General features: G+C 43.1%; 4 protein-coding genes across 4 annotated transcripts; 3 read left to right on the top strand and 1 right to left on the bottom strand.

Annotated features, from left to right (window-relative positions):
- Positions 1 to 36,470: 36,470 nt before the first annotated feature.
- LOC138358214 (seminal vesicle major clotting proteins-like) lies at positions 36,471 to 37,028 on the bottom strand. The gene has a single exon (XM_069315731.1). The coding sequence runs from the start codon at positions 37,026 to 37,028 to the stop codon at positions 36,471 to 36,473; it is 558 nt and encodes a 185-aa protein (XP_069171832.1).
- A 1,723-nt stretch (positions 37,029 to 38,751) lies between these two features.
- On the top strand, positions 38,752 to 39,162 carry LOC138358210 (golgin subfamily A member 6-like protein 2). Its single transcript, XM_069315725.1, has one exon. It carries the CDS (start codon positions 38,752 to 38,754, stop codon positions 39,160 to 39,162), a length of 411 nt encoding a protein of 136 aa, XP_069171826.1.
- A 227-nt stretch (positions 39,163 to 39,389) lies between these two features.
- LOC138358207 (uncharacterized) lies at positions 39,390 to 44,302 on the top strand. The gene is made up of 4 exons (XM_069315718.1): positions 39,390 to 39,603; positions 40,177 to 40,256; positions 41,466 to 41,619; positions 43,290 to 44,302. The coding sequence occupies exons 1-4, from the start codon at positions 39,390 to 39,392 to the stop codon at positions 44,300 to 44,302; spliced, it is 1,461 nt and encodes a 486-aa protein (XP_069171819.1).
- Positions 44,303 to 52,928: 8,626 nt separating this feature from the next.
- Positions 52,929 to 56,576, top strand: LOC138358200 (golgin subfamily A member 6-like protein 2). Its single transcript, XM_069315713.1, has 3 exons — positions 52,929 to 53,576; positions 53,685 to 54,174; positions 56,476 to 56,576. Exons 1-3 carry the CDS (start codon positions 52,929 to 52,931, stop codon positions 56,574 to 56,576), a joined length of 1,239 nt encoding a protein of 412 aa, XP_069171814.1.
- The last annotated feature ends 15,513 nt before the right edge of the window (positions 56,577 to 72,089 follow it).

Here is a 72,089-nt window from a genome sequence, read left to right as displayed (position 1 = left end):
CCCTTCCATCTGTAACCCTTTCAGTAGCCCATGTACTGTCTCTCTATCCTTGCTATTCCATTCCTGCCTGTTGGATCCTTCCTGTTCTTTGATGCCTACAACTACCACTGATCCTTTTTTCTCCAGCAGCTGACTGGTGTACCTTGCTGCTTCCTGTGAGGTAGCTGCTTGCATGGCTACCTCCCTCACTGTGTCCATTGCTTCTGAGCTCTTTCTTAGTCTTTCCAGAAATGTTTTAGGTACAGAGGCATTTCCTTCCAAAGTAACATTCCCACCTTCCCTTTTGATAATAATCTGATGCTCTGTCTCTTTATTTTTATCTGTGAGGGATTTGATCTCCCTTGCTGATATCAGCTCACTTTGCAGGTTGTTAATTGTAATCCTCACTTCATGTATCTCCCTCCTGAATTCCTCCAGAACTTGGGTTAACATTTCCTTCGTTTGGTCACTTCGACTATTCCCTGTGTCCCTGTTGCGTCCTCCTGCCATTTTGTCCTTTGTCAAGAGAAAGAGTAAGATAGAGAGAGAGTAAGATAGAGAGAGAGCAAGAGAGAGAGAGAGAGAGAGAGAGAGAGAGAGAGAGAGAGAGAGAGAGAGAGAGAGAGAGAGAGAGAGAGAGAGAGAGAGAGAGAGAGAGAGAGAGAGAGAGAGAGAGAGAGAGAGAGGGGGAGGGTGGGGTGTGTGTGTGCGTGTGATGGGGGTTAAGTGGAGGTGGGTGAGGTGCTGTGTTCAGATTATGACAGGGGGATTAGCGGTTTACCTTGGTTCCCAGTGAGCTCCAGTTGCTGTCCCTGTTACCTGTGTGTGTGTGTTTGTGTGTGTGTGTGTGTGTGTGTGTGTGTGTGTGTGTGTGTGTGTGTGTATGTGCTTGTGTGTGTGTGTGTGTTTGTGTGTGTGTGTGTGTGTGTATGTGTGTGTGTGTGTGTTTGTGTGTGTGTGGGAGAGGGAGAGAGGGAGATCAGGAAAGAAGGAGAGAGAGATAGAGAGTGTGTGGGGAGCGGGAGTGGGGGGAGGAGTGTATTGGGTTAGCCTGATAGAGGGGTGGGTAAGAGAGGGGGGTGGAATATGAGTGAGGTTTTATCCCCTTTCCACGAAAGGTGTTAATCCTTTCTAGCTTGACTGGACGTATGTGTGTGTGCGTGTTTGTTTTTGCATGTGCATGCGTGTATGTTTGCAAACGTACGTGTGTGTGCGTGCGTGTGTGCGTGCATGCGTGTGTTACGGGGGTCCAGTAAAATGTCAACCTCTACCCAAAATGTGTCACTTTGATATTTTAAATGTATATGATATACTGAACAAGAATTTGATAATATTTTACCTCACTCTGTACACATGAAGAATTGACCAGAGAGGGTACCTACCTGTCAGCCTCCCGCTCACACAACCAGGTGAATAATTACGATGCTGGATAACGAAGTGATCCGTCGTCGCCTCCAACGTGGTGATTCACTAATCCAGTAGATTGATGATGGCGGTTCTTCTCTATCTAACACAAATATCTGGAGTCAGTCACTGTATCGGTGTGTCTGTTGTGTTACAGTTCATCATTTCACTGTACCACTGATCATTTGACCCAATATGTAAACAAAGCCTCGTGGGCCCTCCCACGTGGCCTGTCTGGTGAATTCACTGTTTAACACAAAGCTCTAGTGATAGCACTGTATTTTTTCTTTCCTATTCCGGCAGTTATACACTTTGTGATACCCCTAGATCTGTGATCTGTCACTGTAGCCTTAATTAACCCAAAAATTATGGCGTTTATTGTAGTGCGTGACCCCAGCGACCCTCCCTTCGCGGCTGGCTGACACACTGTGTGTGTCTGTGTGTACTCACCTAATTGTGCATGTGGGGGTTGAGCTCTGGCTCTTTGGTCCCGCCTCTCAACTGTCAATCAACTGATGTACAGATTCCAGAGCCTACTGGGCTCTCTCATATCTACATTTGAAACTGTGTATGGAGTCAGCCTCCACCACATCACTACCTAATGCATTCCACCTGTTAACTACTCTGACACTGAAAAAGTTCTTTCTAACGTCCCTGTGGCTCATTTGGGTACTCAGTTTCCACCTGTGTCCCCTTGTTTGCGTACCACCGGTGTTAAACAGTTTATCTATATCTACCCTGTCAATTGGTCTGAGAATTTTTTTGGTAGTGATCATGTCTCCCCTTACTCTTCTGTCTTTTAGTGTCGTGAGGTACATTTCTCACAGCCTTTCTTCGTAACTCATACCTCTTAGTTCTGGGATATGTCAGAATATGCCAGAACAATCTCCTAGTTCAGAGATATGCCTAGTGGCATATCTCTGAACTTTTTTAAGCTTCGCCTTGTGTTTGACAAGGTACGGGCTCCATGTTGGGGCCGCATACTCCAGGATTGGTCTTACATACGTGGCATACAAGGTTCTGAATGATTCCTTACACAGGTTCCTGAAGGCAGTTCTGATGTTAGCCAGCCTCGCATACGCCACAGATGCTATTCTTTTGATGTGGGCTTCAGGAGAAAGGGTTGGTGTGATATCAACTCCTAGATCATTCTCTCTGTCCGTTTCATGAAGGACTTCATCTCCCATTCTGTATTCTGTGTCTGGCCTCCTGTTTCCACTGCCTAGTTTTATTACCTTACATTTACTCGGGTTGAACTTTAGTAGACATTTGTTGGACCATACATGCTGTCTGTTTAGGCCATCTAGTAGTCTCATACTGTCTTCCTCCATGTTAATCCTCCTCATAATTTTTGCATCATCAGCAAACAATGAGAGGAATAATTCTATACCTTCTGGAAGATCATTTACATATATAAGAAACAGTATGGGTCCAAAGACTGAACCCTGCGGTACCCCACTGGTGACGTCTCGCCAATCTGATACCTCACCCAGCACAGTAACTCGCTGCCTTCTCTTACTTAGGTACTCCCTTATCCAATGGAGTACCTTCCCTTCCACTCCTGCATGTTCCTCCAGCTTTCACACTAGTCTCTGGTGTGGCATTGTGTCAAAGGTTTTCTGGCAATCCAAAAATATAAAGTCTGTCCACCCCTCTCTTCCTGCCTTTTTCTTGTTGCCTGATCGTAGAATTCATATAATCCTGTGTGGCATGACTTGCCATCTCTGAAACCATGTTGGTGTTGTCACACAAAGTTCCTTCGCTCCAGGTGTTCGACTAGCACTTTTCGCACAATTTTCTCCATTAGTTTGCATGGTATGCAAGTTTGGGACACTGGCCTGTAGTTCAGTGCCTCCTGTCTATCCCCCTTTTTGAATATCAGGACAACGTTTGCCGCTTTCCAGATTTTTGGCAGTTCACCTGTTACCAGTGATATGTTATACACCATGGAGAGTGGCAGGCACAGTGCTTCTGCTCCTTCCTTTAGTATCCATGGTGATATTCCATCTGGGCCTATAGCCTTTGTCACATCCAACTCTAGCAAAAGCTTCCATACATCTCCACTGGTAATCTCAAATTCCTCTAGTGGTGCCTGGTTAATTAATCCTTTTCTTATCTGTGGAACATCTCCTTGGTCTAACGTGAAGACTTCCTGGAATTTCATATTGAGTTCCTTGCACACTTCTTTGTCGTTTATAGTGAATCTGTCTGCCCCTATCCTCAGTTTCATTACCTGTTCCTTCAGTGTTGTCTTTCTCCTGATGTGGCTGTGCAGCAATTTGGGTTGGGTCTTTGCTATGTCGCTTGCTTGCTTGCTTTCTCAGTTGTTTTCATATTTTCATATTGTTTTTCATATATCTGCTTCTCTTCTGTGTGTGTGTGTGTGTGTGTGTATGTGTGTGTGTGTGTGTGTGTGTGTGTGTGTGTGTGTGTGTGTGTGTGTGTGTGTGTGTGTGTGTGTGTGTGTGTGTGTGTGTGTGTGTGTGTGTATGTGTGTGTGTGTGTGTGTGTGTGTGTGTGTGTGTGTGTGTGTGTGTGTGTGTGTGTGTGTGTGTGTGTGTGTGTGTGTGTGTGTGTGTGTGTGTGTGTGTGTGTGTGTGTGTGTGTGTGTGTGTGTGTGTGTGTGTGTGTGTGTGTGTGTGTGTGTGTGTACTCACCTAGTTGTGCTTGCGGGGGTTGAGCACTGGCTCTTTGGTCCCGCCTCTCAACCGTCAATCAACAGGTGTACAGGTTCATGAGCCTATTGATCCTTTCTAATATCTCAGTGGCTCATTTGGGAGCTCAGTTTCCACCTGTGTCCCCTAGTGCGTGTGCCCCCTTGTGTTAAACAGCCTGTCTTTATCAACCCTGTCGATTCCCATGAGAATCTTGAATGTAGTGATCATGTCCCCCCTAACTCTTCTGTCTTCCAACGAAGGGAGGTTTAATTCCCGTAGTCTCTCCTCGTAGCTCATACCTCTCAGCTCGGGTACTAGTCTGGTGGCAAACCTTAGAACCTTTTCTAGTTTAGTCTTATGCTTGACTAGATATGGACTCCATGCTGGAGCCGCATACTCCAGGATTGGTCTGACATATATGGTATATAATGTTCTGAAAGATTCCTTACACAAGTTTCTAAAGGCCGTTCTTATGTTAGCCAACCTGGCATATGCTGCTGATGTTATCCTCTTGATATGAGCTTCAGGGGACAGGTCTGCCGTGATATCAACCCCCAAGTCTTTCTCTCTCTCTGACTCTTGAAGTATTTCATCTCCCAAATGGTACCTTGTATCTGGGCTCCTGCTTCCTACCCCTATCTTCATTACATTACATTTGTTTGGGTTAAACTCTAACAGCCATTTGTTCGACCATTCCTGCAGCTTGTCCAGGTTTTCTTGAAGCCTCAAGCTGTCCTCCTCTGTCTTAATCCTTCTCATAATTTTGGCGTCGTCAGCAAACATTGAGAGGAATGAGTCTATACCCTCTGGGAGATCATTTACGTATATCAGAAACAGGATAGGTCAGAGTACAGAGCCCTGTGGGACTCTACTGGTGACTTCACGCCAGTCTGAGGTCTCACCCCTGACTATAACTCTCTGCTTCCTATTGCTTAGGTACTCCCTTATCCACTGGAGCGCCCTACCAATTACTCCTGCTTGCTTCTCCAGCTTATGCATCAACCTTTTATGGGGTACAGTGTCAAAGGCTTTCCGACAGTCCAAAAAAATGCAGTCCGCCCACCCTTCTCTTTCTTGCTTAATCTTTGTCACCTGATCGTAGAATTCTATCAAGCCTGTAAGGCAAGATTTACCCTCCCTGAACCCATGTTGATGGGTTGTCACGAAGTCTCTTCTCTCCAGATGTGTTACTAGGTTTTCTCTCACAATCTTCTCCATCACCTTGCATGGTATACACGTTAAGGACACTGGCCTGTAGTTCAGTGCCTCTTGTCTGTCACCCTTTTTGTATTGGTACTACATTAGCAGTCTTCCCTATTTCTGGGAGGTCCCCCGTTTCCAGTGACCTACTATACACTATGGAGAGTGGTAAGCAAAGTGCTCCTGCACACTCTTTCAATACCCATGGCGAGATTCCATCCAGCCCAACAGCTTTTCTCACATCCAGCTCCAATAGGTGCTTCTTGACCTCATCTCTTGTAATTTCGAACCTATCCAAGGTCACCTGGTTTGCTGCCACCTCTTCTAGCGCCGTGACATCTCCCTGTTCTAGTGTAAAGACATCCTGGAACCTTTTGTTGAGTTCTTCACACTCCTCTTTGTCATTCTCTGTGTACCTGTCCTCGTCCACCCTAAGTTTCATCACCTGCTCCTTCACTGTTGTCTTCCTCCTGATGTGACTGTGTAGTAGCTTTGGTTTGGTCTTGACTTTATTAGCTATATCATTTTCATACCTTTTCTCAGCTGCTCTTCTCACACTGACATACTCGTTCCTGGTTCTCTGGTATCTCTCTCTCTACTTTCTGGTGTTCTGTTATTACGAAAGTTCCTCCATGCCCTTTTGTTCAGCTCCTTTGCTTTCATACATTCCCTATTAAACCACGGATTCTTCGTTTGCTTCTCTGTTTTTTCCTGTCGGGCTGGGACAAACCTGCTTACAGCCTCCTGACATTTTTGGGTGACATAGTCCATCATGTCTTGTACGGACTTGGTTCTGAGTTCTGTGTCCCAATGTATATCCCATAGGAATTTATTCATTTGCTCATAGTTTCCCTTTCGGTACGCCAGCCCTTTGGTTCCCAGTTCTTTTTTGGGGGTGATAATTCCTAGCTCAACCAGGTACTCAAAGCTCAATACACTATGATCACTCATTCCCAATGGGGCTTCCAACTTAACTTCCCTTATATCCGACTCATTTAGGGTAAATATCAGATCAAGCAAGGCTGGTTCATCCCCTCCTCTCATTCTTGTCGGTCCCTTGACGTGTTGACTTAGAACGTTTCTTGTTGCCACATCCAGCAGCTTTGCTCTCCATGTCTCTGGGCCTCCAAGTGGGTCTCTGTTCCCCCAATCTATCTCCCCATGGTTGAAGTCTTCCATGATTAGAAGTCTGGATCCGTTCCTGCTAGCTACAGAAGCTGCTCTCTCTATTATATTGATGGTGGCCAAGTTGTTTCTATCATATTCCTGTCTGGGTCTTCTATCATTCAGTGGGGGGTTATATATGACTACTATTATAATTTTCTGTCCTCCAGTTGCTATGGTGCCTGATATGTAGTCACTGAAACCTTCACAGTTCTGAATTACCAACTCTTCGAAACTCCAACCTTCTCTTAGTAGCAAAGCTACACCACCTCCTCCTCTCCCTTCTCTCTCTTTCCTCACTACATAGTAGCCCTGTGGAAACACTGCCTTTGTTATGATTTTCGTTAGCTTTGTTTCTGTGAGTGCTATTATGTCTGGGTTTTCTTCTAGTGCCCATTCTCCAAGTTCACTTGTTTTATTTATAATCCCATCTATGTTAGTGTACATCGCCTTGAAGCTCACTTTCTTTGGTTCATGTTCACGTCCCTTTCTTGGCGAGCATTCTACTGGTGTGGGAAGCTGTTCCGTGGGTGAGAGGATCTGTGAGGTGGTTTGCAGGGTCTCAGAGGATATTGGGGTGGGGGGGGGGGGGATTTAAGGGAAGGGGGGACATGTAGGGTGTGGGTTAAGGAGATAGGTGGGACATGGAGGATACGGGGTGAGGGGGGAGGATGGATAGGGAGGGTATGGGATGAAAGGGAATGGGTGACAGGGGGGGAAAGGTGGGAGGGGGGACATGATGGGAATGGGGATGGGGTGTCAGGGGCAGAATAGGGTGGGGGGGAGGGAGGGTTGGGTGGGGGTAGGTAGGGTGAGGGGAAGGGAGGGTTTCTATGCAGAGGGGCGGTGGTGGTGTTGCCCTCCCCTCTGGTGTTGCTTGAATGCTGGTTTTGGGTTCCCCTCTTGTCTCTGGGACTGTTGTGTTAGGGACTGTGATTTCCTGGTTTGCTCCTCTCTCACTGCGCTTCCGCCTTGCCTCTGCCTCCCTGGCCATCTCCTCCTTCGTCCTGTCCCTCTGCAGTAAAACTTTTTTGTATCCCTTCACATGTTGCAGACGACTCTTCCTTTCGAGAATATCCTCCTTCGTGGTTTCGTTTGTAAACACCACCTTTACAAGTCGGTTCCTGTCCTTGTTGTACCAGCCCAACCTGAAAACCTTCTCAATGTTATGTACAGCCCCTTCCTTCTTTAACCCCTTCAGTAGCCCATGTACTGCCTCTCTATCCTTGCCATTCCATTATTGCCTGTTGGATCCTTCCTGTTCTTTGATGCCTACAACTACCACTGATCTTTTTCTTTCCAGCAGTTGAGTGGTGCACCTTGCTGCTTTCTGTGATGTAGCTGCCTGCATCGCTACCTCCCTCACTGTGTCCATTGCTTCTGAGCTCTTTTTCAGTCGTTCCGCAACAACTATGTGTGTGTACTCACCTATTTGAACTCACCTATTTGTGCTTGCGGGGGTTGAGCTTTGGCTCTTTGGTCCCGCCTCTCAACTGTCAATCAACTGGTGTACAGATTCCTGAGCCTACTGGGCTCTATCATATCTACATTTAAAACTGTGTATGGAGTCAGCCTCCACCACATCACTGCCTAATGCATTCCATCCGTTAACTACTCTGACACTGAAAAAGTTCCTTCTAACGTCTCTGTGGCTCATGTGGGTACTCAGTTTCCACCTGTGTCCCCTTGTTCGCGTCCCACCAGTGTTGAATAGCTCATCCTTGTTTACCCGGTCGATTCCTCTGAGGATTTTGTAGGTTGTGATCATGTCTCCCCTTACTCTTCTGTCTTTCAGTGTCGTAAGGTGCATTTCCCGCAGCCTTTCCTCGTAACTCATGCCTCTTAGTTCTGGGACTAGTCTAGTGGCATACCTTTGGACTTTTTCCAGCTTCGTCTTGTGCATGACAAGGTACGGGCTCCATGCTGGGGCCGCATACTCCAGGATTGGTCTTACATATGTGGTGTACAAGATTCTGAATGATTCCTTACACAGGTTCCTGAACGCTGTTCTGATGTTAGCCAGCCTCGCATATGCCGCAGACGTTATTCTTTTTATGTGGGCTTCAGGAGACAGGTTTGGTGTGATATCAACTCCTAGATCTTTCTCTCTGTTCGTTTCATTAAGTACTTCATCTCCTATTCTGTATCCTGTGTTTGGCCTCCTATTTCCACTGCCTAGTTTCATTACTTTGCATTTACTCGGGTTGAACTTCAACAGCCATTTGTTGGACCATTCACTCAGTCTGTCTAGGTCATCTTGTAGCCTCCTACTATCGTCCTCAGTTTCAATCCTCCTCATAATTTTTGCATCATCGGCAAACATTGAGAGAAACGATTCTATACCCTCTGGAAGATCATTTACATATATCAGAAACAGTATAGGTCCAAGGACTGACCCCTGCGGTACTCCACTCATAACGTCTCGCCAATCAGAGACCTCACCCCTCACACTGACTCGTTGTCTCCTGTTACTTAGGTACTCCTGTATCCAACGGAGTACCTTCCCTTTCACTCCAGCCTGCATCTCCAGTTTTTTCACTAGCCTCTTGTGTGGCACTGTATCAAAGGCTTTTTGACAATCCAAAAATATGCAGTCTGCCCACCCTTCTCTTTCTTGCCTTATTTTTGTTGCCTGGTCGTAGAATTCAAGTATCCCTGTGAGGCAGGACCTGCCATCCCTGAATCCATGTTGATGCTGTGTTACAAAGTTCTTTCACTCCAGGTGCTCCACTAGCTTTCTTCGCACAATCTTCTCCATCATCTTGCATTGTATGCAGGTTAGGGACACTGGCCTGTAATTCAGTGCCTCCTGTCTATCCCCTTTCTTGTATATCGGGACTACGTTAGCTGCTTTCCAAATTTCTGGCAGTTCCCCTGTTGCCAGTGATTTGTTATACACCATGGAGAGCGGGAGGCACAGTTCTTCTGCTCCTTCCTTTAGTATTCAAGGGGAGATTCCATCTGAGCCTATAGCCTTTGTGACATCAAATTCTAGTAAACACTTCCTTACTTCCCCGCTGGTAATCTCAAACTCTTCCAGTGGTTCCTGGTTAGCTATTCCCTCTCTTATCTCTGGGATTTCTCCTTGCTCTAAGGTGAAGACCTCTTGGAATTTCTTATTCAGTTCCTCACACACTTCCTTGTCGGTTGTAGTGAATCCTTCTGCCCCTATCCTTAATTTTATAACCTGTTCCTTTATTGTTGTTTTTCTCCTGATGTGGCTATGCAGCAATTTAGGCTGAGTCTTTGCCGTGCTTGCGATGTCATTTTCGTATTGTCTTTCTGCCTCTCTTCTCATCCTGACATATTCATTCCTGGCATTCTGGTATCTTTCTCTGCTCTCCAGTGTCCTGTTTTTCCTATAGTTTCTCCATGCCCTTTTGCTTTGCTGCTTAGCTAGCCTACATCTCTGATTAAACCATGGGTTTCTCATCTTCATTTCACTGTTTTCCTTTTGGACTGGGACAAACTTGTTTGCTGCGTCCTTGCATTTTTGCGTGATGTATTCCATCATATCTTGGGCCGTCTTTTCCCTGAGCTCAGTTTCCCATGCTATATCTGTTAGGAATTTTCTTATCTCCTCATAGTTTCCCTTTCGGTATGCTAACCTTTTGGTTTCGGTATCCCTCCTCGAGTTCATTAACCCTTCTTCAATCAGGTACTCAAACACCAGTACACTGTGGTCGCTCATTCCTACTGGGGCCTCAAAACTGATTTCACTTATGTCAGAGTCGTTCAGGGTGAAGACCAGGTCGAGTCTCGCTGGTTCGTGTGTGTGTGTGTGTGTACTCACCTAGTTGTGTCTGCAGGATCGAGCATTGACTCTTGGATCCCGCCTTTCGAGCATCGGTTGTTTACAGCAATGACTCCTGTCCCATTTCCCTATCATACCTGGTTTTAAAATTATGAATAGTATTTGCGTCCACAACCTGTTCCTGAAGTGCATTCCATTTCCCCACTACTCTCACGCTAAAAGAAAACTTCCTAACATCTCTGTGACTCATCTGAGTTTCAAGCTTCCATCCATGTCCTCTCGTTCTGTTACTATTCCGTGTGAACATTTCGTCTATGTCCACTCTGTCAATTCCTCTGAGTATCTTATACGTTCCTATCATGTCCCCCCTCTCCCTTCTTCTTTCTAGTGTCGTAAGGCACAGTTCCCTCAGGCGCTCTTCATTCCCCATCCCTCGTAGCTCTGGGACGAGTCTCGTTGCAAACCTCTGAACCTTTTCCAGTTTCATTCTATGCTTCTTCAGATGGGGACTCCATGATGAGGCGGCATACTCTAAGACTGGCCTTACGTAGGCAGTGTAAAGCGCCCTAAATGCCTCCTTACTTAGGTTTCTGAATGATGTTCTAACTTTTGCCAGTGTAGAGTACGCTGCTGTCGTTATCCTATTAATATGTGCCTCAGGAGATAGATTAGGTGTTATGTCCACCCCCAGGTCTCTTTCACGCGTCGTTACAGGTAGGCTGTTCCCCTTCATTGTGTACTGTCCCTTTGGTCTCCTATCTCCTAGTGTCATTTCCATAACTTTACATTTGCTCGTGTTGAATTCTAGTAGCCATTTCTCTGACCATCTCTGCAATCTGTTCAGGTCCTCTTGGAGGATCCTGCAATCCTCATCTGTCACAACTCTTCTCATCAACTTTGCATCATCCGCAAACATCGACATGTAGGACTCTACGCCTGTAAACATGTCGTTAACATATACAAGAAATAGAATTGGTCCCAGCACCGATCCTTGTGGTACTCCACTTGTTACTGTTCGCCAGTCCGACTTCTCGCCCCTTACCGTAACTCTTTGGCTCCTTCCTGTTAGGTAGTTCCTTATCCATTCTAGGACCTTTCCCCCCACCCCCGCCTGCCTCTCGAGCTTGAACAGCAGTCTCATGTGCGGTACTGTATCAAAGGCTTTTTGGCAGTCCAGAAATATGCAGTCTGCCCAACCATCTCTGTCCTGTCTTATCCTCGTTATTTTATCATAGAATTCCAGAAGGTTTGTTAGGCACGATTTCCCTGTCCAGAACCCATGTTGATGTTTGTTCACAAACCTAATGTTCTCCAGGTGTGCAACCAGTCGTAGCCTAATTATTCTTTCCAGTATTTTACAAGGGATGCTTGTCAGTGATACAGGTCTGTAGTTAAGTGCCTCCTCCCTATCTCCTTTCTTGAAGATCGGCACGACATTTGCCTTCTTCCAGCAACTGGGCAATTCTCCTGACATAAGTGACTCATTAAAGATCATTGCCATAGGCACGCTGAGGGCCTGTGCTGCTTCTTTTAGTATCCACGGTGATACTTTGTCTGGTCCAACTGCTTTAGTTGCATCTAGAGTTGTCAACTGTTTCATTACCTCCTCTGCTGTCACCTCTATATCTGATAGTCTTTCATCTAGGGTAACCCCTTCCAACAATGGGAGCTGCTCAGGCTCGGTAGTGAACACTCCATGGAAACTGGCATTCAGTGCCTCGCAGATTTCCTTGTCACTTTCAGTATATGCCCCCTCTGTCTTCCTTAGTCTTGTCACTTGGTCGTTCACAGACATTTTTCTTCTTATATGACTGTGTAGTAACTTAGGTTGTTTTTTCGCTTTGATTGCAATATCGTTCTCATAGTCCCTTTCCGATGTTCGTCTTATGTTAATGTAATCGTTCCTAGCTCTGTTGTATCTGCTTCTGTTGTCCTCTGTTCTTTGTCTTCTGTACTTCCTCCACTCCCGCCTGCTGGCCATTTTTGCTTCCTGACACTGTCTATTAAACCATGGGTTATTATATTCCTTCTCATTTTTTCCCTTTACCGTTGGTATAAATCTCTCTTCGGCCTCCTGGCATTTCTGTATGACTAGGTCCATCATATCTTGGACTGTTTTTCCTCTAATTTCTTCCTCCCACTGCACTTCACCCAGATAGTCCCTTATCCTCATATAGTCCCCTTTCCTGTAGTCAGCTCTCCTTTCCCAGATCTCTTGTCCCATGGTCATAAGTTTGAATTCCATCATGTAGTCAAAGACTAGGACACAATGGTCACTGGCCCCTAGAGGTATTTCATGCTCTAAATTCTCGATATCTTCTACGTTCTGGGTGAAAATCAGGTCTAATAGGCTCGGTGCATCTCCTCCTCTTTCCCTTGTGTCTTCCTTCACATGTTGTGTCAGGAAATTCCTGTCTATAACATCTACTAATTTTGCTCCCCACGTTTCGTCCCCTCCATGGGGATTCCTTGATTCCCAATTTATCTCTCCATGATTTAGGTCCCCCATGATCAGCAGCTTCGCTCTCATTCTGTGGGCTAGTGTTGCTGCCTTCTGCAGTTCATCTATACATGCTTTGTTGTTGTCATCATACTCCTGCCTGGGTCTTCTACTGTTTGGTGGGGGATTGTAGATTACCAAGATCACAATCTTCCTCCCATCTACTGTCAGAGTTCCATGTATGAAGCTTGTGCACTCATTGGTAACTCGATTTCAAAGGTCTTCAAACTTCCATTTCCGCTTTATTAGGAGTGCTACTCCCCTTCCCTGTCTCTGTGTCCTCTCTTTTCGTATCACCTGGTACCCTTCAGGAAAGATTGCATCTGAGATCATGTCATTAATTTTAGTTTCCACAATTGCAACTATGTCAGGATCTGCTTCACTCACTCTTTCTTTTATCTCTTCTGCTTTATTAGATACCCCATCAGCATTGGTGTACCAAACCTTGAGATTCTTCATGGAAACTCTTGTACCAGAGTTCTCCCTTTCTCTGGGGGTCTGGGGGGATCTGGGGGATGTCTGGGGGATGACTGGGGGCGGGAAGGGTCCGGGGGATGTCCGGGGGGATCCGGGGGGTGTCTGGGGGGGTCCGGGGGTGTATGGGGGGTGAAAGAGTTCAGGAGGGGTGCTTGGGGGGCTACTGGGGGCTGGGCTTCTAGGAAGGTAGGTAGGAGGGTCTGTGGTAGGGCCTGGGTAGGTAGGTCTGGAGTAGGAAGGGCATACTGGGTCTGAAGATTAGGGAGGGCATGGAGGGGTTGGGAGATAGCGTAAGGTTGGGAGACAGATAGAGGTTGAGAGGTTGGGAGGGGGAAGGATAGAGGGGGTGGGGTGTGTGTGTGTGTGTGTGTGTGTGTGTGTGTGTGTGTGTGTGTGTGTGTGTGTGTGTGTGTGTGTGTGTGTGTGTGTGTGTGTGTGTGTGTGTGTGTGTGTGTGTGTGTGTGTGTGTGTGTATGTGTGTGTGTGTGTGTGTGTGTGTGTGTGTGTGTGTGTGTGTGTGTGTGTGTGTGTGTGTGTGTGTGTGTGTGTGTGTGTGTGTGTGTGTGTGTGTGTGTGTGTGTGTGTGTGTGTGTGTGTGTGTGTGTGTGTGTGTGTGTGTGTGTGTGTGTGTGTGTGTGTGTGTGTGTGTGTGTGTGTGTGTGTGTGTGTGTGTGTGTGTGTGTGTGTGTGTGTGTGTGTGTGTGCGTGTGTGTGTGTGTGTGTAAGCTCCCCTATATGTACTCTCCTATTTGTCACCTCTCAATGATCAAACATGTTTAATGCTTTACATTTGTGTCTGTGTGTGTGGGTTGAGCTTTGGATCTTTGCCCCACCTCTCAACAGATAGAAAGTAATTTGTGTGATGTTATCAGAATCTTACTTGCCTCTGGGAGTTACATGGTTTCTCTCTTATTAGAGTTAATCGTTGTTTGACATCAGTTTTCAGGTATCATTAGTGGATGGTAAGTATTTGTGTGGCTTTATCAGTATAAGAATCATATTTGTCTCTGGAAGCTGCCCAAGATTGAATCAATGTCTCCTTGTTTAACTGAGTGAGAGAGTGTGTTTTCATCCATCCTATAGCTACAATTATTCAATAAGGAAAAGAAAAATCAATCAATTGATTAAAAGTTTATTAATTGCACTACTATACAAAGTCCCTAATAAAGCTGTCATTGTTGTTATTCTGGTATATTGCTCTGCTCCCCCTCTGGTTCATTCTCTACCTCTGGACGTTTTGCTTGTTCAACCACATCTTCAAAGACAAGTGCCTTCTCTACCACACCGTCTGAGATGACCTCCATCTCGACCTCTTCATCTCTTAATTTGAATTTCTTTGTAGGAGAATTCTTGTCAGCTTCCTTATTATGTATGAGTGGTCACCCCTCCCTCGGTGGGGCAACTGGCTCCCTCCTAAAAAAAAATAGGATTCTGTCAATATATATATATATATATATATATATATATATATATATATATATATATATATATATATATATATATATATATATATATATATATATATATATATACTAGCAGTACCCAAACACGTGCGTTACCTAGCCACAGCAACCTTCCCTGTCTCCCAGTCCTCCCCACGATTCCCCCTCTCACCCGTCTCCTCGGCCTCCCAACCATCTCTCACTTCCGTCCCCTCATCATCCCCACCATTCCCCATTTCCTCGTCCGATGTCTTCCTAAATGGTCTCATGTTCACATCAGAAAATTGGGAACAGCGATTTGATGTTCCCATCACTGAAATATAAGAAAAACAGTTAAAAAATTCAATGAAAATAGGAAAAATATAAAAATAAACTATTCTCACGAAATGAACGGTGTTGTAAACATAGCTCAATTTCAATGCAATTCACACAAAACAAATCAAAATGAAAATAAATCAAAATCTAGTAAAATGCAATTTATCAATGCAATCAGAAACATTGAAATTGAATTGTAACATATCTAGTATGGCATGTGTGTTGCTCTTTCATGAAACAGATGGTGCTGTTTTTCAAGAAAAGCATAGTTTTACCTGTCACAGGGGTGGCATCTGTGGGAAAATCCTAGCAAGCTTGAAATGTTTTTATTCTATGATTATTAAATATTTACTTTATTTTTTTATTTACTTTAAAATTATATTATTTTTATTTGAATATTTTTCTTAGTAAGTCTTTGATCAATTCTAGGAAATCTGCTGATGATTGTAGACTAAACTTACTTGGAGTGTATGGAGTTAAAAGTTCATTGAGTTTTTTTGCCAGGTGATAAGTTGGAGTTGGTATTTGGCTGATTATAGGGCGTAGTGGGTTACCTGGTTTATGCGTCTTAACATTGCCGTATGTTAAGACGCATAAACCAGGTAACCCACTACGCCCTATAATCAGCCAAATACCAACTCCAACTTATCACCTGGCAAAAAAACTCAATGAACTCCTAACTCCATACACTCCAAGTAAGTTTAGTCTACAATCATCAGCAGATTTCCTAGAATTGATCAAATCTACCCAGCCCGATGGAATCATCGCTTCCCTAGACGTTGAATCCCTATTTACCAACGTCCCAGTCGACACAACCATAGGAATGATACTGGACAGAGTATACAGAGACGAGAGCACCCCCAAATTAGACATACCTGAGCCACACTTAAAGAGTCTTCTCGAAGCATGTACAACGGAAGCCCCTTTCATCAGTCCACAAGGAGACATGTATTTACAAATAGACGGAGTAGCAATGGGCTCCCCCTTAGGAGATTTATTTGCTAATTTTCATATGGGAACCATCGAAGACAGGTTCTTCAGTAGCAGACAAAAACCAACTGTTTATTGCCGTTATGTAGATGACATATTCGTAATAGTAAAAGACTCAGATGAGTTAATTGACCTAAAAAAACATCTAGAGAGAGAGTCAGTACTCCGATTTACACATGAAAATAGTGAAAATAACAGTCTGCCATTCTTGGATATACTAATAACAAAAACAGGAACCTCTTTAAGCACCAACGTATATACCAAGCCCACCAACATAGGATTATGCCTGAACGGTAGAAGTGAGTGCCCCAAAAGATACAAAGCCAGTGTTCTCAATGCTTATATTCGTCGAGCACTTACCCACTGCTCTGAATGGAGCAACGTGAGTAGAGAGTTTGAAAGAGTAACTCAGGTATTGGTGAACAACGGATATAGCAACGCGGAAATAAACGCTGCTATAAGAAGACACTTGGACCGTTGGTATAATCCAGAACCTAGAACAGAAACCATAATACCTCCAATAAAATTATATTAAAAATCAACCATGCGCAGTGAACATATAAAAGAGGAAAGAATAATGAAAGAAATAATCCGTAAAGGAGTTAAAAGCACTACTCCTAACCAAAACATAAACCTGATATTGTTCTACAAAACCAAGAAGACTTCCAAACTCCTTATCAAAAACAGCCCGAAGCCGACGGAGAACCCTCTACAGCAGTCAAGCGTTGTATACATGTACACTTGCCCCCACGAAGGATGTAACCATCAATCTAAGTACATAGGTATGACGACGACCAAGCTGACGAGGCGTTTGACATGCCATCTTCAATCCGGTGCCCCTAGGAATCACATGAGACAAGCCCATGACATCACTCTAACAAGAGAAATGTTGAACAAGAATACCTGCATAATAGACAAAACCCAAGATGCAAGAAGATTACAAATTCTCGAAGCAATTCACATAAGAATAGAACAACATACCATGAACACCCAAATCACGGAACTATTTACTCTACCCACCATGAGAGTAAGGAAAAGACCAGAACATAACGATGCCAACACAGAAGACAATGTCCAACATAACAGGCCAATTACACTGGATTAATCCGAAGCGAATTTTGGTTGTGGGAGATTCCCAGGTGAGGTATTTAGACAGAACGTTTTGTGCCAGAGATAGGGGGAACAGATTAAGGGTTTGCTATCCGGGAGCTGGTATTGGTGATATTGTTGAAAACATGAATGATATTATGACGGGAAATGGGAACAAACCCATTATTTGTATTAGTGCACGGGGTAATGATGTTGGGCGAGTTAGGAGTGAGGAACTAATACAGAGATTTAGGACAGCCATTGAATTAGTTAGGAGCAAGGGAGGAATCCCGATCATATGTGGCATTCTTCCAAGAAAGGGAGTGGGAAATGAATGGATGTCGAGGGCACTTGGTGTCAATTGCCGGCTAGAAAGATATTGCAAATCAAATGCAATATCTCTCATAGACAACTGGGAACGCTTCTATGGAAGAAATGAAATGTATGCTCATGATGGGGTGCATCTATCGAGGGCTGGGGTTGTTGCTGTTGCGAACTCGTTGGAACCAGTGGTTAGAGGTGTTTGTTTGGGTTTAAACTGTTAGTAGATAGTGGTATGGGAATGGATTTGGAGGAAGGAGGTAATAAAAGTATGTGTTCGTGGGAGAAAAGAATTGGCAAAATGATCAGGGAAAGAAAAGGGCCTCAAAATAACAATTCACTTAGGATATATTACACTAACAGTAGAAGTCTAAGAAATAAAATTAAATCTAGATCTAGAGCATCTAGATCTAACAGTATTTATGTCATGGGTGACTTTAATTTTAGTGGAATAAACTGGGTGAACAAAACAGGGAATAGTGAAGCAGAAGATTTTCATGAAGTAATTGACGATTGCTTTCTTACGCAACACATTAAGGAACCAACGCGGGAAAATAATATTTTAGATTTAGTGTTAACTAACAGGGAAACACAAATTAATGACATCGAAATAGGGAGTGAGCTAGGGAACAGTGATCACAAAGTAATCAGATTTAGCATAGAATGGAATAGACCTGTAGGAGAAAATTCTGTTTAAGTGCCAGATTTTCGAAAAGCTGATTTTAATAGCCTAAGAAGTTTTTTGGGTCAAATAGATTGGAAAGTCTTGGATATGGGGTGTGGGCCGGTCTTAGAGCGAGACATGAACCCAGCGATAGGTGACGTAAAAGGGGATTTCGATGTGGATTTAATATATAACTTTTTTAAGAATATTCTAAACAAAGCACAGGAACGTAGTATACCATACAAATTGAATAGATCGAATACTAATGACCCAAAGTGGATAACAAATAATTTAAAGAACCTTATAGGTAAAAAGAGAGCTTGGTACAAAAGGATTAAGAATGGGGATGTCAGGTTAGAACAGGAATTCATACAACTGGTTAGAAATGTTAAAAAAGAGATTAGGAACGCAAAAAGAAATTATGAAGTTCGCATAGCAGAGCAAGCAAAGTCAAATCCTAAAGGGTTTTTTCAGTTATATCGAACTAAGACTAGAGAAAGGATAGGTCCATTAAAATCTGAGACAGGTCAAATAACGGATAATGACACGGAGATGAGTAGTATTTTTAACAAATATTTTATATCTGTATTTACTAAAGAAGAACTTAACAATATGCCTTCAGCCGAACAAGTCTATGTGGGTGGGGATAAGAACATAAGAACATAAGAACAAAGGTAACTGCAGAAGGCCTATTGGCCCATACGAGGCAGCTCCTATTCTATAACCACCCAATCCCACTCATATACTTGTCCAACCCGTGCTTGAAACAATCGAGGGACCCCACCTCCACAATGTTACGCGGCAATTGGTTCCACAAATCAACAACCCTGTTACTGAACCAGTATTTACCCAAGTCTTTCCTAAATCTAAACTTATCCAATTTATACCCATTGTTTCGTGTTCTGTCCTGTGTTGATACTTTTAATACCCTATTAATATCCCCCCGGTTATGTCCATTCATCCACTTGTAAACCTCTATCATGTCACCCCTAACTCTTCGCCTTTCCAGTGAATGCAACTTAAGCTTTGTTAATCTTTCTTCATATGAAAAATTTCTAATTTGGGGAATTAACTTAGTCATCCTACGCTGGACACGTTCAAGTGAATTTATATCCATTCTATAATATGGCGACCAAAACTGAACTGCATAATCTAAATGGGGCCTAACTAGAGCAAGATATAGCTTGAGAACCACACCAGGTGTCTTGTTACTAACGCTGCGATTAATAAATCCAAGTGTCCGATTTGCCTTATTACGAACATTTATGCATTGATCCTTTTGTTTTAAATTCTTACTAATCATAACTCCCAGATCCCTTTCGCAATCCGACTTCGCAATCACAACACCATCTAGCTCGTATCTTGTAACTCTATCATCATTACCTAACCTCAGAACTTTACATTTATCAGCATTAAACTGCATCTACCAATCCTTTGACCATTTCAAAACCCTATCTAGATCAACTTGAAGTGATAGTGAGTCCTCCTCCGAATTAATTTCCCTACCGATTTTCGTATCATCGGCAAATTTGCAAATGTTGCTACTCAAACCTGAATCTAAATCATTTATATATATTATAAACAACAGAGGTCCCAGGACAGAGCCTTGAGGCACTCCACTTACAACATTTTCCCACTCTGACTTGATTCCATTTATACTAACTCTCTGTTTCCTTTGGTATAGCCATGCCCTAATCCAGCTTAATATAGCACCCCCAATACCATGAGACTCTATTTTTTTAATCAGTCTTTCATGTGGCACTGTATCAAAAGCTTTGCTAAAGTCAAGGTATACAACATCGCAATCCTTACCACTATCAACTGCCTCAACAATGCTAGAATAAAAAGATAACAAATTTGTTAAACATGAACGGCCATTTATAAAACCATGTTGCGACTCAATTATTAATTTATGTTTTTCAAGATGAAGACGAATTTTATTTGCTATTATAGATTCGAGTAACTTTCCCACAATAGACGTTAGGCTAATTGGTCGATAGTTAGACGCAAGTGATCTATCTCCTTTCTTAAAAACTGGTATCACATTAGCAACTTTCCAAAACTCTGGCACTCTGCCTGACTCTATTGATTTATTAAATATGGTTGACAGTGGGTCACAAAGCTCCTCTTTGCATTCTTTAAGCACCCTAGCAAACACTTCATCCGGCCCTGGGGATTTGTTTGGTTTGAGTTTTACTATTTATTTAAGAACATCCTCCCTGGTAACTGCTAAACTCGTCAACCTGTCCTCGTCCCCACCCACATAGACTTGTTCGGCTGAAGGCATATTGTTAAGTTCCTCTTTAGTAAATACACCCCATACCCAAGCCTTTCCAATCAATTTGACCCAAAAAATTTCTTAGGCTATTAAAATCAGCTTTTCGAAAATCTGGCACTTTAACAGAATTTTCTCCTACTGGTCTATTCCATTCTATGCTAAATCTGATTTCTTTGTGATCACTGCTCCCTAGCTCACTCCCTATTTCGATGTCATTAATTTGCGTTTCCCTGTTAGTTAACACTAAATCTAAAATATTATTTTCCCGTGTTGGTTCCTTAATGTGTTGCGTAAGAAAGCAATCGTCAATTAATTCTAGAAAATCTTCTGCTTCACTATTCCCTGTTTTGTTCAACCAGTTTATTCCGCTAAAATTAAAGTCACCCATGACATAAATACTGTTAGATCTAGATGCTCTAGATATTTCATCCCATAGATGCTTTGCTTCCATTCTGTCTAAATTTGGTGGCCTATATATTACTCCTATTATAATATTATTAGCTTTTTCGTTTAATTCAATCCAAATAGTTTCTGTGTGTGGCTCTGTTTTGATTCCCTCTTTGAGACTACATTTCAAATTGTCCCTAACATATATGGCTACTCCACCTCCTCGTCTAATATATCTATCTGTGTGAAATAGTTTAAATCCATATATTTGATATTCAGCTAATAGTTCTCTATTTTCTACATTCATCCACGTTTCGGTAAGTGCAATAATATCTATTTTTTCTGTGCAGACAAGAGCATTTAATCCAAATGCTGGAAATGAATGGATATCGAGGGCACTTGGTGTCAATTGCCGGCTGGAAAGATATTGCAAATCAAATGCAATATCTTTCATAGACAACTGGGAACACTTCTATGGAAGAAATGAAATGTATGCTCGTGATGGGGTGCATCTATCGAGAGCTGGGGTTGTTGCTGTTGCGAACTCGTTAGAAGAAGTGGTTAGAGGTGTTTGTTTGGGTTTAAACTGTTAGTAGATAGAGGTATGGGAATTGATTTGGAGGAAGGAGGTAATAAAAGTATGTGTTTGTGGGAGAAAGGAATTGGCAAAACGATCAGGGAAAGAGAAGGTCCGCAAAATAACAATTCACTTAGGGTATATTACACTAACAGTAGAAGTCTAAGAAATAAAATTAACGAATTAAATGCTCTTGTCTGCACAGAAAAAATAGATATTATTGCACTTACCGAAACGTGGATGAATGTAGAAAATAGAGAACTATTAGCTGAATATCAAATATATGGATTTAAACTATTTCACACAGATAGATATATTAGACGAGGAGGTGGAGTAGCCATATATGTTAGGGACAATTTGAAATGTAGTCTCAAAGAGGGAATCAAAACAGAGCCACACACAGAAACTATTTGGATTGAATTAAACGAAAAAGCTAATAATATTATAATAGGAGTAATATATAGGCCACCAAATTTAGACAGAATGGAAGCAAAGCATCTATGGGATGAAATATCTAGAGCATCTAGATCTAACAGTATTTATGTCATGGGTGACTTTAATTTTAGCGGAATAAACTGGTTGAACAAAACAGGGAATAGTGAAGCAGAAGATTTTCTAGAATTAATTGACGATTGCTTTCTTACGCAACACATTAAGGAACCAACACGGGAAAATAATATTTTAGATTTAGTATTAACTAACAGGGAAACGCAAATTAATGACATCGAAATAGGGAGTGAGCTAGGGAGCAGTGATCACAAAGAAATCAGATTTAGCATAGAATGGAATAGACCAGTAGGAGAAAATTCTGTTAAAGTGCCAGATTTTCGAAAAGCTGATTTTAATAGCCTAAGAAATTTTTTGGGTCAAATTGATTGGAAAGTCTTGGGTATGGGGTGTGGGCCGGTCTTGGAGCGAGACATGAACCCAGCGATAGGTGACTTAAATGGGGATTTCGATGTGGATTCAATATATAACTTATTTAAGAATATTCTAAACAAAGCACAGGAACGTAGTATACCATACAAATTGAATAGATCGAATACTAATGACCCAAAGTGGATAACAAAGAATTTGAAGAACCTTATAGGTAAAAAGAGAGCTTGGTACAAAAGGATTAAAAATGGGGAGGTCACTTTAGAACAGGAATTCGTACAACTGGTTAGAAATGTTAAAAAAGAGATAAGGAAAGCAAAAAGAAACTATGAAGTTCGCATAGCAGGGCAAGCAAAGACAAATCCTAAAGGTTTTTTTCAGTTATATCGTACTAAGACTAGGGAAAGGATAGGTCCATTAAAAACTGAGACAGGTCAAATAACAGATAGTGATGAAGAGATGAGTAGTATTTTTAATAAATATTTTGTATCTGTATTTACTAAAGAGGAACTTAACAATATGCCTTCAGCCGAACAAGTCTATGTGGGTGGGGACGAGGACAGGTTGACGAGTTTAGCAGTTACCAGGGAGGATGTTCTTAAACAAATAGTAAAACTCAAACCAAACAAATCCCCAGGGCCGGATGAAGTGTTTGCCAGGGTGCTTAAAGAATGCAAAGAGGAGCTTTGTGACCCACTGTCAACCATATTTAATAAATCAATAGAGTCAGGCAGAGTGCCAGAGTTTTGGAAAGTTGCTAATGTGATACCAGTTTTTAAGAAAGGAGATAGATCACTTGCGTCTAACTATCGACCAATTAGCCTAACGTCTATTGTGGGAAAGTTACTCGAATCTATAATAGCAAATAAAATTCGTCTTCATCTTGAAAAACATAAATTAATAATTGAGTCGCAACATGGTTTTATAAATGGCCGTTCATGTTTAACAAATTTGTTATCTTTTTATTCTAGCATTGTTGAGGCAGTTGATAGTGGTAAGGATTGCGATGTTGTATACCTTGACTTTAGCAAAGCTTTTGATACAGTGCCACATGAAAGACTGATTAAAAAAATAGAGTCTCATGGTATTGGGGGTGCTATATTAAGCTGGATTAGGGCATGGCTATACCAAAGGAAACAGAGAGTTAGTATAAATGGAATCAAGTCAGAGTGGGAAAATGTTGTAAGTGGAGTGCCTCAAGGCTCTGTCCTGGGACCTCTGTTGTTTATAATATATATAAATGATTTAGATTCAGGTTTGAGTAGCAACATTTGCAAATTTGCCGATGATACGAAAATCGGTAGGGAAATTAATTCGGAGGAGGACTCACTATCACTTCAAGTTGATCTAGATAGGGTTTTGAAATGGTCAAAGGATTGGCAGATGCAGTTTAATGCTGATAAATGTAAAGTTCTGAGGTTAGGTAATGATGATAGAGTTACAAGATACGAGCTAGATGGTGTTGTGATTGCGAAGTCGGATTGCGAAAAGGATCTGGGAGTTATGATTAGTAAGAATTTAAAACAAAAGGATCAATGCATAAATGTTCGTAATAAGGCAAATCGGACACTTGGATTTATTAATCGCAGCGTTAGTAACAAGACACCTGGTGTGGTTCTCAAGCTATATCTTGCTCTAGTTAGGCCCCATTTAGATTATGCAGTTCAGTTTTGGTCGCCATATTATAGAATGGATATAAATTCACTTGAACGTGTCCAGCGTAGGATGACTAAGTTAATTCCCCAAATTAGAAATCTTTCATATGAAGAAAGATTAACAAAGCTTAAGTTGCATTCACTGGAAAGGCGAAGAGTTAGGGGTGACATGATAGAGGTTTACAAGTGGATGAATGGACATAACCGGGGGGATATTAATAGGGTATTAAAAGTATCAACACAGGACAGAACACGAAACAATGGATATAAATTGGATAAGTTTAGATTTAGGAAAGACTTGGGTAAATACTGGTTCAGTAACAGGGTTGTTGATTTGTGGAACCAATTGCCGCGTAACATTGTGGAGGTGGGGTCCCTCGATTGTTTCAAGCACGGGTTGGACAAGTATATGAGTGGGATTGGGTGGTTATAGAATAGGAGCTGCCTCGTATGGGCCAATAGGCCTTCTGCAGTTACCTTTGTTCTTATGTTCTTATGTTATGTTTAATTCGTTAATTTTATTTCTTAGACTTCTACTGTTAGTGTAATATACCCTAAGTGAATTGTTATTTTGCGGACCTTCTCTTTCCCTGATCGTTTTGCCAATTCCTTTCTCCCACAAACACATACTTTTATTACCTCCTTCCTCCAAATCAATTCCCATACCTCTATCTACTAACAGTTTAAACCCAAACAAACACCTCTAACCACTTCTTCTAGCGAGTTCGCAACAGCAACAACCCCAGCTCTCGATAGATGCACCCCATCACGAGCATACATTTCATTTCTTCCATAGAAGTGTTCCCAGTTGTCTATGAAAGATATTGCATTTGATTTGCAATATCTTTCCAGCCGGCAATTGACACCAAGTGCCCTCGATATCCATTCATTTCCCACTCCCTTTCTTGGAAGAATGCCACATATGATCGGGATTCCTCCCTTGCTCCTAACTAACTCTATGGCTGTTTTATACCTCTGAATCAGTTCCTCACTCCTGACTCGACCAACATCATTTCCTCCCACGCTAATACAAATAATGGGATTGTTCCCATTACCAGCCATAATATCATTCATGTTGTTTATAATATCACCAATGCCAGCTCCGGGATAGCAAACCCTTAACCTGTTCCCCCTATCTCTAGCACAAAACGTTCTATCCAAATACCTTATCTGGGAATCTCCCACAACTAATGTTTGCTTAGGTACTTCCTTTACTTTCTGAGGGGCCTGCGCTTCCTTTCTCTTCGTTGCTTTCCCTTTTGCGCGATCCTACAGGTTGACAGGATGAGGACAGGTTGACTAGTTTAGCAGTTACCAGGGAGGATGTAATTAAACAATTAGAAAAACTAAAACCAAACAAATCCCCAGGGCCGGATGAAGTGTTTGCCAGGGTGCTTAAAGAATGCAAAGAGGAGCTTTCCGAGCCACTGTCTACCATATTTAATAAATCAATAGAGTCAGGCAGAGTGCCAGAGTCATGGAAGGTAGCTAATATGGTACCAATTTTTAAGAAAGGAGATAGATCACTTGCGTCAAACTATCGGCCAATTAGCCTAACGTCTATTGTGGGAAAGTTACTTGAATCAATAATTGCAAATACAATTCGTCTCCATCTTGAAAAACATAAATTAATAAATGAGTCACAACATTGTTTTACAAATGGCCGTTCATGTTTAACAAATTTGCTAACTTTATATTCCAGCATAGTTGAGGCAGTTGATAGTGGTAAGGATTGTGATGTTGTGTACCTTGACTTTAGCAAAGCTTTTGATACAGTGCCACATGAAAGACTAATTAAAAAAAATAGAAGCTCATGGTATTGGGTGTGCTATATTAACTTGGATTAGGGCATGGCTATTCCAAAGGAAACAGAGAGTTAGTATAAATGGGGTTAAGTCAGAGTGGGATAATGTTGTTAGTGGAGTACCTCAGGGCTCTGTCCTGGGCACTCTGTTGTTTATAATATATATAGATGATTTAGATTCAGGTTTGAGTAGCAACATTTGCAAATTTGCCGATGATACGAAAATCGGTAGGGAAATTAATTCGGAGGAGGACTCACTATCACTTCAAGTGTATCTAAATAGGGTTTTGAAATGGTCAAATGATTGGCAAATGCAGTTTAATGCTGATAATAATAAAGTTCTGAGATTAGGTAATGATGATAGAGTTACAAGATACGAGCTAGATGGTGTTGAGATTGCGAAGTCAGATTGCGAAAGGGATGTGGGAGTTATGATTAGTAAGAATTTAAAACAAAAGGATCAATGAGTGAATGTTCTTAATAAGGCGAATAGGACACTGGGATTTATTAATCAAAGCGTTAGTAACAAGACACCTGGTGTGGTTCTTAAGTTATATCTTGCTCTGGTTAGGCCCCATTTAGATTATGCAGTTCAGTTTTGGTCGCCGTATTATGGAATGGATATAAATTCACTTGAACGTGTCCAACGTAGGATGACGAAGTTAATTCCCCAAATTAGAAATCTTTCATATGAAGAAAGATTAACAAAGCTTAAGTTGCATTCACTGGAAAGGCAAAGAGTTAGGGGTGACATGATAGAGGTTTACAAGTGGATGAATGGACATAAAAGGGGGGATATTAATAGGGTATTAAAAATATCAACACAAGACAGAACACGAAACAATGGGTATAAATTGGATAAGTTTAGATTTAGGAAAGACTTGGGTAAATACTGGTTCAGTAACAGGGTTGTTGATTTGTGGAACCAATTGCCGCGTAACGTGGTGGAGGTGGTGTCCCTCGATTGTTTCAAGCGCGGGTTGGACAAGTATATGAGTGGGATTGGGTGGTTATAGAATAGGAGCTGCCTCGTATGGGCCAATAGGCCTTCTGCAGTTACCTTTGTTCTTATGTTCTTATCCCCCCCTTAATATTATGGGAGGAGCAAGTAACCCCACATTCCCCACCCTCTTTACACTTTCTACGTCTCCACTTTACTTATTATATGCTGGGTAAATATCTTATTTCATATAAATGATAATTAAGCGTCAACGTGATGCTGTGTCTCACACAAGAATCTTTTGCACCATTCATAAGACCCAATAGCTAGGCCTCTGCAAAACGTTCTCTCACTAGGCTGCATCATTGGTAAATAATGTCTGGCGTATGATAGAACACGCTTATCATTTAAGTCAAAAAGTACTTTAGAAAATATATTTTTCAAATATAGCAAGGTTTAATTTAATCCCAGGTGGCTAACTTTATGTACAAAGATGATGCAATATAATCCACAAGTGAGACTAAAATCACTTTGGATTCTATACAATGATGTATGCACTTCTCTAACATTATGTTTTTCAATAAACTTTATAAAATAAGGACTATAAAATCTGGCGATAGAGCAAATCTGTCAAAAAAGAATAAATGGCGAGTGAGCATGTCTAAGTATATACACACACCCAATGCCCCATATATATTTTGCTGTCACTTGGTAAAATATTAGCTATAAAGGCAATAGGTTTCAGTGGTCTTTGTTTTAAAATATCAATCTGCATAATCTCTTCGGCATTATAACACCCGAGATAATACACTTGTTCTCCAAGTTTATGTTGTAAATTTAAATTAATTTCTTGGCAATTCATTATTTTGTTGTTTTAAGCACGCACGTCACAAAAAACAGTTCTTTGGTGGTCGATGGATAACATCCCGGTCGTTTCTGCAAAGAGTAGAATCAGTCTGTTATATGCAACACCTCCATCAAAAAGAAGTTCCATGCATAGGTTACCGGATTTCTCTACGGGTAGAGCATCTCTTGTATCTACCACAGTTGGGTTAAATACAAATACGGATCTTCCTCTATTAAGAGGTCTGTATTCAAGAATGGAATCATTCTCCAGTCCTATCGCCCGAATTGTTTCATAATAAAGTCGCGAATAATGATGGTGAAATTCACTCGAAATACGATATACAGCGATATTATTTACATAAATGGCAATATTACTTATCTTACAATTTTCAAAATACAAACAATTTTCGCTATATTCACCGGCATAAACGCTCATTGGAACTACAACCATATATAATTTATGAGGTATGACGTGAGACCAGGGCTGATCAATCAAGAGACTCCTCTGATTCGCTGCAAGGACATAGTTTTTAGATAGTGTCTTGTTGCAAGTATATGTTACACTTTCTGCAGAAGGTGTCAAAGAGTTATTCAAAGCAAGATAGGCAGTTGGGTAAGGAAAAACACGGGTCACCAATAATTTCGCATAATCAAAATTGAATCTAAATTTAGAGGCATCTGCAGCGCTCGAATTTAGCTTAACTTTCCCCCTAAGCTTGTGGGGGAAAGTTCGAATCTTAGATGTAAATCAATATTATCTAAGATATACTGATCTAGGGTAGAAATATCCAGGGCTGAGGGAAAACACATTGATAGCCAATTAGTTTTACAGTCATTAATAAAATCTTTCTCTTTCTCATTCGCATTGGTAAAATAGGTGTCAGTAAATTTTAATGATGCCACTTCCCTTCCAATCACTGCAAAAGGCACCAATTCGACCTAGCGTGGCCATCTTAGAGGTTGGCATGCATGTATTTACTTTTATAAAAAACCAGTAATTGAAATTAGAATTAGATTCAATCACTTGTTCTCCTAAAAAGACTTGCACGCTTTTAAATACCGTATTTGACAACCCATTGATAAATTCCACATTATGCAGGTGATGAGTCACAATAACGTGGCTAAAGTATGTTGACCAGACCACACACTAGAAGGGGAAGGGACGACGACGTTTCGGTCCGTCCTGGACCATTCTCAAGTCGATTGTGATGAAGTAGAGACAGGCAATAAATAGGCAAGAGAAAGGTGAGGAGCAAAGGTGTACTAGAGAGGATAGTAAAAAATAATAAATAAATGTTTATTCAGGAAAAGTACATACATACAAGAGATTTTCCAAAATTTGATCGATTTATAGATAGAGCTAGTACATACAATGCCTAAAGCCACTATTACGCAAAGCGTTTCGGGCAGGAAAAACATTAATGACTGAAAATTAATACTAATTGAGTATAAAGAATAAAATGTGTTGAGAACAAATAAAAATAGAGACAAAAAAGGGGGAACATGGCTGAAAAAGCAGCACAAATAACAATTAGGTCGACAAAGAGCGTTTTTTTTTTTAACAAACATGGGTTGACAATAGAGGGATAAGGTAGGTTACAGGGATTTTATTAGGTAGTGCTTCGTTTTTATCTTAAATTGGTTGAGAGAGGTACAGTCTTTAACATGGTTGGGAAGGTCATTCCACATTCTGGATGTGAGGGAATCTAGATTCCCTCAGCTAGTTTTCCTAGTTTCTAGATTAGGCTAGTCGCTCTAGGGACTCTAGAAACTGAATCTTTCAAACTAACATATACTTGTGGGGTGTTGAATGAAAGCTTATGTTAAGGACTGTTGTTTGGGACTGGGTAGAAGTCTGTGATTGCTCTGTAGAGATAATTACAGAGATTTTCCTGTTTCTGTGAAATAGGATGAGGAGGTGAGAGTGAAGTGGTATGTGAGGTACTTGACTCAAACTGTTAGAGGTGGGGGGAGAGTGGGGTGAACGTTTCCCCCCCCCCCCCCACCATGTGAGACAGTGCGCCACTGTCTTAGGCCTCCTCTCCTTGTGACGTCACGGGACGCCTGAGGGTGAGTGAGGCCTGTGATTGGGGTAGGCATGTCTGCTCTGAGCTGTGTTTTGGCGCGAACGGCTGTGATTGGTAGCGGCACGAGGGAACAGTGCTGGCTTCGTGCTGATTGGTCAAGACAAAGTAGGGGAGGAGGTTTGGGCATTTTGAGTTTCCTTGGCCCGCGAAATCGTCAGTTTGAGCAGGGTAGCAGGTGGACGAGGACGTAGTTGGGTGGAGGGGGGGGGGGAGTTTTCCCCCTCCACCTCCGTTAATCGCGGACGTTACCGTGTTGTCCAGCAGGACTGGCACTCCTGCCATCCCGGGTTGTGTCTAGGCCCAATTTTCGTGAAATTTGGGGCCGATGAGGTACGGAAGGACCAGTAAAATAGCCTCAGAGACAGTGGGCACCCATGAGGCAGCTGGCAGAGCCTCATGGTGTAACAGGTGGTTTAAATAACCTGTCTAGTGTTGATGGACAATTGGCGGAATACAGGCAGGGCCTCCAAGTGTAATTGTGGTGAGATTACAGGCCCCTGTGGGACTTTGAATTCCGCCAGGCGGCGTCAGTGTGGAGCAAGGCAGGCTCTAGTTTGATGGAGTTGTTGGTGATTCCCCATCCACGTGGGTATGCCCGGGGGCCACCCTCAGGCCAACCCCAGGCCGCCCGGCTCGGCCAACCCGCCTGCCCGCTACATCCCCCCCCCCCCCTCTCTCAGCTCGGGAGGGGCGCTGTGGGCCACGCGGTGGCCACATGCCTTGGCCACCCCCTTGGGCCACTTGGCCACTTTCCCGGGACAGCCTAGGGCCACATCTTGTCGACGCACGAGGAGCAAGCTAAGTGTTGACAGCCAGAGTGGTGGTGACCTGGGAAATGAGTGAAATGAGGAGGTTAGACGTGAGTACAATTATCATTGTGTACAGTGTGATGAGTACCGGTGGAAATTCCTGGTAAGAGTTGTCTCATAGCCCTGCCAGGCTAGGGAAGCAGCTGAGAGACAGCTGTCTGTAGCACGTCCAGGTGACTGGTAGGGCGGCACCTGGAGATAGATGTTGTACACGGGACCACACTGTAGTATCATGATGTATATAAGTGTGTAGACTGACTCGAGTATGTACCGGTCAGTGTAGAGATTTACCATATAAGTGATCCAGCCTGTCGATTCTATATAATCGTTCAGACTTGATTAATGCCATAGAGTACTGCATATATATTGTATCATTAGAGGTAGGCAGGCCAGGTTGCAGGGATGTTAGTGGGTACCCTGAGGTCTGTGTAGTTAGACATACATTTACCTGATGATATAATTTTCATTGATTATGTGAATGCCATTTCTATATGTTCATATGCATGTTAATGTACTGTGTTGTGTGGTGAGTCAGTAGATGTGATTGCTGACTGATTGCCTAATGATGTCATTAGCATGTGGGGTATGCTGACGGCATCATTATGTTGCAGGTTTGTGCAGTGTTGTTATCAGTTTATATGATATTGCTGCCCTGGGAGCTGTGTTGAGGGTTTAAGGGACCTCTAGGATTATTCAGGGGAATTCACAGTACTTAATGAGAGCAGGCAGTTGATTGGTTAATTGCCTTGCTGAGGTAAGTGTGTGTTCACAGTAGTCCTTTACAACGGTTGCAAGAAAAGGGGGGCAGTAATATTGGTATACTCTTGTTGTTGCACAACTGTGTGTCATTATTGTGTGGGCACAGTAATTAACGAGTTGCAGTAGCCGCAACCGTATGTGGGCAGTGCATTTGTGTTGTTGCATGCCATTGTAGTGTGACCTATGTAACACTGGGGTTACTTTGTTTCTTTAAGTTGTGTTGAGGACTTAAGGATTCAGTGAGTTAATAATTGGGGAATTAACTGGATAAGGGGTGCACACTTATTGTTGAGTGAGTGAGGGCTGTTATGAGAAAAAACAGTGTTGAGCTTGAGTGAGATACGTCTCGGGAGCAATTAATTGTCCATGTGACAACTAATTGACCACTCTAGCTAATTATGTAATTAGCCTTCTCATCATGAATTCACGTAGTGGGAGAGGATCTGTCAATATTTGTGTTAACATAATTTGCTCGAGACTAATTACCTTTCTGGGGTATAGCAATTAGTGGCTCATGTTAATTAGTGGAGTAATTAAGGTCTGGAGGGCTCGGATGACTCGGTAAAGCGCGGTCATGGAGCTAGCATAAATCGTTGTATTAATCATATCCTGTCTGAGGACAGTGGATTAATGGCACTCTTGTTAATTAGGGGTAATTAACTCCTTTCCCGTGAATTCACAGTGTTTGATGAGACCTGCTTAGGCAGTGCGGAGTGAGACGTATTTATGGATGATTAATTATCGGTCCTGGTGACAGTTAATTAATTGCTCGGAGCTAATTAGGGTAATTAACACTCACTAGTAATTTTTTGACACAGACTGTTGAGAAGCTACCAAGTTAGGGTAGGCTTAGTTAACGTAACTCAATGGGGATGTAATTAGTGGTCCGTTTGACCTTAATTGAGAATTACTCACTGAATACTTGCTAGGAGTCAAGTGTGATGTAATATAAGAGTTTGAGTTATTGTTAACAGAGATGACCCTGTATTGAGAGAAACAAGTGTTGAGGATTTAACGTAGAGTATCATCATGTTGTTGTCTAGTGTGAGACAATTGTTTGTGATTACCGTAGTTCTTTGTTGCTGACTGCTGTGATCAGTCAATTAACGTAATTAATCACTTAAGGCAATTTCTTTTGGTTGTCGTCTGGTGACGAGAGTAGAGTAATCTAGGGATTTGTGGAGCTGTGTCCCAGAATCCCGCCTTGCTTGTCTTTGTTCACTGTTTACAGTGCAACTCCTTGTAGGGAGTTGCAAAGAGTGTTCACACTGGGTTGTGATAGGGGGAGTCACTGTTGGACTATCCACCTAGTTACGTGGGTCTCTCCTGAGGGGAGGGAGGACTCCTAAGCTTGTGATTATAGTAGCTGTCAGGGAAACCGAGACACTATTGATTGCATGCTTGTGTCTTCAGTGGATATCCTTCATTTGTTTAGTTAGTTCATGTTGTCAGCCCGAAGTGTCAGCAAGATGGAGCCTGCTGTCACTTCTTGGGGGGACTGTTGAATAGCTGTGTTGCAAATGCCACTTGATGGACAATAACGTAACCATTCGCTGTGGTGTAACTTAGTCTGTGATATTTTTCTTTGATTTGCAATATTGCGTCATCAGTGGGCACACCTGTGTTCATGTTAGTTCAGTATGCAGCCTCACAGCAAGGGTTGCTATTTAGCTGTTTGTTATCGTGCCACTGGATGGACATTAACGTAACGTAAACTCGGTAATGTAGTAGTTAGTCTCTTGTTATTAATAAATTGTTATGTTATAGAAACGGTCTTTGTTGTCAACCCTTCAACCATATTATTCCACCATATTTCTGCATATTATTAAATGTTGATGTGATCTTGATAAGGCGGCTGTTCTTGGGAATTCGAATTCAAATTCATAGCGCCACATCAAATATAAATATTTGATTGTGAGAACCCGTCGGTTACCCTTTATTAGTTTTAACGTCCTGTTTAACTAGGAGGAGCCAGCGGCCTATTGTGGACATGTTTTCACCCCTGGTGGTGGAGGCCTGGCGGTTTGCTCCCGCTTTTCCTTTATCTATTGGACTCATGCTTAACTGCCGTGAGCAGCCTTTAAACTTGTAGTCCACCTCCTAAGTGAGGTAGGCGTAGAAAAAAATCTCACACTGGGTCCCTTGACTTGTAGATCATTTCTAGTTTGATTAATTCGTACTCTTGGAATATCAAAACTGTATTTATTACTGGTGTGGTGCTCATGGGTTCTGTTACAACCTTCAATGATGCTTTTGAGGTCAGGATTGGCATTACAGTTCAGCGTTTTATATATATTTATAATACACATGAAAGAATGTGCAGCGACTTAATATCTAACATATTCAGAGATTTGAGTAGGGGAACCAAGTGATGTCTGTGGCCAGAGTTTGATATTGTCCTAATAGCAGCTTTGTGTTGAGTAATTAGAGGACGTAAAAGATTTTGGGTAGTAGAACCCCAAGCACATATGATATGGTTGAGATATGGAGAGATGAGGGAGTAATAGAGAGAGTCACCAGGGCAGGGCGTGGTACATAATATCTGATCTTAGAAAGAATGCCAACAGTTCTTGAAACTTTTTTTGATATGTTTAGAATGTGTCCCTGGAAATTCAGCTTGAGGTCAATGAGAACGCCAAGGAATTTGCCATCTAATTTGTTACAACTTTGGGTATTGTTTATTTTGAGATTTATTTGATTAGAGGATTTATTGCCAAACAGAATATAGAAAGTTTTGTCAATGTTAAGGGTGAGTTTGTTGGCAGCTAGCCAAAGATGTACTTTATTTAGCTCAGTATTTACTGTAGCATTCAGAGCAAGGGGGTCAGGACTGGAGTAAATGAAAGTTGTGTCGTCAGCAAATAGAATTGGTTTGAGGTGTTGGGAGGCATTTGGAAGATCATTAATGTAGATGAGAAAGTGGAGAGGGCCAAGTATGCTGCCCTGAGGAACACCGATGTTGATGGGTAGGGTGGGAGAAATTGAATTATTCACAGAAACTTACTGAAGCCTGTCAGTAAGGTAAGATTTGAGGGATTGCTGGGAGTGTCCTCTGACTCCATAATGATGTATTTTAAGAAGAAGGTTTTGGTGGTTGACAGTGTCAAAAGCCTTACGCAGGTCCACAAATAACCCAACAGGGTACTCTTTTTTATCAAGTGCTGCATGAATCAAGTTAATCATACTAATAAGTGCATCGTTAGTGCTTTTTTGGGGTCTGAAGCCATATTGACAAGAGCTAAGTATATTGTGTTTGGCTAGATAAGAGTAAAGCTGCTTGTAGATTAGTTTTTCAAATATTTTTGACAAGTTAGGCAGGATTGATATACAGGCGATGAGTCACAATAACGTGGCTGAAGTATGTTGACCAGACCACACACTAGAAGTTGAAGGGACGACGACGTTTCGGTCCGTCCTGGACCATTCTCAAGTCGATTGTGATGAGGAGATGATGATGATGATAAAGATTAAGCCACCCAAGAGGTGGCACGGGCATGAATAGCCCGTAAGTGGTACAATTTTTTTTCCCAGTGTTCTGAGGTTGCATTTAACCATCAAGCTGTTATCGTGGGGGAGGATACTGCTTCACAGTCTTTATGAGGGTGTCCAGCTGCTGGACACCTTTGTTGACCAGGAGAGTGGCTGTGTTGATGGCTTCAGGGTGGCCACTGCATGATTCAGGAACTCTTAAAGCTCTTCTAAGGTCATTGGTTGCTTCACATTCCAGAAGATAGTGAAGTAATGGCTTTTCTGTGACAGTTTGGCAGAAGATGCACTCTCTCTGTCGGGGTTCACCAATCTCCCAGTTGCATCTGTAACCTAGACGTAGTCTATATAGCCTAACTGCTATTTCACCAGACGTCACGTCCTTCACTCACCAGACCACTCCACAAGTGATCATTTGAAATTTCATCATGGAATTCCAATTGACTTATAATCGATCCAGCAATGCTGCTCAGAGTAGGAAAAGACCATCGATAATGGACACCAGTTCCGAAAGTGACGGCGAGTGGCATCACGTGACTAAGGCTAACAGGACAAGCCACTCCATGACGACCCATCGCCCATTAATCTCTCCAGCTTCTCCAGCTCTCCCAGCGCCTCAGACTAGATCTACGTTTCCGGTCTTCAAAGTGCAGCACACGGAAGGTAAGTCTTCCTACGCTACTGTAGAGGACCTGGAAAAAGAGTACCCCCAGCTCCAGGTCAGGGCAAAACCTAATCTCAAAGGAGAATACATTCTGAGGCCAAAAGACGAGTCGGCCGTTATGATGAGGAGGTAGAGATAGGCAATAAATAGGCAAGAGAGAGCTGAGGAGGAAAGTAAGGTGTAGGGGATAGTAGTACTAATGAGAACTGCAGAGGGCCTATTGGCCCATACGAGGCAGCTCCTATTATAACCACCAAAGGAGATAGTAATAGGAATAGGAAGAGGATAGCAAGGGAGCGTAGGAGAAGACAATGAACAGAAAAAGGGGAGAAGAGAGAAAGAAATGGAAAGAGAAAGAAAGATAAATGGAAAGGGTAAGCTTGTGTTAAGTCACGTTTGTTAGAAAGATTAGAGCATTTGAGTATATACTGTGAAAGGGAAGAGTCCACAGCAACAAAGCCAGGACTCAAGTTCATGTTGGGTACATTGTGTATAAGAGCCGATTCTACAAGACGGCGCCTGTGTAGAGTAGAGGCAGGAAAGATTATTTTGGAGGAAGACCAATCAATGGGATGATTAGAATCCCTCACATGGCAGAAGAGAGCATTTTTAGTGTCTGCAGACTTAACACTTCTCTTGTGTTCTTTAAGTCTGTCATTCAGTGTACGGCCAGTTTCGCCAAAGTATTGGAGAGGACAAGGTGAACAGGAAATAGAGTAGACGCCAGCAGCATTAGAAGCAGGAGGAGCAGTGTGAACTAGATTGCTACGAAGTGTGTTAGTTTGTCGAAAGGCGAGTTTAATGTCAAGAGGACGAAAGGTATTGGTAAAAGTTTTGAGTTCAGATATGAAGGGAAGGCATACTACAGTGCTACTAGTGTTGGAAGCAGGTTTAGGATGAAAGAAATTTCGTTTAGCTTGAGAGTAGGCACAGTTGATGAAATGCAAAGGATAACCAAGGCGAGAGAAGGATTTGTAGATAAAGGCAATTTCAGAATCAAGAAACTGAGGGTCGCTGATGCATAGAGCGCGGAGGAACAGAGAGACGAGGATACTTTTCTTAACAGAAGGAGGATGGTAGGAAAAGAAGTGAATGTACATGCCACTATGCATGGGTTTACGGTAGACAGAGAAAGAGAACCCAGACACAGAGCTGTGAACATGAACATCAAGAAAAGGAAGGAGGGAATTAGATTCCCACTCAACTTTGAAATGGATAGAAGGAGCCAGATTGTTAAGAGAGGCGAGGAAAGGCTGGAAAAGATTAAGGTCATGAGGCCATAAAGCAAAAATGTCATCAACAATTTCTTTCATCCTAAACCTGCTTCCAACACTAGTAGAACTGTACTATGCCTTCCCTTCATATCTGAACTCAAAACTGGTGGCATCACCACCAGCCATTGCGTCATCATCAGCCTTTGCGTCACCACCAGCTATTGCGCCACCACCAGCAATGAAATCATCCCTAGCTATTGTGTCATCACCATTCATGGCGTCACCACCAGCCATTGCGTCACCACCAGCCATAGAGTCAACACCAGCCAAGGAGCCATCACAAGCCGTGGTGTCACCACCAGCCATGGCATCACCACCAGCCATGGAGTTATCACCAGCCCTGGTGTCATCACTTTCCATGGCGTCATCACCATTAATGGCGTCTCCACCAGCCATTGCGTCACCACCAGCCATGGCGTCATCACCAGCCATGGCGTCACCACCAGCAATGGCGTCTCCACCAGCCATTGCGTCACCACCAGCCATGGCATCACCACCAGCCATGGAGTCATCACCAGACATGGTGTCATCACCAGCCATGGTGTCATCACTTTCCATGACGTCATCACCATTAATGGCGTCTCCACCAGCCATTGCGTCACCTCCAGCCATGGCGTCACCACCAGCCATGGCGTCACCACCAGCAATGGCATGACCACCTGCGGAAAATATTAGCAAGCTTTAATTGTTTTTATTCTGTGAATATTAAAATATTTACTTTATTTTTATTTTTTAATTGACTTTAATATTATATTTTTTTATTTGATTATTTTTCTTCTGATTTAGTTCTTAGTTCTTAGTTAGTTAGTAGTGGACTCTATATATTCTAATTCAGCCTGCAAAAATATTTCACACACAGTTGTGGGGACAATTTGTAGCTTAAACCAATTAGAGGTGGATCCTTCCTAAATCACATATTGTTTACCTAGTCTTTGATATATAAATTTAAAATCATACCATATGGTGGTCTAATCTACTGTAATTATAATTAATCTATCTACAGTATAAAATAAAAGGGGGCCTTAGATGATACTGTTGGTGGAGAATGCAAAGGCTGTGTAATTGTAGCATCAGAATTAGGTGTGGCCCTATGCCTCAGAGTGCCACGTAATGGCGGCTGTCTGGAGGCCTACAAGGCTTGATGTACAGTTAGTGGCTGCAATCACAGTTATATTGGTCTTCTCAGATACTTGTAACTCCAACACACAATTACCTGCCGAGTGTAAGGAATTAATTATAGTTCCCTAAACATATAAGTACAGGTATGACATGGAAATGGTATGACAGACCGGAGTAGCTGAGGGGGCGTGAGCCAACCGCCACCCGCTCTGTCCCCATAGCAACGCAGGCGGCCAACTTGGAGGCCTCCTTGAGGGCCAAGGAAGCTAGGCTGTGATTGGCCAAGGAGGTAGACCTCTATATGCCTTTCTTTGATTGATTCGTTTGAGGAGGACTAGGAAGCCGGTCCTCGTCAAGGGGGCCGGGAAGCCGGTCCTCGTCAAGGGGGCCGGGAAGCCGGTCCTCGTCAAGGGGGCCGGGAAGCCGGTCCTCGTCAAGGGGGCCAGGAAGCCGGTCCTCGTCAAGGGGGCCGGGAAGCCGGTCCTCGTCAAGGGGGCCGGGAAGCCGGTCCTCGTCAAGGGGGCCGGGAAGCCGGTCCTCCTCAAAGGGGCCCGGAAGCCGGTCCTCCTCAAAGGGGCCCGGAAGCCGGTCCTCCTCAAAGGGGCCGGGAAGCCGGTCCTCCACAAGGGGGCCAGGAAGCCGGTCCTCGTCAAGGGGGCCAGGAAGCCGGTCCTCGTCAAGGGGGCCAGGAAGCCGGTCCTCGTCAAGGGGGCCGGGAAGCCGGTCCTCGTCAAGGGGGCCGGGAAGCCGGTCCTCCTCAAAGGGGCCGGGAAGCCGGTCCTCCTCAAAGGGGCCGGGAAGCCGGTCCTCCTCAAAGGGGCCGGGAAGCCAGTCCTCCACAAGGGGGCCAGGAAGCCAGGAAGGGTGGACCGGGAAGCTGACACCATGCCTGAACCTAGCTGTATTGTAGGCATTCTGCATCCAGCCATCGCCTGTGTTAGACATAATCTTTGCTCAGTCGGCCAGCTGAGTAAAGGCAAAGTGGCGGTAGCTACTAATACATCTCCATGAGCCACCAACGATGACGTTAATCCGTGGGAACAGGCAGAATCCGGGAACTCTTCGTATTTGCCTGTGTTAGCCACCTACAAGCAGTGCGCCAGTGTATGGTAGGACGTGTGTGGGCGTGAGTGCCGGCTGTACAAACGAGTAAGTACCACCTGTGTGTATTTAGTGATTCGAGGCTGGTGGTGATGCCATGGCAAGTGACGCAACCATAGTTGGTAATGACACCATGGCTTGTGATAACGTCATAGCTGGTGGTGACACCATTGTTGGTAGTGACGCCATGGCTGGTGGTGACTCGATAGCTAATGGTGATGCCTTGCCTGGTGATGACGTCATTGCTGGTGATGACTCCATGTCTGGTGGTGACGCCATGGCTGGTGGTGGTGACGCCATGGCTGGTGGTGATGACCCCATGGCTGGGGATAACGCCATGGCTGATGATGACGCCATGGATGGTGGTGATGCTGTAGCTGGTGATGACGATGCTATGGCTGGTGGTGACGCCATGGCTGGTGATGATGCCATGGCTGGTGGTGACACCATGACTGGTGATGACACCATAACTAGTGGCGACACCATAGCTAATGGTGATGCCATGGCTGATGGTGATGATACCACGCTGGAGGTGACACCATAGCTGGTGTTGACACCATGGCTGGTGGTGACACCATGACTGGTAATGATGCCATGGCTAGTGGTAACGCAATGGGTGGTGGTGACGCCATGGATGGTGGTGATGCCATGGCTGGTGGTGACGATTCCATGGCTGGTGGTGACGATGGCATTGCTGGTGGTGACGATGGCATGGCCGGTAGTGACGATACCTAGGATGGTGTTGACGATGCCTTGGCTGGTGGTAACGACATGGCTAATGTTGACGATGTCATGGCTTGTCGTGGTAACGACATGGCTGGTGGTGATTCCATGGCTGGTTGTGACGCAATAGTTGGTTGTGACGCCATGGCTGGTGATGATGTCATGACTGGAGGTGACCCCATGGCTGGTGGTGATGCCATGGCTGGTGTTGACGCCATGGCTGGTGGTGACGCCATAGCTGGTCGTGATGCAATGGCTGGTGGTGATGCCATGACGCACATAATAACATAAGTTACCCATTAAAGAAAATGAGAACAGGTATTCTGTGACGTCATACAAGAAGTATATTATATATCTCAGCTCTTTTTAAACCTCAGTTTAGTATTTAAACTTAATAAAAAAAGTGTTCACTAGGACTGAAAATAATTTCCAACACCAGGAATATAGCTTAACACTCTATTCCTTAATCATAAATAGAACCACCAAATATTTTAGGACGTCTCCCCCTAGGGCGTCGTCACGTACATGCAACAACTTGTAAACATTGTGAAGAAGCACTCTCTGACAAATTTTACAACACATAAATTTTCTTTCTCTGAGCTTCGACACAGGATCCTCTACGATTCGCCCAACCGAAGATCTCATGAACAAAGGGATGAACAATTTTTTATATTTCTATTGCATTTCTATGGCATTTTATTGCAGGAAATCTCGTTAAGACGTAGGATTAAATCCCCAAACAAAGTGAGTTTACTCAGCATTACACACACATATTCTATCTCATACCTGTACTTATATGTTTAGGGAACTATAATTAATTCCTTACACTCGGCAGGTAATTGTGAGTTGGAGTTACAAGTATCTGAGAAGACCAATATAACTGTGATTGCAGCCACTAACTGTACATCAAGCCTTGTAGGCCTCCAGACCGCCGCCATTATGTGGCACTCTGAGGCACAGGGCCACACCTAATTCTGATGCTACAATTACACAGCCTTAGCAGGCCCCACCAACAGTATCAGCTAAGGCCACCTTTTATTTTATAGTGTTAATAGAGTAACTATAAGTATAATTACAGTAGATTAGACCACCATATTTGGTATGATTTATAATTCATATATCAAGGACTAGATAAACAATTTGTAGTTTAGGAAGGATCCACCTCCAAGTGGTTTAAGCTACAAATTGTCTCCCCCAACTGTGTGTGAAATATTTTTGCAGGCTGAATTAGAATATATAGAGTCCACTACTATCTAACTAAGAACTAAGAACTAACTCAGAAGAAAAATAATCAAATAAAAATAATATAATATTAAAGTCAATTAAAAAAATAAAAATAAAGTAAATATTTTAATATTCACAGAATAAAAACAATTAAAGCTTGCTAGGATTTTCCCATAAAATTTTGGTCCTTTGAAGCTAGATACAAGATCCTGATTAGGATCTATATAAACATTAGTGCAATAATTACACATATATACATATTAATTAAATATTGCAAGAAGACACTGCTATACAATTTTCTTGCCTAACTTTTTCAATCTCTGCTACCAAGTGAACAGAACTTACAACAAGCACTATTATTTTTCTGAGGTCTGAAACAAAATAACAATTGTGCATTTCATTACACGAGGTTGATAAGAGGCTAATTAATTTACTCATATATGTATATATAATTTTAAGTGTTTACATAAATATTACATAATATTTACACCACTACTGTAACAATTGCTGCATGTCACATTATTTACAAACAAATCTTACAGAAGAGTAGGATATTTTACGCTGGTGTTGTACAGCAACTTAGTCTAATTTATTGTGCTAACCTGGTGTAAGGGTAAGAATTTACACATGTCTAGAGTTGAACCTATTTTTCAACCTAGCAAGCAAATATTTTTATTCAGTTTCTTAAGACAACCCGAGTTGTGTTGTGTACATAATATTACCATAACTATAATAATAATTTAACTATAATCGTTTCACCTTTGAGTGTTAATCTGTGTCTCTGTACCAACTAAGAGTGATAATTGAGGAGCCAACTTAAGGTAAATCCAGCATTGATACAAGGTTACCACTCAAATTATAGTGTGTATGATTATATAATGTGTATTTTAAATGATAAAGAGCTCTAGTTTGGAAACTAGTAGCTCAACTAGCTCAAGTGCTAGAAACAGTCCAAATCAACGTCCAAGAAGGCTTAGCACTAGTACATCTGCAGCACAGCTAGCAAATACAGCCATCATGTCTACTGCCAAAAATGTAAAAGCGACCCTCACTGGTATGAAGGGCCACTTAACCCGACAGATAAAAAAATGTGATGATTTATGTAATCGAACTCCAGTTGATTATGTAGAACTGGAAGGCCATCATAAGGTTGCACAGAGCTAATATCAGCATGTACAAGTGCAAAACCAGAAATATCAGGATGTACTTGCTGCTACTAACATAGATCAAGATGCAAGGGAAGCTGTAGTACAAGAAAATACAGATTATGAAGATGAAATACAAACAAAGTTACAACACTTTGTAAAGTTAATAGCCATACAGAAGGCCACTACAAACATTGCAGCCACAGCTTCCCAAAACCCGACACAACTAGAAGTCAAATTACCATCACTTAGTCTCCCAACTTTCTCTGGGACTGAGGACGAGAGTTGGGATAACTTCTGGAACAAATTTGTTACATTCAGTGGATTCTAATACCACTATAGCAAAGACCACAAAATTTACATATTTACAAGTTGTCTTAAAGGATGCAGCGTTAAAAGTGGTCTGTAATTTGACCTTCACTGATGATGGTTATGATAGCGCAGTACAGCTCCTTATATATAGGATAATTATGCTAAGCCAGAAATGACTATCAGACTTCTAACCTAGAAACTGTTAGATATTTCCGCTCCAGATGGATCAGCTGATTCACTCCAAGTCCTTAGAGTGGAGCTTGAGTCCTTGCTCAAGACGCTTAAGAATAAAGTGAATCAGGATGAATCGGACTGGATAATCCAAGTCCATATGAGATGCAAATAACCCAGTGATGTACTGGATAAGTTGTTTGTCTTATATAACAAATCTTCTCTAACAGTAAAGGAGATAACAGAAGGTTTGCGTTCCATCATAGAAAGACAACGAGATAATACTGATGGAAAATGACATCTAAGCCTTCTTTGACCACTAATAGTAAGCAACAGAGTACAAACAATACTCCAAATAAATCTAAAACAACTTCCCCCTCCCCAAAGTGGAAACAAGGGCAGTGTGGGCACATATGCAGTGGGTCCCTCTAAACCTACAGTTAATGTGTCACCCAAAACGGTGACTCCCCAAGATGCTATTAATGTCTGGATGCCATGTGTGTTCTGTGAAGAACAACATACCATGTACACCTGCAAAGCTTACCCTGATCGTTCTACCCGTATAAAATGACTCAAGGAGTTACGTAAATGCACCAGGTGTATAAGGTCACATAATTCTGACACCTGTGCAACTCAAATGCGCTCCTGCAATAGATGCAATAAGGGTCAACACCATACAGCACTTTGTTGAGACTCAAGTACATAGTCTCCCAAACCACAGGTGGAGGAAGGAACTTCTGCTTCAGTTCAGCTTTGTACCATACTACCTGACATAAGTATTTTGTCAACAAGGTCTGATCATAAATCAGCTCTACCCACTGCTCAATTGATCATTAAAATGGAAAGTTCAAGGTCACCATACACGGATTATTTGACCAAGGATCCCAAATGACTTTTATCTCAAAGGAGTTGGTAGATGCCCTGAAACTCAAACCTGTTCAAGAGACACGAATAGACATAGCTGGATTCCTGACTACTTCAGGAGCCCAAGTCTTCAAGGTAGTACAACTTAAAGTACGTTTAGGCGGTTATGTCCGAACGATACAACCTCTTGTAGTAGATTGATTCCCATCAGACCTATATGTGTATGGTCTAGGGACAACAGCCAAATTCCTGGAAGAAAAGGGAATCAAATTGGCTGAGAAAATCACGTTAGACAACCTCTCCAATTCTGGAATCCTTATGGGATCAGATGTCTACCATAAGTTTATCAAAGGAAAGGATGAAAAACAGGGAATGAACCTGTTACCATCTGCAGGTGGCTATTTGCTAACAGGCCCAGTATTACAGCTGAAGCAACCCACACCTGTAGACTACCAACATGCCAACCCAGTAATGGTTGCATTACTAGGAGCACAGTCTCTACTACAATTCAGAGACATGTCCGAGGATGAGCTTGTTTCCCCTGTACATAAACTATTGGACCTGGCAACTCTAGGCATTGTCCCTGAACAACCTAGTCCAGATGATGACTGGACTTACAAACAATACCTGGACTCAGTTATCTACAGAGATATTCAATACTGGGTCAAGTTACCATGGAAGCTGAATCACCCTCAGCTACCCGTCAACCATTTTATGGCACAAAACCAATTAAGGTCACAGGTGTTGCTCTTACAAAGACATCCTGAGAACTTGAAATTGTACCATAAAATAATCAAGAAGCAACTCGATGACAAATTTATCGAAGTTGTCACAAATGATAACCCAAAGGAAGGACACTACCTGCCACACCACCCTGTACTGAAAAATTCAGCTACTACCCAACTACGGAGAGTATTTAATTGCAGTGCTAAGACAAAGCAGAGTAGTGTTTCCTTAAATGACTGCCTTCAAACTGGCCCTAACCTGACACAAAGGCTATACGATGTGCTGTTAAAGTTCCACATCGGAACTTACGCATACACGGCAGACATCAGTAAAGCTTTCCTTTGGCTAGGTCTCCAAGAAGAAGACCGTAACTATATAAAGTTCCTGTGGATCAAGGATCCTAATGATCCAAACAGTGAATTAATCACTTACAGGTTTGCGTCTGCTTTGTTTGGTACCACGTCTTCCGCTATTTCTGCTTCAAGCTACCTTAGACATGCACTTGAAAAAGTCCAATAGCCCAAATAAAACAGAAATTAGCAATAACTTGTATGTAGACAATTTCCAAGGAACAACCAACAGTCAGAGTAAACTGCTGAACATATACCATGAGGCCAATCAAGAATTAATGGGAGCAAATATGCCTCTCCAGTCGTGGATCTCCAACAATGCCAAATTAAATCAACTGATTGAAAATGATTTTCCCGATTACCATGTACCTGAGAAGACAAAAGTACTAGGCGTCGAATGGGATATGACAGCAGATCAGTTGACAATCAAGTCGGTGCAGCCAAATACCACCAACCTAACAATGAGAAAATTACTCTCACAAGTCAGCAAACCCTTCGAGCCATTGGGACTATTAAGTCCCATCTTAATTAATGGGAAGTTGATAATGCAGGAATGTTGGCAACAAAAAATAGGCTGGGATGATCTTCTAACACCTACCTTACAAGAAAAATGGCAAGGGTTAGTGAAAGATTTAAGTGTCCTAGAGTCTGTCAAGTTCCCTCAGGAACACAGTAAATGAAAAGGAACCAATTAAGCTACATGTATTCTGTGATGCCTCAAGAAAAGGCTTATGGCACAGTAGCTTTCCTGGTCTCAAATGGGCAAGCCAATTTGCTTACATCAAAGGACAGAGTGGCACCATTAAAGAAACGATCATTGCCACAACTGGAATTAACAGCTCATTAACACTTCATGAATTAATTAAACACTTAATTATTAACACTTCCTGCCATGTATGGCACAACTATTCTCCTCATGGATCATCACCAAACACACCTCCATACCTCGAAGAAAAATAATGGCCTTCAAAACCGCAAAAACCACAAATGACCCTAAACACTCTCCCGCCAAGGGGAAGCTCCCCTCACCCTTCCCCCCACCCCATCAATATATCCACATATGTTGGGACCCCTCACACCTACACACACCCTCTACATAGCAATACATACTCACATCTTTTAATCAAACTATTATCTACGCACAGGATGAACTCTACGGGAAACACCCATACATATTCAACTACTCGCATCCACTCTCATCCACATATTCCATACTCTACCTCATACACCACATAGCCCCATATCACGGCCTGTGTCTTACTGATGTTATCAGTAGTGATACGTTTTTGTTGTCATAGGGAGCTAGTGAGAATTTGGTGGTGGTGGTTCTTACACTGTTGTCTAGGGAGTAAAAGGAGTAAGGGAAACAGCCTAGTGCACAAGTCACAAATTTATACGTACAAGTTACACAGGAATACATTTAACAAGGCGTTTTCCTTACAACATAAGATGACTATGTATTATAAACTCAAGTGGCTCTGACCATCCCATGGCTCACTGTCCCATTCCTGGTGTCATGCACCCAGCCACAAACCGCTATCATCCAACGACACATATTTTTGCCTCTAGGAAACCTGGACTCTTATAAAACCTCTCCAATTTCTGTAATATTGCTCTACCCAATCTTGCAACCCTGGATATAGACAAGGATAGGCTTATCTGACTGAACGGCCAGAGAAAACCCCTCAAACAGCAGGAACGGTCGGCAGCGATACACCTCCCCCTTCAGTCAAGATGGCGTCCACCTCTCCTGCATCATCGCCCCTTAATACTCTATTCTTTACGTATGCTATCAAACCCATTAATGATTTTATTTACTATATTCCTCAAGCATACTTTTTTATAGAGTCCATTTTTCCCTTACATAGTTAAGCTATTCGAATTCACATTATTTCTGATGATCTCCAGCTGAGAAGGCACTACTTTACTGGGAGGAGTAATAATGGTGACTCGCGGCCTCTCTGATCTCAGCTGGGGATTTATACTAATAAACACTCGCCACTGTGTCCACCAACATTTTACAACCGAAACCAACCTCCACAGGAGGTAAGGTTCGTAACACCCCTTCTAAGCCATGGAGAAAAAAAAAGAGAAATTCTTATAGGAATTTCACTTTTTTTCACATAAAATTAACACCTCAAACAGATTTCATAGTAATTGTAAAGAAACAGTAAATGATATATAATAAACACTAGATACACAAGAATATATACATCTCTGTGCAGTAGTACAACCCTAAGTCACCCCAGGTTTTGGCAATCTAGAAAGTGCATCTGCTACTATATTTCATTTTCCTGGAATATATTTGATGACCAGATTGTGCTCTTGCAACAGTAAAAACCACCGTAATATTCTCTGGTTGGAATTCTTCATGCTAGCAATAAATGTTAAGGGGTTGTGGTCAGTAAACACTTCAACAGTATTGGCTGTTAGATAAATGTCAAATTTTTTAACAGCTAGTAATAATGATAAAGCCTCCTTCTCCACTGTGGAGTAATTCTGTTGGCATTTAGTAAATGTTTTAGAATAGTAATGTATTGGATGATTAATACTCTCATCATCTTCTTGCATTAGCACAGAACCAGCACCCCAGTCCGAAGCATCTATAAATAGTTTGAATTGCTTAGAGTAGTCAGGAGTAGCTAACACTGGACTAGATGACAACATTCCTTTTAGATTAGTAAATGCATCCTGACATTCCTGAGACCATCTAAACTTTACATTTTTAAATAGCAAGTTTGTCAAAGGAGCTGCAATTGCTGCAAAATTTTTACAGAACTTCCTATAATAAGCACACATTCCTAGATATCTTTGTACCTCCTTCTTGCTAGTCAACACTGGATACTCTAATATATCATTTACTTTATTTTTGAGTGGTAACACCTTCCCATTTCCCACTTCATATCCTAAGTAAGAAATACTAGCTCTAGCAAAAGTACATTTATGTAAGTTTACAGTTAAATTAGCCTCCTTTAAGCATTTTAATAGTTTAGCCAAACCTTTCATATTGTCCTCCCAATTATTGTGAAAAATTACAATATCATCCAAGTAAGCTCTACATTGTGGTATGTCTTTTAACACTAAGTTCATAAGACGCTGGAAAGTTGCTGGGGCATTTTTCAGCCCAAAAGGCATTACAGTGAATTCATACAACCCTTCTGCAGTTATAAATGCACTCATCTTCCGAGCTCTTGGTGTTAAAGGAATTTGCCAGTACCCTTTTGACAAATCTAGTTTGGTTACAAACTTGGCTTTACCAACACTGTCAATACAATCATCTAATCTAGGTATTGGAAAGTTATCATCAACAGTCATTACATTTAGATTACGGTAGTCAATGACCAACCTGTGAGTTCTATCCTTCTTTGGAACCAAAATGCAAGGACTACTCCAACTGCTGCTGCTAGGTCTCACCAATCCATGTTGAAGCATGTAGTCGACTTCTTTCCGGATGAGATTCAACTTGGTAGAGTTGACTCTATATGGGTGTGACTTGACTGGTTGGTTGTCGGTCACCTCGATGTCGTGGTGAATAATTGTAGTCTGGGTGGTAATATCGCCAAAGATGTCTGCATGAGAAGTCAGCAACTGATCCAAGTCCTCCTTCTGCTCTAATGACAAATGTTCCACCATTTTCTGGACATTAGCCAACCACTCCCCATTACTAAAATAAGGTACATGAGCATTAGGTACACTATTAAAATCACATTCCCCATTATTCTCATCTACATGGGCTACACTAAGCACCTGGTTGGTATTGGTAGTTCCCTTCTGTGTTAGTTTCATCCTATTCACATGCACTACTATTTCCTTTCTCTTGAGATCAGGTGTCTGGATTACATAATTGGTGGGACTGAGTTTCTTTATCACTGTATAAGGACCTTGGAACCTATGCAACAATGTTGGTCCCTGTCGTGCCATTAGTACCACCACTTTATCACCTGCCTCAAAATGTCGTTGCTTTGTCTTTTTATCGTACTGTGCCTTCATTTTTCCTTGAGCTTCTTTAAGATGAATTAAGGCTTTAGCGCTGTTTTTATTAAACTTATCTTGTAAGTCATGAATATAGTTACCTGCACAACACTCTTTGGATTTCCGACCAACTTATCTCTTAAGATGGTTAGTGGACTTCCCACCTCATGGCCAAAAACTAATGAGTTGGTTGAACACCCCAGGGACTCTTGATAAGTATCCCTCAGTGCCACGAGCATCAGTGGAAGATCATCATCCCAGTCTCTGCCAGTTTCCATGCAACTGGTTCTCAGCATTTGCTTAAGGGTTTGGTGCATCCTTTCCAAAGCACCTTGGCTCTCCGGATGGTAAGTAGTGGATGTCTTATGGAGGATGCCAAACTCCTCACAAAACTGCTGAAAACCTTTGGAAGTGAAATTAGCCCCATTATCTGTCTGTATTACTTTTGGTAAACCAAAAATAGTACAAAATTTCATTATGTGCCTTACTACCACTTTCGTTGTAGCATTTCTCACAGGAATGCCTCAGGAAAGCGTGTAGTCTGACACATCATGGTGATGATATACATATTACCACTCTTGGTTGTAGGCAATGGGCCTACTGCATCAACAATAGTATGGGTAAAGGGTTCCTCGGCCACCACAATTGGCGGTAAAGGGGCTTTTGGTACTACCTGGTTTGGTTTGCCAGTTTTTATACATACTGGACATTCATTACAATACTTGATGACATCTTTCTTTAATCCAGGCCAGGTAAAGTACTAGCTTATTTTATTATATGTTTTTGCAATACCCTGATGACCGCCTATTGGTGAATCATGGGCTACACTTAGCACTTTTTCTCTATAACCCCTCGGTAGGACCACTTGATTAACTACCTCCCAAGTTTGTAACACAGGTGAGCTCCTACATCTTCACTTCCGCATCGACACCTCTTTAGTGATAAGTCATAGCCTCCGATTCTGCTTCTAGTTCAGTTACTGCCTTATTATGCAAGTCAGTCAATGTAGGATCAGTTCTTTGCTGATGAATAAAATTTGATTTTGATCTCAAGTCTGAAGAGCCAGATGTGGTAACTGGACTACACTCTCCCCTACCCGTTTTCCTAGGTGGTTTGGTGGAGGTGCTCCCCATCCTGTTCCCATCTGCTTCTTCCAACTTGGCCATAATAGTGTCACAAAGATCCACTTCACTATTTGATTTGTTAACCTCTAATTTTGTCTCCTGACTTACATTATTGAGAGTTTGCGATATTTGAGACTGATTTTGACTGGGTCACGGCACATGCTGGGTACATTACCTTGTCCTTAGGATCTGTTCATGCCCTAATCACCTCTGGCTTAGTTAGCATTATTGGGTGGTCATCTCTTTTAACTCGATTACCAGCAAGATCATTCCCCACAATTAGATCAATGCCAGCAACTGGTAATTTAGGACTAACACCTATTAAACTTTTGCCTTTATAAAATCACAGTCTAGGTTTACTTCTTTCAAGTGTACAGTCTGGAAATCTCCAGTGATTCCCTGTATAATTATTACCTCCCCAGTCTCTGTAGGCTGTATATATTTTAACACACTCTCCAATAATAAAGATTGGGATGCTCCTGTATCCCTCAAAATTTTAACATCATGCCACAAACCATTTGCACACTGTAATTTTTCATTTGATATAAACGCTCCAAAATGATTTATAGCAAGTGCTTTTTCCCCATTATTTTTGTTACTCATTTGGTTTCCTCCCATCACACACTGTGAGTGCCATAGGCCTCTTTTCTGGGTGAAGAAACCAACAACTCTTAACAACATGACCCTTCCTATGGCAGTAGGAACACTGTTTCAACTCTGGGTGAGGCTTATTACTAGTGTGATCCTCTTTGGGTTTCACATTACTCTCTTTACCACCTGGCACCTTTGAAAAAGTGTTTCCTTGACCTGCTGTTGGGTACATGTGGGACCCAAATCTGACTGAGGAGTTTACTGCTCGACCAGATCCTTGTCTATTTGATTGAATTTTATTTTTAAAAGTTACTTTATGCATCAACTCATATTCATCTGCTAATTTAGCCAACTCATAGATATCTCTGGGTAATTTCTTTGCCAAATACAAAGCCACATTAGAAGGTATGCAAGATAAAAATTCTTCTACTAGGAGTAAATTTTTAAGAGAGTCCAGATCCCTAATTTTTTCTGCATCTAACCATTTATTAAACATGTTATATTTCTCTTGTGCAAATTCTACCAAGGTTTGACTTGGGTCTCGTCTCAGTTGTCTAAACTTTTGCCTATAAGCCTCAGGAACAAGTTGATAAGCAGTAAGGATGGCTGCTTTTACCTTCTCATAGTCAAAACTGTTACTCAAAGACATAGCTGCAAATATTTTCTGTGCCTTTCCCACCAACTGACCTTGAAGAAGAGATACCCATTGTGTTTCAGGCAATTCCATACTCCGTGCCAACTTTTCAAAATGTATGAAGAATTGGTCTGGGTCAGACTCACAGAATAGAGGAAACTTGACATTTTTGTTAATCTTTAACTGCCCAGGTGTTCCTAAATCGTCAGCACCGGTTTTTTCTGATCTAATTCCCAAATCTGCAACTCTATTTTTTCTGAGCTACCTCCACTTCTAACTTCTTCATAGCTAGTTCTTGAGCTTGCTCTGCCTCTATTCTCTTCTGTGCTTGCTCTGCCTCTAGCCTCTTCTGAGCTTGCTCTGCCTCTATCCTCTTCTGAGCTTGCTCTGCCTCTAGCTTCTTCTGAGCTTGATCTGCTTCTAGCCTCTTCTGAGCTTGCTTTGCCTCTAGCCTCTTCTGAGCTTGCTCTGCCTCTAGCTTCTTCTGAGCTTGCTCTGCCTCTAGCCTCTTCTGAGCTTGCTCTGCCTCTAGCCTCTTCTGAGCTTGCTCTGCTTCTAGCTTCTTCTGAGCTTGCTCTGCCTCTAGCCTCTTCTGAGCTTGCTCTGCCTCTAGCCTGTTCTGAGCTTGCTCTGCCTCTAGCCTCTTCTGAGCTTGCTCTGCCTCTAGCCTCTTCTGAGCTTGCTCTGCCTCAAACTGCAACTTCTTTAGTTCCAATTCTGCCTGCCTCTGCAACTGAGTCTCTACCTTTCCTGTAGTTACAACATTTGCACCACTGGTGGATGGGGACTGCTCTAATATTTCCTGTGGGAGAATTTGCTCATCTACCCAGTGTATCATTATTTCTCGTAGCAGTTCCGACTTCACCATTCCCATGTGCAATAATAGTCCATAGTGCTTGCCAACAGCCACTAGAATAGACTATTTTTGCCGCTTTCAAACCCTCAACACTAGGATCGTTGACAATTTGTTGAGCTACCAAATCCATTTTTAGTGTGCTAAGATACAGCAGACTCCAACACAAATTTATAATTCTGCACCACCATTCTCTTTTTAGGCTGAGAATTTGTTTTGAAAACTGAAAAGGACAGTGCTTAGTTCACTTGACTACCCTGTCAACTGGTAAATTTTTTGCACTCGAGACCACACACAAAAATTTCTTAAAACACTTTTCATAAAGATTAATAAAATGTACATAAATAAGTAATAAAGCACATATTCATATTATACCAATATTAAAAATATTCTAAATTTCTACACAAGTTAAAGTGAAAAAATAAGCTACACAATTTTTATATCAGGTTACACCTACAGGCTATCCACTTTTATTAGGCTTTTGATCAGGCTGCTCAATATGTGAGGTGCTCCCGGACAGGCTACCCAATTGTATCACGGGGGCGTGTCTTACTGATGTTATCAGTAGTGATACGTTTAAGTTGTCATAGGGAGCTAGTGAGAATTTGGTGGTGGTGGTCCTTACACTGTTGTCTAGGGAGTAAAAAGAGTAAGGGAAACAGCCTAGTGCACAAGTCACAAATTTATACATACAAGTTTCACAAGAATACATTTAACAAGGCGTTTTCCTCACAGCATAAGATGACTATGTATTATAAACTCAAGTGGCTCTGACCATCTCATGGCTCACTGTCCCATACCTGGTGTCGTGCACCCAGCCACAAACCGCTATCATCCAACGACACATATTTTTGCCTCTAGGAAACCTGGACTCTTATAAAACCTCTCAAATTTCTGTAATATTACTCTACCCAATCTTGCAACCCTGGATATAGACAAGGATAGGCTTATCTGACTGAACGGCCAGAGAAAACCCCTCAAACAGCAGGAACGGTCGGCAGCGATACACCTCCCCCTTCAGTCAAGATGGCGTCCACCTTCCTTGCATCATCTTGCATTAATGCATGGCATCCACCTCTCTTGCATTAATACTCTATTCTTTACGTATGCTATCAAACACATTAATGATTTTATTTACTATATTCCCCAAGCATACTTTTTTATAGAGTCCATTTTTCCCTTAAATAGTTAACCTATTCCAGTTCACATTATTTCTGATGATCTCCAGCTGAGAAGGCACTACTTTACTGGGCGGAGAAATAATGGTGACTCGCGGCCTCTCTGATCTCAGTTGGGGATTTATACTAATAAACACTCGCCACTGTGTCCACCAACACTTTACAACCGAAACAAACCTCCACAGGAGGTAAGGTTCGTAACACCCCACATACTCTCCTACCCCACACAACATGACCCCCCATCATCCCAGACTGCGTAACCAAAAACCGGATGCTCACACGCGTCCGGCGCCAAACAGCCGTAAAAAAAGCCCCCTACATACCGGAAGGCCTACATACCTCAACAAGCTGTCACACCTGGGCTTATTAGGCCCACCTGACAGCTGGTGCGCATGGTCATAGGCGTACATTTCACTACTGACGCCATGGGTAGTCATGATGCCATGGGTAGTGATGACGCCAGGGGTAGTGATGACGCCATGGGTAGTCATGACGCCATGGGTAGTCATGACGCCATGGGTAGTCATGACGCCATGGCAGGTGACAATGCAATGGCTGCTGTTGACGATGCCATGGCTGGTGGTGACGATGCCATAGATGGTGGTGACGATGCCATGGCTGGTGTTGACGATGCCATGGCTGGTGTTGACGATGCCATGGCTAGTGGTGACGATGCCATGGCTGGTGGTGACGATGCCACGGCTGGTAGTGACGATGCTATGGATGGTTGTGACGATGCTATGGATGGTGGAGACGATGCTATGGATGGTGGTTACGCCATGGCTGGTGGTGACGCAATGGCTGGTGGTCATGCCATGGCTGGTGGTGATCCCATGTCTGGTAGTGATGCCATGGAAGGTGATGCCATCATGGATGTTGGCGACACAATGGCTGGTGGTGACGCCACGGATGGTGGTGACGCCACGGATGGTGGTGACACAATGGCTGATGATGATGATGCCTTGGGTGGTTGTGACGCAATGGCTGGTGATGAGGCTATGGCTGGTGGTGATGCCATAGCTTGTGCTGACACCATGGCTGGTGGTGACGCCATGGCTGGTGATGCCGCCATTGCTGGTGGTGACGCCAAGGCTGGTGGTGACGCCATGGCTGGTGATGCCGCCATTGCTGGTGGTGACGCCATGGCTGGTGGTGACGCCATGGCTGGTGATGCCGCCATTGCTGGTGGTGACGCCAAGGCTGGTGGTGACGCCATGGCTGGTGATGCCGCCATTACTGGTTATGACGCCATGGCTGGTGGTGACGCCATGGCTGGTGGTGACGCCATGGCTGGTGATGCCGCCATTGCTGGTGGTGACGCCAAGGCTGGTGGTGACGCCATGGCTGGTGATGCCGCCATTACTGGTTATGACGCCATGGCTGGTGATAACACCATGGCTGGTTATGACGCCATGGCTGGTAATGACACCATGGCTGGTGGTGACACCATGGCTGGAGGTGATCGCATGGCTGGTAGTTACGCCATGGCTGGTGGTGACTCCATGGCTGGTGATGACTCCATGGCTGGTTATGATGCCATGGCTGGTTATGACGCCATGGCTGGTAATGACACCATGGCTGGTGGTGACACCATGGCTGGAGGTGATCGCATGGCTGGTAGTTACGCCATGGCTGGTGGTGACTCCATGGCTGGTGATGACTCCATGGCTGGTTATGACGCCATGGCTGGTTATGACGCCATGGCTGGTTATGATGCCATGGCTGGTGATGACACCATGGCTAGTGGTGACGCCATTGCTGGTTATGACGCCATGGCTGGTTATGACGCCTTGGCTGGTGATGACACCATGGCTGGTGGTGACGCCATGGCTGGTGGTGACGCCATGGCTGGTGGTGACGCCATGGCTGGTGGTGACGCCATGGCTGGTGGTGACGCCATGGCTGGTGATGACGCCATGGCTGGTTATGACACCATGGCTGGTTATGACGCCATTACTGGTTATGACGCCATGGCTGGTTGTAACACGGGGACTTAAGCTGGACTTAGAAAATTTTCCACCTACGTTTCTACTGAAAACAGAATTCCAAGTCTAAAAACGCAATTCTACCGTCTTACTGGTAAAACTAGAAAATATCATCCGCATCGACTGTGGAATCCTAATGACACCCAGATCATACACGTGACCCACGAATACAAATTAATTACAGTTAACGACTTTCCGACGTTGACTTAGCTGAAAACGTATCCCAAAATACTTAGAAATATTTCCACATGCTCTCTCAAACATTTACAACGAAAATTACTATCCCTTAACAAACTCCTTCACTAACTATAGTGACCGACATATAGCTCTAAGTCCAGAGGATTAACTACGCACTAGAAAACCACACCTCTGACTTTGACTAATACAACAGGGACTAGCAAAACTTAATGTACGGACTTAGCCTAATATACAAGAAAATACTAACACTTGGGGAAAAAAAATTAACCGGGGATTGAATTTAGGGAAAAAAAATTATCTCTAGAACAACGCAAATAAGCGGAATTACTTTATAAATTTAAGTATACTTAATTCAATGATACACTCGACTTAATCCTATAATTGCTCCTACCGGCTCGCCGTACCGCACCTAGCCGAGGGGTCTCGACCATCTAGATTCTAACAGAGCGACACGCAGCTTTCAGCAACAATTAAGACTAGAGACGACTCAACCTCCACTAAGTGTGCTATCACTTAGTCGTTGAATCGCTGCTAGGTAGGTTACTAGTCTGTCCCTCGGAGGCCGCAACGCCCTTCACGGATTTACGTTTTTCCCAGCGTTTTGGGTCGTCTAACAACGCCCTCGGACTATCTCCTGGCGTCCCACAGATAAATCCGCCCAGGCAGCCCACAATGAACTGCTGTTGAGAGTATGGCAGCTTCCAACACCTCTGAATCAATTGCAATGGGTCGAGTAAGGTACCCAGTCCAATCAACTCGAAGCAGTCTCCTACTCAATAATCTTAACAGCCTAATCTTACTAACTAAACCTTAATCGTATCAGCCCGCACGACCACGATTCGCCAATCCCCACTCAACCGCACTGTTGAGAGGCACACTGCTAATCCTGGCCCGCGGCTGACTCCCTAGCATCCACGCACGTGTCCGAATGGCTAGACGCGTGAGCCTTTCAACAATTTCAAACAAAATTGTTGAAACCACCGCTGTGCACCATTGTAACACGGGGAAGGGGTTCTCGAATGAACTTTTCTCTCTTTACTCTCCCTCTGCCCGTATCTTACTTTTGTTCTCTACCAAGGGACCCCAAAACTTTCACTTTAGCCGACCCTACGCCACGTGGTCTCAAGACGATTGACCGATTTGAGATTCTACAACCCATATGACGTGGACTAGGCTTCTAGCAAAACCCTAGGGTCGCCTTTCCGCCGCCACCACCAGACCAGTTACACTGAGCAATGATCGAGGTCTGGATCGATCATGCTAATCAATAACTTTGGGCTTGATCCCCACTAGTAACATATAACCTTGGATCTACAGTGGGGAATTAAAAATCAATGGGAATACTGAATTATGACTCGGTGTTAGAATCGGCGTCCAATTCAACTCTGCCTCGTGGGGACCACGTGACAAGGACAAATTCACATAAATATAACACACACATGGAAAATAATGCAAATGCCAATTAATAACTAATTAATTTATTCAAAACTAAAACAAACTCTAAGAAATGGCACTCCCTAAACTTGAACCCTCCTTAATTGACCAGATCGGCAAACCTATTCCCTACAATTACTCTTAAAGCAACTCTACCTTGGGCGACCAGCTAGATGTTCATGCTGTCTGGAGGCCGATGATGGGAAGGCCATCTTCCCGAGCTGCTACTCAAACCACACTGATCTCTGCTCGGCTAGCCCTACCCAGACCAGAGCATTGTATCCTTCCGCCTAGTCTAAGTTTTGGCTTAAGTTTTAACAACTAACCTCTGTGGCACTGAATGATCCAGATTGGTTGAATTATTTATTTGAAGTTAAATTACACAAGCATCTTAAGGAAGAGCTACTCCCGATCACAAAAAGGTTATTTGACCTTCGAGAAATAGAGGACATGGAATCCTCTGGTGACCTATGACCGCCAGGTCACTCCGCCTTGTAGCCTAGTTCTGGCTCGTGACGTCACTGATGGTGACTTATCTCACGTCTCCTAATAATTAGAATACTTTTGATATTATAAATTAATACTATACAATACAATTTGAATACAAAATGAATAGAAGCTAATTTCTCTAAATAAGTGAATACTATAGAATGATTCCTTATACGAAACTATGAACAAAGACGCCAGCCATTTTGTGACTCAGACATGCTAATCCCCAGTGGAATGCTTAATGTTGATGTCAGATTCCTACACGAGACTTCTGGAACCTTCTGAATAATTCTTACAACAAACCTAGTTTGTTACATGGTAATGACACCATGGCTGGTGGTGACGCCATGGCTGGTTATCACGCCATGGCTGGCTATGACGCCATGGCTGGTGGTGACGCTATAGCTGTAGGTGATGCCATGGCTGGTGCTGACGTTTTTTTTTTTTTTTTTTTTTGAGATATATACAAGAGTTGTTACATTCTTGTACAGCCACTAGTACGCGTAGCGTTTCGGGCAGGTCCCTGGAATACGATCCCCGCCGCGAAGAATCGTTGTTACATCCAAGTACACATTTTACAGTTGCGTTAAACATAGGCTACAGTTAAGGAATTGCGCCCAGTAAATCCTCCCCGGCCAGGATACGAACCCATGACATAGCGCTCGCGGAACGCCAGGCGAGTGTCTTACCACTACACCACGGAGACGTTATGGCTGGTGGTGATGTAACAAACTAGGCTGTTGTAAGAATTATCCAGAGTGGTTTATCGACAAAAGAGAACGGGAACCTGAGCCCGCGTGGTGACCTGGGGACCTGACCCCAGGGGAATTCGCGGTGAAAATAACCGACACTTTGTTCATAAGCTGCGTATAATGAATCATCCTATAGTATTCAGTAATTTAGAGAAATTAGCCTTTATTCATTTTGTATTGAAATTGTATTGTATAATAGTACTGGGTACAATATCAAGAGTATTCTAATTATTGAGTTTAAGTCACCATCAGTGACGTCACGAATCAGATCTAACTTGTAAGGCGGAGTGACCGGCGGTCATAGGTCATCAGGGTTGACATGTCTACTATTTCTCAAAGTTCAATTAACCATTTTGGGGATCGGGAACAGCTCTGCCGTTAGATGTTTGTAATTTAATTTCAGTAAAATAATTCAACCAGTCTGGATCAATTAAGTACAACAGAGGTTAATTGTTATAACTTAAACCTTGCTAGTAACTTGGTAGAACTTTGACTAGACGGAAGGATACAATGCTCTAGTCTGGGGTAGACCAGACGAGGAAAAGATCAGTGTGGACACAAGAGCAACTGGGAGAGGTCAACCATCGTACCTCTCCCCAAGACCAGCCCAACATCTTTAGCTGGTAAAACATAGAGGTATAGTTGCTATTGTTATGTATAGGAATAGTCACTCATTGCATTCAGGTCAAGTAGGGAGTGTTAAAGTGACAGGGAGTGAACATATTTAGATTTTGTTTTAGTTTTTCTTTTAATAAATTAATTAGTTAATAAATTGCATTTTTATTATTTCCATGTGTTTTATGTGTATACTTGTCCTGGTCACGTGGTCCACACGAGGCAGAGTTGGATTGGGCGCCGATTCTAACATCGAATCGGAATTCATCATTCCCGTGTAATTAATTCCACACTCAAGGTCATCGGTTATAGTGGGGATCAAGCCCCAAGGTTGATTAATTAGCGTGATCGATCCAGACCTCGATCATTGCTCTGTGTTACTGGTCTGGTGGTGGCGGCGGAGGCGACTCTAGGGTTTTGCTCATAGCCTAGGTCACGTCATACGGGTTGTAGAATCCTAAGTCGGTCAATCGTCTTAGGACCACGTGGCGTGGAGTTGGCTTTGGTAAAAGTTTTGGAGTCCCTTGGTAGAGAATAAAAAGTAAGAATACGGGTAGAGGGCAAAGAAGGAAAGATAAGATTAGGTAGAGAAACCCTACCCGTGTTACAATGGTGCACAGCGGTGGTTTCAACAATTTTGTTTGAAATTGTTGAAAGGCTCACGCGTCTTGCCAGTCGAACACGTGCGCGGATGCTAAGGAGACAGCCGCGGGCCAGGATTAGCAGTGCGCCTCACAACAGTGCGTTTCAGTGGGGATTGGCGAATCTTGGGTTCATGCGGGCTGATACGATTTAGGTTTAGTTAGTAAGATTAGGCTGTTAAGATTTATTGAAAGGAGACCGCTCCGAGTTGATTGGACTGGGTACCATACTCGACCCATTGCAATTAATTCAGAGGTGTTGGGAGCCGCCATACTCTCAACAGCAGTTCCTTGTGGGCTGTCTGGGCGGATATATCTGTGGGATGCCAGTAGATAGTCCGATGGCGTTATTAGACGACCCAAAACGCTAGGAAAAACGGAAATCCGTGAAGGGCGTTGCGGCCTCCGAGGGACGGGCTAGTAACCTACCTAGCAGCGATTCAACAACTAAGTGATCGCACACTTAGTGGAGGTTGAGTCGTCCCTAGTCATAATTGTTGCTGAAAGCTGCGTGTCGCTCTGTTGGAACCTAGATGGTCGTGACCCCTAGGCTAGGTGTGGTACGGCGAGCCGGTAGGAGCAATTATAAGATTAAGTCGAGTGCATTTTTGAATTAAGTATACTTAAATTTATAAAGTAATTTCCGTTCATTTTCGTTGTTCTAGAGATTAATTTTTGTTTCCCTTACATTCAATCCCCGGTTAAAAATTTTTTTTATCAAAGTGTTTAGCATTTTCTTGCATATTAGGCTAAGTGCGTATATTAAGTTTTGTTATTCCCTGTTGTATTAGTCTAAGTCAGAGGCGTTGTTGCTAGAGTGTAGTTAATCCTCTGGACTTAGGGCTATTGGTCGGTCACTATAGTAAGTGAAGGAGTTTAAGGGATAGTAAGTTGCGTGTAAATGCTTAATAGAGTCCGTGGAATATGTCTAAGTATTTTGGGATAAGTTTTCGGCTAAGTCAACGTCGGAAAGTCGTTAACTGTAATTAATTTGTATTCGTGGGTCACGTGTATGTTCTGGGCGTCATTAGGATTCTCCAGTCGATGCGAGTGATAGTTTCTAGTTTTTTACCAGTAAGACGGTAGAATTGTGGTTTTAGACTTAGAATTCTGTTTTGAGTAGAAACGTAGGTGGAAAATTTTCTAAGTCCAGCTTGGGCTAGAATCTGACTTTTTGGCGAAAATTCGAATTTTCATGTTTTGTGTATATTCTAGGGTCAGTATTACTCTCTAGTGCGCGCAAGGGACGTAATTCTGTCCGTAAGGCATTAAACAGTGATAAAAACATTTTTGCCGAATTTAGTTATTTTTCGAGAAAATCATGTTGTAATTTTGTCAAAGTCCATTTGAGGTGAAAATCTCGGATTTTGACGAAAATTCGAATTAGTGAGTGTTGAAACCGCCCGATGTGTCAGTATTGTTCTGCATACAACGTCAGTAGTAAATAATAACGTATTTATATCTGGGAACGAGAAACCCAATTTTTTGTGAATTAAAGGAGTTTTGTGATATTTGGGGTGATAGAAATTTTTTTCCCTCGGAGTCAGAAAAATTGGCAGAGTGCAGCAATTGAGTAAAAACGCAGTTTTTGATAAAAAATTCAATCTTTGGTAAGCAAATATATGTCCTGGGTGTCTATATTAATCGCTAGAGCGGTTTATTAACGTAAAACTAGTTATTTTCCTTCAGAACAAAAATTTTGATTTTTCAACGTTTAAGCGAAAAAGCGCGGGACTTAGTTTTTTTCAGCGCAGTTGGTCCCGCTCCATCAGTCATCAGTGGCCACGCTGCTCACTTCAAGTACGTTTTAGTATTCAAGTACAGTAAATATTCTTTATTAATCCATCACGAGTGCTGCGCGTTAGTTGCGTTATCATTTAAATTGTTTTATATAAATTAGATTCTTTAATTTTTTTAACGTAAAGGACTTAGGTTTCAGCAATAGAACTGCGGGATATTTCACGGTCAGACACGAGTGCGGGGCAGACACTCATTCATTGGATTCACTTCAGCGATTCTCTCGATAAATCATTGTATTTCCTATTTTGGGATTTAGTAGTTTCTTGGAAAAGAGTTGTGATTTTTTTTATTTGTATAAGATCACGGTTGTAGTGAGTCCGGATCGAGGGTGTACTATAGGGTAGTTTAGAAGAGACATGGCACACCAGGAATCACAGAATATGTTTAACCCAGATAGTGACCAGTCAGTAGGGACCAGTGGGAGTGCAAGTGTAGAGGACAGCACCTCTTCCGACACCACTGGAGACCGCTCAGGTACACCTCATCCGTCACTACAACAACCCCAACCCCACCTCCCATACCAACCCCATCCTCAATTCCCGTACCATCCCCATCCTCAATTCCCATACCAACCCCATCCTCAGTTCCCATACCAACCCTTCCCCCAACCCCAGGCCACTCCATACCCATTCCAACCCCAGGCCACCCCATACCCATACCCATTCCAACCTCAGGCCACCCCATACCTATACCCATACCCATTCCAACCCCAGGCCACCCCATACCCACCCCAACCTCAATCCACACCCCAACCTGAGGTCACCCACACCATACCTCAGCCTCAACCCCAACCCGAGGCCACCCACACCATACCTCAACCCCATCCTCAATCCACACCCCAACCCGAGGCCACCCACACCATACCTCAACCCCAACCTCCATCCACACCCCAACCCCAGGCCACCCACACCATACCTCAACCCCAACCCCAGGCCGCCACAGCCTTAGACAGGCAGATGCGCACGGAGACGCCGGGCACTCAGTCGTCGCCATACGTAGAGGCGTTAAGTAAAGGCGAGGGAGCCAAGCCGAGTAACTGTGGCGCGGGTTCATCAGGCGGGAAGCAGCCCTCAGCTGCAAGTTCGAGCCACCCTGCGCAGGGTACCAACAGAGATCCGCGGAGGTGTTACTCCTGCTGCAAGCGCGGGCATATACAGAGGGATTGCGAAGTCACTCCTACGAAAGCATGAAAGCAGGCGCCTAGTGATGGTAGGCCTACTTTTGAGGTGAAAGTGGAAGGTGTGAGATTGACAGCTTTTGTTGATACAGGAAGCCAGGCGACGGTAATTAAAAAGTCAGCCTTCAGCAATTTTAAGTATGCACGTCTTCAACGTTGCGCAAAGACATTAACAGCGGTCAATGGGGAAAAGATTGAGACCGTAGGTCAAGGTACAGTTAATTTTGAGATTGATGGGGAATTGCAGCCTCACACATGTACGATCGTAGAGAACCTTGATTTTCCTGGTCACATCTTAATGGGAACTGATTTTCTGTCGCGATTTGATTATTCCTTGTCTGCTCAAAAAGGGGCTAGGAACTGCAGGTTGCAGTTGGGACAGACTTCCTACCCAGTGGAGATGATCGACCATCCCCCAGTTGTAGCTTCAATTAAGAGGAAGCTGAAATATAATGCGCACTATCCAAAATTGATTTTTAACTCTCTTCCAGACACAGTTAAGAGGTCATGCGCATTGCACGCATTGACCAAACAGAGTTGCCCACCACATTCTGTTAAATTTATTAAAGTAGCCGTGGGACGTCACATACAACCAGGTACCACCCTTCAGGTGGCTGGGAGATGTGATAGTTTATTAATTCCTCATCACTTAGTTGTAGTGCTCGATAAAGGTGCACTCATTCCAGTTGTCAATCTTTCACATAAGACTTTTCGCTTCAGGGCAGGTGATAGGGTATCTCAGAGAACCATGGTGGAGGACACAGAAATCTTTCACCATGAGTCAGCTGAGACGCCAGCCGTCACTGCACAATGTAGTGCACTGAACATGTTGAACACTAAAACACCATCCAAAGTACAATACGAAACGAGAAATGTTGCACAGAATGTAGAGGAAGTGGAAAAATTAATTTCAGCACTTGATTTGCAACATGATGCACAGGCGGATAGGAAGGCACTGAGAGGAGTTTTACGAAAATTCCCGAAATTGTTTGCGACAGAGGATGACCAGATTGGTCTCCTTGATAAGATCGAGCACACCATTCCAACTGGTGACCATTTGCCTGTGTACACAAGACAGTGGAGGTTGCCGGAACAGGCAAAGAACATTATCAGGGAGGAGTGCCAGAAAATGTTGAGACAGGGCGTAATAGAGCCTAGTACGTCACCATGGCTCTCTCCTGTTGTGCTAGTTCGGAAACCGGACGGTAGTTATCGTTTCTGTGTTGACTACCGGAAGGTGAACGAACTAACTAAGGGTGATGTGTATCCGTTGCCCCGAATACAGGAGATAATAGATCAATTTGGTGCTGCTAAGTATTTCTCAACTCTTGACGCAAAATCGGCGTATTGGGCGATCCCGGTGGCAGAACAGGATAGGGAAAAAACAGCATTCTCGGATGGTAGGCACACTTATCAATTCCGTAGGATGCTGTTTGGTTTGAAGACAGCGCCTTCGTCGTTTCAGAGGGCCATCAACTTTATCCTTAGTCCGGTACTGGGTAGGCATTCTTTAGCGTACCTGGATGATGTTGTGATATATTCCAGGACGTTTGAGGAACACCTACAGGACTTGACTGAGACTTTGAAGTTGTTAGATCAGGCAGGTTTCAGGCTGAATGTTCAGAAGTGCACCTTGGCGGCTCAGAAATTCAAATTTCTGGGGTTCCAGGTGTGCCCAGACGGTATCCGACCTGACCCAGATTCGTGCCGCGCCATTGCTGACATGCCTACTCCAAGGACAGCAAAGGACGTGCGTAGGTTTTTGGGGGCGGCCGGATATTTTCGTCGTCACATTGAAGGTTTCGCTGGCATTTCAGCACCCCTGACTGATCTGACAAAGAAAAATGCGAAGTTTGTGTGGAAATCAGAACATGGCGAGGCCTATCGCAAACTGAAAGACCAACTAATCACGACACCGGTATTGGCTATTCCTGATTTTGAGAAAGAGTGGGAAGTGCACACTGACGCCAGCGGTATTGCTATTGGCGGGTGCTTAATTCAGCGAGATGCGGATAATTTACCCCATCCAGTAGCCTATTTCAGTAGGAAGGTCAAAGGACCTGAAGTTCGTTATTCAGCTACGGATCGGGAGGCACTGGCAGTAGTAGAATCAGTTAGGTATTTCGAGCCTTACCTATTTCAGCGGCATTTTGTAATCTACACAGACCATCGAGCGTTAACACACACATTTAAAAAGCGAACGAAATGCCCACGAATGTCACGCTGGTCTCACGAACTTTCGGCCCACTCATTCCAGATCTTGTACAAGCCTGGTCCAGCACATGTTGTGCCAGATACGCTAAGTAGAAATATAGCGGCAATGCAGATTAATGAAAATATTGAAACCATTCCATCAGATAAAATGAGAGAATACCAGATGAGCGAGCCTAGATGGAAAGAAATTATTGAGTATTTAGAGGGAGGAAAATACCCGAAAAATAAAAAGAATTTACCTATTCATGATTTTGAAATGAAACAGGGCGTCCTGTATTATGTTAATAGCCAGAATGATAGGGCAGCATTTCAGCTAGTTATTCCGGACGCGTTGCGGTCATCAGCGTTAAAGCTTGCGCATGCTTCAAAAATTGCAGGGCATCCGGGGATCTTTAAAACGCACTTAAAAGCAAAGTCTCTATTTTATTTTCCAGGATTACTTTCTGAGGTAATCAATTTCGTGAAGTCGTGCCCTCGTTGCCAGAGGAGGAAAGGCACCCTTAAGGTACAAGCCCCACTTCAGGAATTTCCTGAAATTCGTGAACCGTTAGATCGTGTGGGGGCCGATCTGATTGATTTACACCACAGTCATGCGGGTAACAGATACGTGTTGGTGCTAGTTGACCATCTGTCTAGATACACTACACTAGTTGCATTACCTCAGAAGGATTCTCGTACGGTTGCAGATGCGTTCTTGCGTAGGTTCGTTACTGTATTCGGACCTCCTAAAGTTTTAGTCTCTGACCGGGGTCAAGAATTCAATGGGAATATATTTAGAGAAGTTTGTAAGATTTTAGAGACAACTTCGGCTTTTACAACAGCCTACCACCCACAAGCAAACGGAATGACGGAACGGACTAATCGTTCAGTCAAGGATATGCTTGCAATCCTTGCTGAACATGATGCAAACACCTGGGATGAACACCTACCCTATGTTCAGTTCGCCTTGAATACTGCCATCCACCAATCAATTAACACCCAACCACTTCATTTGTTTACTGGTAATTCATGCAATTTCCCGTCAGGTCTGTTTAACAGACATAATGTTGCATACGGGGAGGACTATCCTTCAGAGGTCCTTGGAAAAATGAGAAATGCATGGAATATTGCAGCTGAAGCGTCCAAGAAGGCACGGACTCGGTATGCTCATTTTTATGACAAGAAAGTGCGCCCTCTTGAGTTGACGGAAGGAAGCCTCGTATTGAGAGTGAATGAGGCTGCGCCCGCCAATCAGAGCAGGAAACTAGCTCCGAGGTGGCGAGGACCATATAGAGTAATTAAAAGGGCGGGGCCAGTTAATCTTGTTAAAAAAGGAGTGTTCGAGGACCAGGTGGAAAGGACAATTCATGTGAATAAATTGAAACATTATCATGCTAGAGAGGAATTAGAACTGCCTTCAGCGGGTCTAGTTCCTGACTCAGCAGTGCTGACTCAGGGCTTCACCGACGAATCAGAAGATGAGGATGACCCTCTGTCATCGCTCATCAGTAGTCAGGTGCAGTCTCGCCACCCTATGGTGACGAGATCTCGCGCTATACAGTAAAGTAACTTCCCTAGTTGGTATAATTTAGTATTCATTAGATTTTCCTGTAAAGGCAATGAGGTGTACTATGTCTATACTTAACTCAGGTAGCAGCGTTTACCGTGCTCTGGGGTTCCACCTCCACCAAACCCAGAGTATATCTATGCTTCCGCTGTGTTGTGTCTGTCTGTTCCCAGGTCTGATTGGTACACCGACCCAGTTGTTCCAGCCACACGTGAACCCTTGTCTGTAAAGACCGAGGGGGGAGGCACGTTACACAAAGCCCTCCCCCCACCAGACCCAGTAACCCATACATCAGTTACTTTGGGGATGAGTGACTGTCCAAGAGTCACCCGGCCGACGCCTCACGTCACTAACGAGGTTGTCAGGGCCAGCGAGCTGTCCACATTATAGCAGTCACCGGAGGTGCCATACAACGCCGGGGTAGCTGTCTCGAGATCACCACTACCCACCTGCTGCGTCATCAAGACTGCAGCCATTCCAGCAGTGTTGGAGGAGAGGTCAAGAAATGGAAAGCACGTAGCAGTACTCAAGAATTTCGCCGGAAGATTAATGATTACGTCATCTGAAGTAACAAGAAAGCGGAAGTAAGGCGGTCACAGGTGGAAGGCACGGTTTCCCTACAGAGTACCGGGACTCGCCAATAGAAGGTCGCAAAATTGTCTCCTTTGGCCTAAAGTCGGCGGTACGAGGGTATACACAGTTGGTGTTTACGGCCTAGTAACCTGGTGACATCAAGAAACGCCTGAGATGACGTGAGCATTGATGGAAGACGAGATTCACCTGTTCTGCAAACAAGCAACCCGCCTCTACGACCTTCTGACACCACTCCTGCTAAGAGACACCGTTGGTACATCCAGTCCTGCTCTGCTGTGGTCATCTGCGACGTCAAGTTTAACATCAAGACTGCCGTGTGAACTGTGATTGATATGAAGGCGTGTGGATTGTCGAGAGCAAGATTAATGGCCGAAGTAACAGTATTCTACAGCTGTCACTTGGCACTCAGCTCTACTACACTCTGTCGTCATTCAGGAGTACCGGATGGGAGTACAAGAGGACCAGGTATTGATGTCTACACATGGGGAGAAGCAAGATCGACACCGTCATCGTCAGCGACTACATTCAGCATCCAGCAGCATCGATTTTTTTTTCTCGTTTACTCAATATGAACAATTGATACAAACAACAAAGTTGGCTCTGAACATCTGTGTAAAGAACATCTGGACACTTTTGTTTAAATGTTGAAAAACAGAGTTAGAATTATAATATTTTTTAAATGTTGAAAAACAGATTTAAAATAATAATTCTGGTATAATATATGAATTTTACTCTATAAATTGGTCAGTAATCAAAATCGAAGCCCCTGTGTAATTGTCTCAGCCCAGAACAAACGGTTATGGAAAATTATGCTGTGCTATTTTTTGCAGAATGTTTGAACACAGGAGAGGCGGACCAATATAAACATTGACACTTCTAGTGAGTGAGAACACTTGGCTGTACAGTCAGCTGAAACCTGTGATATAGTATAGGAATTTTTTTTTTTATATTTTTAGATACATGTAATAAACATTAGGTGTGTTCCTTAACATGTCAAGGTTGACATTGATGGGGAGTGGTTAGTACACGGATGTGTACCTGATAGTTCCGTAGTACGCTCCCGGATGACTGAAAGTTCAGTCTGAAGTTATAACTTTAATGTTTATGTTTGAGCACGGTGTGGCCGGCTCTAGAGGACACATGGACTTGGCTAGTGAAGAGCCAAGAGAGTTTAATAGCTAGTCTTTGATGGTAGAGTAGGGACATGTTATTTAGCTATGTCAGTAAGGATAGGATGTATGTTTCCTGATATTGGAGGATTGCTGTCAGTTGACAGCTGAGAAATTTATGAAATGTTAACATATTTATTATGATGTTGGACTATTATTTGTCAAATTTTATTAGTTAGGTTAGCTTTTGTTTGTGGCATGAGTTGAATTCTGGGTTTGGATACTAAACCTCGTGATTTTTTAACAAATTAACAAGGTTTACTAAGTGCTTGTGCGGGGGGGGGGGGGGGGTTGTAACAAACTAGGCTGTTGTAAGAATTATCCAGAGTGGTTTATCGACAAAAGAGAACGGGAACCTGAGCCCGCGTGGTGACCTGGGGACCTGACCCCAGGGGAATTCGCGGTGAAAATAACCGACGCTTTGTTCATAAGCTGCGTATAATGAATCATCCTATAGTATTCAGTAATTTAGAGAAATTAGCCTTTATTCATTTTGTATTAAAATTGTATTGTATAATAGTACTGGGTACAATATCAAGAGTATTCTAATTATTGAGTTTAAGTCACCATCAGTGACGTCACGAATCAGATCTAACTTGTAAGGCGGAGTGACCGGCGGTCATAGGTCATCAGGGTTGACATGTCTACTATTTCTCAAAGTTCAATTAACCATTTTGGGGAGCAGGAACAGCTCTGCCGTTAGATGTTTGTAATTTAATTTCAGTAAAATAATTCAACCAGTCTGGATCAATTAAGTACAACAGAGGTTAATTGTTATAACTTAAACCTTGCTAGTAACTTGGTAGAACTTTGACTAGGCGGAAGGATACAATGCTCTAGTCTGGGGTAGACCAGACGAGGAAGAGATCAGTGTGGACACAAGAGCAACTGGGAGAGGTCAACCATCGTACCTCTCCCCAAGACCAGCCCAACATCTTTAGCTGGTAAAACATAGAGGTATAGTTGCTATTGTTATGTATAGGAATAGTCACTCATTGCATTCAGGTCAAGTAGGGAGTGTTAAAGTGACAGGGAGTGAACATATTTAGATTTTGTTTTAGTTTTTCTTTTAATAAATTAATTAGTTAATAAATTGCATTTTTATTATTTCCATGTGTTTTATGTGTATACTTGTCCTGGTCACGTGGTCCACACGAGGCAGAGTTGGATTGGGCGCCGATTCTAACATCGAATCGGAATTCATCATTCCCGTGTAATTAATTCCACACTCAAGGTCATCGGTTATAGTGGGGATCAAGCCCCAAGGTTGATTAATTAGCGTGATCGATCCAGACCTCGATCATTGCTCTGTGTTACTGGTCTGGTGGTGGCGGCGGAGGCGACTCTAGGGTTTTGCTCATAGCCTAGGTCACGTCATACGGGTTGTAGAATCCTAAGTCGGTCAATCGTCTTAGGACCACGTGGCGTGGAGTTGGCTTTGGTAAAAGTTTTGGAGTCCCTTGGTAGAGAATAAAAAGTAAGAATACGGGTAGAGGGCAAAGAAGGAAAGATAAGATTAGGTAGAGAAACCCTACCCGTGTTACAGTGACGCCATTGCTAGTGGTGACGCCATCACTGGTGGTGACGCCATGGCTCATGATGACGCACTGGCTGGTGGTGATGTCATGGGTAGTGGTGATGCCATGGCTGGTGGTGAAGCCATGGCTGGTGGTGACTCCATGGCTGGTGGTAATGCCATCGCTGGTGGTGACGCCATGGCTGATGGTGATGCCAATATGGCTGGTGATGACACCATGGCTGGTGGTGACACCATGGCTGGTGATGACGCCATGGCTGGTGATGACGCCATTTATTGTGGAAACACAATGGGTGGTGGTGACGCCATGGTTGGAGTGACGCCATGGCTGGTGATGACGCCATGGCTGGTGATGACACCAGTAGTAGTAGGGATGAAGAATCAGTGGCCTCTTTTTTTGGGGGGGGGAAAGAGGCCCATACATCTTCAGGGGTTTCAGGTAAATTAGGGAAGAGAACGATAAGGCACACCAGATTCAACAAACTTTGGAAAGAGGCCCATACGTCTTCAGGGGTTTCAGGTGAATTTGGGCAGATACTGATTTGGAATTAAGGAATTCTTATGAGGAAAATAATTTATGAGCTCTTAGAAGTTTGTTAAGAGTTCTTATGAGGGAAATACGATCATAGAAGTTTGTTAAGAGTTCTTATGGGAGAAATTCAAATTCCTCTTTAGTGCTTCATGGTTTTCAGGTGAATTTGGGCAGTCACAGATTTGGAATTAAGGAATTCTTATGAGGAAAATTTTTTCTGATATTTTAGAAGTTTGTTAAGAGTTCTTATGATGAAAATAAGTAGGAAAATCTTAAAGAAAAATTCAGGAAAAAATCCCCTTTAGGACACAGCATTTCCAGATAAAACTCTACGGACATATTTTACCTGTTTTCAAAACCTCTTAATTTTCAAAGACCATTTTCAGAGAATATTGTCTTAAACGTTTTGTTAAGGAAAACAGACATCTAAGTCATGACTTTAAGTTTTATAACCCTTTACAGCTGTTTCACCTGTAAAGACCCAAAAATAGCCAGAGACAGTTTAAAGCTCAAATTTCATCAGAGGCCAGTTTATGTCTGAAAATAATCAGAGTCAAGTTTTACCCTGAAAATTAACAGAGTCCTGTTGTTAACCTAAATTTTTCAGAGTCGACATTGGGAGCAAAATTCTTCAGAGTCCAGTTTGTACCAGAAAATATTCAGAGTCCAGTTGTAGACAGAAATTCATCAGAGTCCAGTTTATGCCTGAAAATAATCAGAGCAAGTCTTACTCTGAAAATTAACAGAGTCCAGTTTGTGCCCAAAAATATTCAGAGTCCACTCTGTGAGCATGTTAGGGACCCGAGTGCAGCGTCCAAGCACGGAGTGGTGACGACAACGCCATCTGTGGGTCAGCTCCCGAAACCCCCTCCAAATGGACAGCGCCATCTAGTGAGGACAGGATATACCGGCCACAGGTGCTGGATTCCCGTCTTGATCAGCTCATAACATAGGTCGCTGCTGACCTCTGGTGAGGTGGCGCTTAGACAGCAACGCCATCTATGGAGTGGATAGGTGGAAGTTTGTGTCTAAGCCTGTAAGTGAGATGCCCTAGAGTGTCCCTAGAACTGATGACGTGTCTGATTACAGAGTCGACCTGGGACTGCTGTATTGGACGATGAGGAAGTCTACCCAAGGCAGCCATAGTCTCTCCATGAGTTTGCTCTGAGGAAGCTGTGAGTCACCCCCGGACGGGCACTGTTAAGTGTGTTAGCCTGCCTGTGACGTGGCAGTACCAGGATTCGTCTTATCTGGGGGCTGGCTGGTGGGAGAGACTAGCCACTGTGGTGCTGAGAGAGGAGAGTGATCTGTGGAATCACAAGAGGCTCCTGCCTAGGGCTCGCAACCCTAGTATCGGTCGTGGAGTGGCCTACACAGCGGAGCTGATTGGAACCTGCCAGCTACAGGCTGGATTTGTGGTTGAAGGCCTCCACGACGGTGCACCCAGTAGGACTGTGATTTGGCTTGCCTGTGGCCGGGGTAGATTCACTGAGAGAATCAGAGGATTCATCATGGGCCACGAAGAAGAGAACCAGGGCTACTCATCTTGAGCACCGAGGAGCATCCTGTGTCTTCAGAGGAAGACGTATCTGTATATAATAAGGGTAGTTATAGCAACCTCGTGTGACTGTGTTATATTTATTTATGGTGGTGGTAGCAATATATTTACAAAAGCAGTGCATTTGCATCCCTTCCCCTTTAATTTACTTGCGTTACGGAACACACCCCTTGAAAGCCACTACTAACTTGCGGCCGGATACCCAAACTCTAATAACATCAGAGAAGAACCCAGTTGCGACCCAATAGGGCCGTAACATAATTGGCATCCCCAACGGGATCCGACCCCTTGTCAAGTATGTTTGACAGGGGTGGTGAAGTAGTGCAATCCCCTGTAAATAATTCCCCCTGTGTGTAACTATTAGGACGTTATACGTCCTGTGCGGTGCTCGGAGTGATTCAGTGCAATATTGTAGAGTGCGGTGCTCGCTGTGATTAAGTGCAATATTGCGTAGTGCGGTGCCCGGTGTAATTACGTGCAATATTGGCAAGTGCGGTATTAGGTGCGATAAAGTGCAATATTGGCGTAGTACAGTGCTCGGTGCGTTAAGTGCTAAAGTGAAAGCGGTGTGTTAAGTGCTAGTGCTCCATCTAAGTAATAATGGCAGAAAAAGCGACCATCAACGATCTGGACGATGTTCAGGCCTTTCTGAACAGGGAGGACTGTCTTGCCAGATTAAAATATCTGGGAAAACAGGAACTCGTATTAGTAAGTGCCTATCTGGAGATAAAGATACATGCCAGTGATTCCTGTGAGGAGATCTTGTCCAAGGTTCACAAGCATTTGAAGGCCGAGGAGAAACTGGAAAGTGAGGCACAAAGTACAAAAGAAAGTGAAGAAGTAGCTTCCACTGAAAAGGAAGATAAGGGCAGTGACATTGAAAGCGATGCAGGTGAGCTGAATATAAGCTTTCTAACTGTCAAAATGCGTGCCTTGGAAATAAATTGTGAGATAGAATGGAAGAAATTAGAATTAGAACGAGAATTAAAAGATAAAGAAATGGAGATGAGGCGTTTAGAATTGAAAGAAAGGAAAGAAGAGCGAGAAAGAGAAAGAGAAGAACGAGACAGGCAAGAACGACGAGACAGAGAGGAAAAAGAGAGGCAACATGAGCTAGAAGTATTGCGATTAGGCGGGGGGAGGCAAACAATGGAAACGAGTAGTTTCGATCCGGTAAGGAACATCAAAATGGTCCCGAACTTCAACGAGAAGGAAGTTTCGAAGTTCTTCGCAGCCTTCGAGAAGGTCGCAGCCTCTTTGGAATGGCCAAAGGAGAATTGGGCCATCATGATACAGTCCGTCTTGACTGGGAAGGCCCAAATCGCTTACTCCACGTTGTCCCTTGATGACTCCGGCGATTACG

The sequence above is a fragment of the Procambarus clarkii genome, chromosome 7, assembly GCF_040958095.1.
Source record: "Procambarus clarkii isolate CNS0578487 chromosome 7, FALCON_Pclarkii_2.0, whole genome shotgun sequence".
Taxonomy (NCBI): domain Eukaryota; kingdom Metazoa; phylum Arthropoda; class Malacostraca; order Decapoda; family Cambaridae; genus Procambarus; species Procambarus clarkii.
The sequence above is the reverse complement of the archived record's forward strand: the minus strand, read 5'-3'. Positions and strand labels throughout refer to the sequence as shown.

Coding starts and splice junctions, on each gene's coding strand:
- LOC138358214 (XM_069315731.1), bottom strand. CDS start 37,028: ATGGCTGGTGGTGACGCCATGGCTGGAGGTGACGCAATGGCTGGTGGA.
- LOC138358210 (XM_069315725.1), top strand. CDS start 38,752: ATGGCTTGTGATAACGTCATAGCTGGTGGTGACACCATTGTTGGTAGT.
- LOC138358207 (XM_069315718.1), top strand. CDS start 39,390: ATGGCTAATGTTGACGATGTCATGGCTTGTCGTGGTAACGACATGGCT. Junction 39,604..40,176: donor TCGTGATGCAATGGCTGGTG/GTGATGCCATGA, acceptor TACACTCGGCAG/GTAATTGTGAGTTGGAGTTA. Junction 40,257..41,465: donor CTAACTGTACATCAAGCCTT/GTAGGCCTCCAG, acceptor TAAATGATAAAG/AGCTCTAGTTTGGAAACTAG.
- LOC138358200 (XM_069315713.1), top strand. CDS start 52,929: ATGGGTAGTGATGACGCCAGGGGTAGTGATGACGCCATGGGTAGTCAT. Junction 53,577..53,684: donor TTGCTGGTGGTGACGCCAAG/GCTGGTGGTGAC, acceptor GGTGACGCCAAG/GCTGGTGGTGACGCCATGGC. Junction 54,175..56,475: donor TGGTTATGACGCCATGGCTG/GTTATGACGCCA, acceptor ATTTATTTGAAG/TTAAATTACACAAGCATCTT.